Source organism: Diceros bicornis, chromosome 17 (assembly GCF_020826845.1).
Source record: "Diceros bicornis minor isolate mBicDic1 chromosome 17, mDicBic1.mat.cur, whole genome shotgun sequence".
Lineage (NCBI taxonomy): Eukaryota > Metazoa > Chordata > Mammalia > Perissodactyla > Rhinocerotidae > Diceros > Diceros bicornis.
Window position 1 is genome coordinate 37,446,189 of NC_080756.1, and position 72,089 is coordinate 37,518,277.

At 36.5% G+C, this 72,089-nt stretch overlaps 2 protein-coding genes across 7 annotated transcripts; one reads left to right on the plus strand and one right to left on the minus strand.

Annotated features, from left to right (window-relative positions):
• The first annotated feature begins 20,532 nt into the window (after nt 1-20,532).
• KRAS (KRAS proto-oncogene, GTPase) lies at nt 20,533-56,778 on the plus strand. 5 transcript variants are annotated; one of them, XM_058558635.1, is made up of 7 exons: nt 20,609-20,668; nt 24,544-24,665; nt 41,510-41,688; nt 43,158-43,317; nt 50,307-50,422; nt 52,716; nt 54,646-56,778. In XM_058558635.1, the coding sequence occupies exons 2-7, from the start codon at nt 24,555-24,557 to the stop codon at nt 54,760-54,762; spliced, it is 684 nt and encodes a 227-aa protein (XP_058414618.1). In that variant the 5' UTR covers nt 20,609-20,668; nt 24,544-24,554; the 3' UTR covers nt 54,763-56,778. The 5 variants fall into 5 exon arrangements, with proteins under 5 accessions (XP_058414617.1, XP_058414618.1, XP_058414614.1 ...); XM_058558634.1 differs by lacking the exon at nt 52,716 and having other exon boundaries at nt 20,533-20,681; nt 50,307-50,430; nt 54,646-54,708; XM_058558631.1 differs by lacking the exon at nt 52,716 and having other exon boundaries at nt 50,307-50,430; nt 54,646-54,708.
• Nucleotides 56,779-59,620: 2,842 nt separating this feature from the next.
• Nucleotides 59,621-67,054, minus strand: ETFRF1 (electron transfer flavoprotein regulatory factor 1). 2 transcript variants are annotated; one of them, XM_058558636.1, is made up of 3 exons: nt 66,958-67,054; nt 60,622-60,715; nt 59,621-60,540 (listed from the first exon to the last, which is right to left on the minus strand). In XM_058558636.1, the coding sequence occupies exons 2-3, from the start codon at nt 60,670-60,672 to the stop codon at nt 60,319-60,321; spliced, it is 273 nt and encodes a 90-aa protein (XP_058414619.1). In that variant the 5' UTR covers nt 60,673-60,715; nt 66,958-67,054; the 3' UTR covers nt 59,621-60,318. The 2 variants fall into 2 exon arrangements, with proteins under 2 accessions (XP_058414619.1, XP_058414621.1); XM_058558638.1 differs by having other exon boundaries at nt 66,954-67,046.
• Between the last annotated feature and the right edge of the window lie 5,035 nt (nt 67,055-72,089).

Here is a 72,089-nt window from a genome sequence, read left to right on the forward strand (position 1 = left end):
GATTGATGTTTAAAAATTCAATAAGTTTTTAACTAAGAGGTGTTTTTGGACAGTGAAAGTACCTTCTCAGAAAAGAGTTGAATTAGATGCTTTCTTGAAAGGGTCTCAGAGCTTGGTCTCAAACCCTACCAAATATTTTTACTTCCTTTGTATAACAGAAAAAAGTAATCTCTGAAAAATCTCCTTGCTTCCAGTTATGAACAAAAAGATAGTAATCTGAAGTCCAGAAAATTAATGGACAATAGGGAAGAAACCACCCATATTCTTAATCTAGGTGTAAAAAGGAAAGAAAAGAAAGGAAAAAAGAGAAGAACAAAGAGAGAGAGAAAGAGGGAGAGAAGGAAAAAGAACTACTGAGATGGTAAAGGATTATGGATTTGCGAACTAAATGACATGTAATCAACAACCCAAATTTCTCTAGGAATGCATTGAGTCTCAGGACTATCTGGAGAGCTCAGCTGGTGTAAAATTATACTTTGACTCTACTCCCTTGGTATTCTATTCTTCTCCCATTATAATACTCATCAACCTTTATTGAAATCACTTCATAACTGATTGCCTTTCCTCTGCACTGTGAACAGTGTGAGGATGGGGTCCATTTCTGTCTTGTTTCCTCTTATCCCCAGAACGAGCATAATACCTAGCAGAGCAGGCGCTCAAATTATTTGTTGAATAAAAACTGGTAAGACAGTGATGTCTAGGGGTTAAAAGCAGAGGCTCTGGAATCAGATTCAGAGTCATTTTTGACATCTGTAGAGTGGATATAATAACGGTGTCTGCCTCACGGAGTTGTGAGGATTATATGAGGAAATACATGTATAGCCCTCAGCATAGTGCTTGGCATATTGTTAGTGCTCAAAAAATGTTCACCATAAAAATAACAATTAGTATCTCCCCATAATAATGAATCTAAGCATTTTTCTTTTAAAAAAGAAAGTTTTTAAAAAGCCAAGTAAAGACAGATTTTTTTAAAACACACGTTGTGATTTAGTCATGCACATTTATCAGCACAGCCTGAAGCATCACGGGTGATGCTCTCTTGCAAATCTCTTTTTTCTCCAATTAGATGGTTGGCCATTCTCAACATTAGTGAATCATTTGATCTTATTCATTTTTGGCTGAATTCAGTTGGCTGTGGAGCAGGCATGCAGAAAATATGAAGGATTGTAATTCTAGATTCTTTCAGCCTAATAAGTATGTCAGTTGTCTAAAAGAATGGCCGTGATTTAATGGTTACATAGTCAAGAATTCCTAGAGTATGATTTTTCTTTTCGCAACACTGGCATGACTCGGACCCTGAACGGAATGTCCCTGGGTCACTCTATCAAGTATTCCTTGGACAGATGACACAGAGATTGAAATGCCATAAATGACTGGCCTGTAAGTCCAGGAAGGATAGTAGCCTTTCATCGAATGTAATCACATGGTTGGAGGGCAATAACAAGAGCTAGAATTTTCTGAACACCTACCAAGTGTGAGATGTTTTATAGATATTATTTCTAATTCTTACAAGAAGCCTATGAAAGCCACTCTATATTTCCCATTTTACAGATAAGGAAACTGAGACTCAAATAGGTTAAATCACTTGCTTAAAAGTTCACAGATTTAAAATCACTGGACTGTACCATTGTCACAATTTTTTTTTTTTTTTTTGGTGAGGAACATTGGTCCTGAGCTAACATCTGTACCAATCTTCCTCTATTTTGTATGTGGGACGCTGCTACAGTGTGGCTTGATGAGTGGTGTGTATGTCCACACCCGGGATCCGAACCCACGAACCCCGTGCTGCTGAAGCAGAGCATGGGAACTTAACCACTATGCCACTGGGCCAGCCCCCCATTTTCTCAATTTTTATGTAAATCTAAAACTGTTCTAAAATATAAAGTTTATTTAAAAATAAAATAAAAACCTTTCCTTTGTAAATAGAAACCTTCAGCAGAAAAAGTTGATTAAAAAAATAAATTTATAAAGCATAGAATCTGAAAAACAATATATCACTGGACCTGAGAATAGGCCCAGTTCTGTCTTGATTTCAGTGCAAAGAGCCTCTGCTTTGCTGCCTTCGTAGTGCTTACATACGGGATTTATATTAAGACAGAAACTGTGATGTGGTTGGGGTCTTTGTTTTGCTGCTGGGTTGTGTGCTTTGTGAGAACAGAGGTGTTGCCTGTCTTATTCACTGTTTTATCTTTGCCATTCAATCCAATGCCTAGCATAAAACAGTGCACAATAAATACATATTGAATGAATGAACACATGCTCCCTTCTCCCTCACGGCCTCTGGGAAATGCAATGAGCAGACATCATTAATTAATCAAATAGGTATTGTCAGGCATGGTTTTCATGAAGGTCTTCAATCTGCAAACGGTATAGAGACTTAACTGCTTGCGGGCAGAACTGACCTAATGGTGAGAGAGCAATCTGAGGGGTGCTGAGGATGTACCCCCAGTCTCACCACCACAGCTCTTACACACACACTTTAAAATTCTCTCCATTCACTACTATACTGTGTACCTTGCACCACTTTAAAAATTGCTCCATTAAGTGAATAAATGCTCACGTAAAGAAGGTAATAAGGAGAAAGTGTCTTACTGCATAGTTAGCCTGAGGGGCGAAGAAGAACTCCAATAAAGGGGATTGTGACAGCTAAAAAGCGAACTGGAGTCCAGGCTAGGAAAGCCAAGGAACATGATTCTAGAGGGTAGGGTGAAGATCATGCACCAGCAGATGCCATGAGGCCTTGACAGTAACTCAGTAACTGAGCTCAGTATCTGAGCTCTTCACTCCATGGCTTCATAGGCAAAACGGCTGAACCCACTTCTGCCTGATTGCAAAGCCAGGCCTGGTTCTACTCCACTATGGAATAGACAGTGGCAAACTGCTAGCATGGTTTTGCTCTTAGGTTCCCAACTCTGTGAGAGTAAGAGCCACATCTGACCTGCTCACTGATGTACACTGAGCTTCTAACACAGAAGCTGTGCAAAGTAGGTGCTCAGTATATATCTGTAGCTCGAATAAGTAAGGCATGTTTCGTTTTAAGGGTTCCATTTCCTAATCACTCTGGGAAAAAATGGATACAGGTAACGAAACCCCCAAATTAGCAGTTATAAAGATTGCAAAACCTTTATAAGAGCAATTCTTATTCCTGTTTCCCTTTGCTTTTAATTTATATTTTTAAAAGCCATGTATGGTTTTATTATTTTACATTTAACAAACTCATTGCTAAATTTTAAAAATAATTAAAAATGTTTAATTTCACCACCCACTATTTTTCACTATTAATAGTTTATGGTATAGCCTTCTAAACACATATGTAAATATTTATTTCTTATTATAAAAACAGGATTGTGCAATTTTATAATCTACTATTTTTATTTAAAAATATATTGGAAATAAATTATAATAAATGTACTTCTATATCACCATTCTGAGTGTCTATATGACATTCTTAAGTGGCTATACTATATTCTATACTAACAATCTCCTAGTGTCCATTATTTGCTAGTACAACTATGCTAAATATGTATCTTATTTGTTTTTAAACATTAAACAAGGTCTTACTGAAGGCTGAGTTTAACAGGAGAAAACAACAATACAGAAAGCTTAAAACTGGATACTAGAGCTGGTAACTCTTAGAGTCCACAGGCCCAAGGCTCTTCACAGGGTCCGCAAGGGCCTATAGGCCATCTTTTATCTTAATCATAGCATGCTCCCCCACTGTAGAGTTTCCTCACCCCCATCCATCTTTTGATTTATCTTTAGAAAAGACCTCTATCCCTTACAGGCATACTTCAGAGATATTGTGGGTTCAGTTCCAGACGACCGCAATAAAGCAAATATCACAATAAAGCAAGTCGCACAAATTTTTTGGTTTCCCGGTGCATATAAAATTTATGCTTACACTATATTGTAGTCTATTAAATATGCAATAGCATTATGTCTAAAAAAACGATGTACATACCTTAATTTAAAAAATACTCTATTGCTAAAAAGTACTAACCATCATCTGAGCCTTTAGTGAGTTGTGATCTTTTTGCTGGTGGAGCGTCTTGCGAAGAGCAATAAAATGAAGCACAATAAAACAAAGTATGCCTGTATTTTTTAGGAGGGCTTCATTATCCGTTGTCCATCTCTACCTCCGTTCTCCCTTTACCTCCATTCCCAGCCAGAAAATGTAATCCTAGAGGACAGGAAATTTTATATCACTTCGACAAGAAAATTTGCATCTCTTAGGGTGACCTACACAGTTACAAGCAGCTCACTGGCTTCTCCTCAGCTCTTTAAGGCTTACACTCGCAGAAGGTGAAAGAGAGTTTCCTGGTACCTTTCAAATTACTTTTCTGTGTTCTTAGCCATGCACATCTCTGCTCGGCCAACATCCTGAGCCCATGTTGTACAGGCTTAGGCCATGCCACGATGACCCTGTGCCACTCCTTCTGTTCTTCATACCTGAGTCATCACCACAAATCTTTCTCTGTTTTCAGGTCCCACATTACCTTTGGATGGGCCTCACAACAATGTATTGGTGTGTCTCTAACTTTAAGAATGCCACAGGCCGTGTCGCATTTGAACACAGAGAAACAATTACTCAATTTGACAAATATTTCTTGAATACTAGACACTGAGCAAGACTGAGTTGGAACAGGAACAGGCAGTGAAGACATTGAGGGGATAAGAGACATCAAAGCGTGGAAAACCCACAGGCAAGTAGGTCTGAGAAAGGCAACGCAACACAACACTGAACCTCTTAGGCTGTAAGCTACATGAAGGCAGGGAGTGTTGTTTTGTTTTTACACTGCTGTATCCCCAGTGCCAGAAATAGTGACTGGTACATAGTAGACATTCAATTAATATCTGTTGGAGGAATGAATGAACAAGATATGACTCTTGTCCTAAAGAGGCTTACTCTAGTAAACAAGAAACAAACACTGCACCATAATAAGTGCTCCCATGGGGTAAACAGTGGACTCAAAGTCTCCAAATCTAGTCTTGAGGTGGTTTAAGAAAGCTAGGACTACAGAACTTGGTCTCACCAGTTTGCCACGGGCTGTGGCGAGGCTGAGAGGGGGCCGAAACAAATATTTCTATCTATCTCTTAGCCAAATGGTTCTGCTCAAGAGACAAAATGTATTGAACTGAGTCAAACTTTTTATTCTTAGTCAGTTTCCTACAAGTGTGTAGTTATAACTTTAGTTTTTCCTCACAGCTGGACATACATTTAATATGCCTATTTCCATTTTATTGTCTCTCATTAGAGTCCAAATATAAATTTCTGTAAATAATTTTAATATAACCTTCCTTTTTATCATTCGTGTAGGCATTGTCCTTTCTGATCATATATTAAAGTTAAGTATAGAAAGAGAAGGTGTAGGCCTAAAAAAGAAAAATTTATTCTTTTAGGAAAGAAAATTATGTCCCAAAATGAAAGCAAATTATGCTGTTAAACATTATATTATAGATCCTTGTTCACAATTAAATACAGAAAAGGATTTTCCAGCAGAAATTTTCAACTAGAGGAGTATCTCTGACTCTAAACATATTGTTAGCTCCCACAGATTCCTGCAGGAGCAATGCACAGATGGCAGATTATATTGAGATTCTTGAAGGGCTCTCTGTATGTTGACGATACTAGTTTACGCACATGAGTGACATAGCTTAATTTGCAAATAATAGACAACAAGAATATTTAGTGATAAAATAGAATGCCATTTAGACTATTAATGTTTTCATTATGAAAAATGCAGAGTGGCGTGTAAAGTTTTGGATAAATATATTTATCTCTGTTAATGGTATGGATGCTTTGCAACAAAGACTTGCTGAATATAAAATGAGGCTGAGGGTGGTCATACATTATGTATAATATTGAAGAGCTATGCCATGAAAGCCTGCATTTCCTGGGTAACAAAACATTTAATATGGAAACTACATATATAATTTCACAATTCAACTCAAGGAGTTAAAACTGACGGATCATATACTGAAATAAAACCATCTAAAGAATTCTTTCTGTTTTATTTTTCCAGTATAGAGGAAAATATTTTATTTCTTTAATTTGTTAATGCTTTAGACTAGAATTATTCTCTAAACAGGGTTGGTGCTGTTTCATATATCCATAAAATTTTTCTTACTATGCATGTAACATTCATTCCTCTCATTCTTTCCGTTCAAGTAGCAATTTTTCTAACAAAAAAATTTCACACTAACTGTCTACCAAAATGATTTTGTGTTTCTCTTTTCACACACTGAAGTAATCATGCAGGAAAAGCAAATAAATCATTCTCTTTGGGGGTGAAAGCATTCATATTCGATAAGTGATTTGAAAGTAAAATGAGATTTTACATAAACAGTTTACATTTTTTATGGACTTATCTTTATTGCTATTCTTTTCAGGAAAGAGTCATCACTAAGAGAAATATGCACTTATCAAAAATATGTATGACAAAGTACAGTTATAGATAATTTGTGTTAGAGAAATAAAGAACTCTTGCAAAGTGAATGTGAGAGAGAACCCAGTGATAAAAAGGTTCTGGGAGAGTAGTATTAAAAACAAAAAAAAAAATTTTTTTTTTTTTGTTTTTACGTGAGCATAGGACCGTTACCTAGAAATACAATCCAGAAGATATAAAGAAGGGGAAACAGCACATTACTCACCGAGAAAAAAAAAATACAACAGAAAATGCACTAGTAAATCTCTGTTTTTAGAATGTCCTCTATATCTTAATGTGGCCCTTCTGGATGGTTGCCAGATCCGAGTTGGCCTAGAAATGTGGTTATGGGATCTAAGACAAACTTTGTTTCACTTTCCTGCTCCACCCCTGAAATTCTTTTCTACTACATTTAAAACATCAATTGGCAATTAGTTCAGCATTTCTTATGTATGTAGGGGCCCTAGGCTCTAGTGAAATCTTATAAAACTGTTAATAACATATTCCACAGTGGAGAAAAAAGCAAACTGATGAACGACCCCCACCTCCACTTCCCCCTTTGGCTTTGCACCTTTCTGGCTAGAACTATATATAAAAACAGTGAAACTCTATTTTAGTGTGACTGCTGCTGAGAACAAGGGTAATATATAACCACTTTGGAGAATATCCAATGCCAGATTGTACTTTACAGCATTTTGTTGGGAGGCATAGGATTTATTTTCAGGGTATAATCTTGGCAAATATCGATGTATACTTACTGAGCATCTACTCTATGCCAGGTACTAAGCTACTCTCTATGGTGGATGCAAAGATGAGTGAAATAAAATTAAGTCCTCAAGGGGCTTACAATCAAGTAGGGGATATAAAACATCACAAACAGCTGTAAAAAAGGTATGTCTGATATTAAGCTTTGATTGCCTGATATATTCATAAGCCACCTTCAAAGAAAAACAGCTTAAAATTGTTACTTTATCTATATGTTATGCATCCCAATGCTTTGAAGATTGGATCTGAGACCATCACCTAAATCCAGAAGTGGTCTGGGGCACAAGCTCTGCCCAAGACAAGAGTCCAAAACTGACGAATCCTTCGTTGGCTAGCTTGATTATGTTCACCTTCCAGAAGTTTGAATGTGAGACACGCAGATTAAGTTTGTTGGTAATGTGGCTGAAGTTGAAGAAATAGAGATAGAAGTTTACTAAGTCACTGATAGCAGAAACTAGAATAAGGAGCAAGCAATGATGTGCTACTTGAGTTAAGGGAATGGGGATGGCTAGCTGAGCAGATCGCTGGAGCTTCTTCTGAGCCTGGAGGGTCCCAAGCACTGCTATGTCCAGGATTCAGATTCCGTTCTCCATTGATTTGACTGTTGAGACTACAGTTTTTTTCTTTTACTCCCCAGTGGAGCTTCACAATATATGCCTATTAATTAGGGAGTAACCTGGGTGTGCCTCTTCCTTGCACATTGAGAAGCATAACCTTGAACATGAATTAAATTTATTTTTTAATTTATTGATTTTTTTTTTTTTTTTGAGAAAGATTCGCCCTGAGCTAACATCCCTGCCAATCTTCCTCTGTTTTGTGGGTCGCCACCACAACATCACCTCAGACGAGCGGTGGAGGTCCACACCCGGGCCCTGAAGCTGGGCCGCCGAAGCAGAGCGCGTTGAGCCCTACCGTTAGGCCATGGGGCTGACTCCCCATGAATTAAATTTTTAAAGCCAACTCTTAACACAACAAAAACATAGGAGGGTTAAAGGGTTAAATGCTTAGTAGTAGGGTCTTTCTTACCTTGTAGTTTGGGCACCAGACACTTAGAAGTCCCCACAGACATGGAATGAGTGTTAAATAAGAGAAGTGGGTAAAGTATAATAAGAGTTAAGAAGAGTGGAAATTATTCCTTGCTAAGAGAATCAGAGACAAGCTTTTATGGAGACAGTGTCATCTGAGGAGAGCCTTGAAATCAGAGGGTACCTAGTTGGGAATGAAGGGAGGGACTGTTCCTCCAAACATATTCTCTAAAAATGGGACTTTTAAACTTTATTATTATTATTTATTTATTATTATGTTGTCATGAAAGTTTTTAAGGCTAGATGAAAATGCATTGGAAAGAACATTATGAAAATAGCAGTTAAATGGTTGTACCTTTCGAAGGTATTCACTTCCCCATAAACCCAAGAAATAAGTCTTAGACCTGGGTCTCCACCCATCCCCCATTCGAACTTGTCTTCCCTAAAGCTTGAGGAAGAAGAATTTCAGGCAGCAGACAAAGTCTTAGTGCCAGTGCAAGTAGGGAAGTAAAGAATTTTAGCTTCAAGTAAACACCTGAAGAGAAATATTAGTGGGAAATAAGGTTGGAAAAGTGGATTCAAGTTTGAACTTTATTCTGCAGGTATATACTCTGTAAGCATTTAGGATTTCTAAATAAGGGAGGGATGTCAACATTGTGCTTCAAGAGGATTAATCTGAAAATAGTACATGAAGTGGATTTGAAGAGGGAAAAATCATTATCAGGGGGACAAGTTAGGAATCCAGTCCAAAAGCCCAGGTAGAATGTACCATGGATTATCGTCATTGTGGAACTACCTATACTTTACAGCATTCCTATTTAGTATTTGTGGTAGTGTCTTGTACTTATACACATCTTCATTATTTATTTATTACAGCTCTTTATGGTAAGTCAGTACCACAGCAACACTACACATCTTTTTTTAATTTATATCAATGGGATTGCATATGAGATGCAAAATTCCACAAAACAGCTTGTTTCTTCAACAGCACATAAGGAAAAATAATAACCACTCCACACATTGTTTACTATTTGGGGTAGAGATGTTACTGAAACCTAACCAGTCCCAATTCTTTTACAAAGTAGTGCTTTTTTCTCAGATGCTCTGAGAATTCTTAGATTTGAAAGAAAACCCAAAGCAATCTATCTTTGGATGTTGAGTTTCATATGTTAATGTCTCAGTGCATAACACTGCACCTTTTGGAATTTTATAAACTCACATTTCATCCTTTGAACTTACATGCATTGCAGCAGCCTGCCTGTAACTATCTGAAAGCAAGTTCATGATAAATGGTTTTCAAGTGTTATGCTCCAGAAATATTTGAAAAAGATGGCCCAACAGTCTATTGATAATGGCATCAAAGCTTTGCTTTTCTTTATTCTTTTTCTTTATTTTGTAGGATTTCTGATTTTCCTTAGAAAAAGAATCAGACCCAATGATTCTCAATCTTTTCTCTCTGAGACACAAACGATTGAAGATAATCACATTCATCATATATTCCCATGGGAACTAGCTGCAATTCCTACTCAAGAAAGCCATGAGAATTCACGGCAGCTTGAGAAGCATAACCCTGAACGTGAATTAAATTTTTTAAAGCCAACTCAAGTATGAAGTACTTTAATATTAGTTACAAATGACTGTGGATATCCTCACAACTAAATATATCTCAACACCTGGCTTAGTTGAGAGCTGCTAGCCTAGACGCTAGCATTACTTAATGTCGGTAAAGTACACACACAACATACTCCCCCACCATCCACACACATGCACATTCCCAGTCTTAACTAGACATAGACTCCTACATTTTTTCATTCTTATCTCTGTTTTCTGAACTTTTACTTTTCAAATTCTATCAACAATTACATATAATTGCATAGAATTTGCTCTTTGATTTTATATGTAAGTACATTTAATCACAACAAATTTTCATTTAGAAAATTAGATTGGTTATTGAGGGCTCGTTTTGTTTTGTTTGTTTTCATAAAACTGATTTCAGGCTAATAGGTATTCTAAACTAGAAAGAGAAAACAAGAAACATACAAAATATGTTCAAACGTAGTTAAGTACCTTCTCTCATATAAAATCATGAGGAGAATTTGCACTCTGCTCACAATTTTATTTATTAACAGAACTCATTTGAATAGTCCTATCATCAACTTTTAAAAAAACAGTACAGGGGCCGGCGGTGGCGCAAGCGGTTAGGTGCGCACGCTCCGCTGCTGCGGCCCAGGGTTCGTGTCAGTTCGGATCCCAGGCTCGCACCAACGCACCACTTGGCAAGCCATGCTGTGGTGGCGGCCCATATAAAGTGGAGGAAGATGGGCATGGATGTTAGCCCAGGGCCAGTCTTCCTCAGCAAAAAGAAGAGGATTGGCAGATGTTAGCTCAGGGCCGATCCTCCTCACAAAAAACAAAAAACAAAAACAGTACAAGCTGTATGACATTCTGAAGCCAAGAGAAACAATTGAGTGGAGTGTCCATTTGTCTTTGTTTGTTGATGTAATAGCTTGGTTTCAGGATAGTTTTCTGTAAATATATATTTATTATATTTTAGCATATTTTCTTGGTTGGCCACATTCTTATATCATTCCAACACATGCCAAAGTGCATTTTAGGATTTCTTTATTTTTTTATTCAACAAATATTTTTTGAGCATCTACTGTGTGTTCTAGTGATGGGAAATTAACAGTGACTAGAACAGACCCGAATCCTAGCTCGCGTATAGCTTAGTTTCTAGTTGGGGGAAGGCAGACCGTGAACAAAATAAATAAGTGAAACATATTGTGTGACAGATGGTGATAAGTTCTATGGAGAAAAGAAATGCAGATGAAGGGAAGAGAGAGTTCTGGAGTGGAAGTTGTGGTTTTAAATCAGGTGGTCAGGGGCCTCACTGAGAAAGGGGCATTTCAGCAACAACCTGAAGGAAATGAGGGAGCGAAGCATTCGGTTATCTGAGGGAAGGAGGAACAATATGTGCACAAGCCGTGAGGTGAGTGTCTGCTGGTCTGTCCAGGGAACAAGAGGAGGCCAGTGTAGCAACAACAGAGGAGGAGGACATGCCACTAGGAAGGTAAAGGGGTCCTTTGTGGGTCATTTTGAGGGTTCTGCCTTTGAAGGAGATGGGAAGCTATTGGAGGTTTTGGACAGAGGAGTAACAAGATTTTATTGTGACTAACTTGAACATCAGTGGATGGGATACAATATGAGTTTGAGGTCACATAAGTGGTGACTTCTAGAGAGCCAAGGTGTTTTATAGAGCAGGGGGAAGATTTGGTGTCTGAGAAGTTTCATAGTTTTGGTATTTTTTTGGAAAAATAAGAAAGGAAGGAAGGGAAGGAGGGAGAGAGAAAGAGGGAAAGAATGAAAAAAAGGAAGGAAGGAAATAAGGAAGAAAGAAAAAGAAATCAAGTATTGTTGAGACATTGGGAGCAGGGACTTTCATAACAACATTATCCACACTCCTAACAAACCTGGTAAATTAAAACAATCTGGAGAATATATAGTGTGTTTATAGCCACAATAAATACATGATAATTCTTTGTTTCTGCTCACAACTTTCCTTCAAGCCCCGCTACCCTGTTTGCCAGTTAAATTGTCTGCAAAATACACAAAAATTGTATTTGAAAACATTTTCTTGGGAAGTTCAATTAATTAATGTCTGTAAAGTACTTCAAGATCCTGAAGAACACAAAACTGACCTAAAAACAAGAGTTTTCAATTATTGCAAGGAAGTACATTATTTGGAGTATCTGTTTTACCTTTACATAGTATCTTAGCAATAATTTGTCCCAAATACAACTATCAGTAGACGTTGTCTAATAACGACTCAAAGAGCCTGTTCTTAGCAGTAAAATAGTAATTTTGGAAAAGCTAATTAATGCATTGGTCTTTATCAAATTTGGCCCTGTCTTACTAGCAAAAAAATTTAACAAAAGGTTCTTTTGAACAATAGTTCTTAAAGTGTGGTCCAGGCATCCCTCAGGGTTCCAAGACCTTTTTAGGAGGTCTGCAAGGTCAAACCCATATTCATAATAATATCAAGATATTTTCTTTTTTCACTTTCGTTTCTCTTATGAGTGTACAGTGGTGTTTTCCAGACACTATGCGTGATATCTAAACAGACAGAATGCAGGAGCAGATGTGAGAATCTAGCTTCTTCTATTAAGCCAAACGTTAAAGAGATTTCAAACGTGTTACAACAATGCTATTCTTCTCACTACTTTTTAAAATAGAGTTATTTTCATAAAAATGTTATTTATGCTAACATGTAATGAGTTTTTATTGTTATTCTAAATGAATTAATAAATAAGGAACTCAATAATTTTTAAGTATGTGAAAGGATCCTGAAATCAAAAAGTCTGGGAACCTGAGAACCGCTGCTTTAGAATGTGAGCTCCTTCACGAGAGCAAAGATTTTTGCGTTTTGTGCATCAATGCACCAAATACCCTGTTAAAAAACAAAGTTCAACCAAGTAAATTTGAAGATCTAATGGGCTATATTAAACGATTCATAAATTGGGCAGCATCCCATCTAACAAGTAGAGAGATACTACAAGGAGTTGTGCAAATTGGAAGGGTTTTATCAGAAGGATGGGGCAAGGATGTTATGAGCAAAAGAAAAGAAATGATTTTTTTGGGCAAGGACATCTCTTTTGTGGGGAAGGGACCTACAAGGGTTTTATCATGCAGATTGCCTCTTCTTCTGCTGTGTGTGTAGGGTGTGTGTAGAGAGGGTCCACGTGACAGATTACCTCATTGGTACTGACCAGAACATTTCAGACTGGTTGATTAAGATTGCTACATTTCTGGGGAAGGTCGAAACTGCAGTTAGGTCAGGTGTTAAATCTAGATTTGATATCATGGGCTTTAGCCAGGAGACGCCGTTTTGGGCCTGTGGTTTTTGTCTTTAACAACCCCAAAGAGTGCCCGGCATATAGTAAGTGCTCAGTAGAATACTTGTTGAATGAATAAATGAATGAATGAATTGTTATTAACAAGGTAGATGAACTAACATGGGCTTCTTAAGGGCCTGAAACAAATGGTAATATTTGGGTTTGTTGAGGTTTGTATATACACTAGGATAGAATTATTTTGTATAGACATTAGAATTATTTATGAAAAGAATTCAGAATAAAGTGAAATAATCATTTATATTTCTATTTACAACCTCTCCATACATTCACAGACCCCTGATAAAAGAAATCATCACCTCTCAGTAAAAACAAAGTTCTTTTGGGTTTTCAGCACTGAATGACTGGTCTTCTCATCTTTTCGGTGCATTCACAAACTCCTGGCTCTTGGCTTTCACTGGACATTTGACAAGGCAAACTATCTTCCACAGAGACTAGAAGGATGTAGCAAAAAAAAAGTGACTTGCTTCTTTCAACTGAGTATTTATGGATACTAAATTAGATGCCTGGTCCCAAAGGGTTAATGCCCTTGGACTCCTAGGGGAATCTTAAATTGACATACACAAGTAAAGCTCTGTGTGAATGCACAGCACCACAAATGGAATAGAAGTACCTCACAACATATCTAATGACGGTGCTTAAGGAGAAGAGACAGAAACTAGAAAAATCAGGCTTGTAATCAAGAGCAACTTACCAGCAAATCTTTATTAAGTGACTACTATGTGCTGAGCTTTCTCTGGGCATTGAGGATTCAGTGGTTCCTAGCCCATGAAATTTCTATTTCAGAGGAGGAACAGACAAGCCAACAAATAAATGACCAAGATAATATCAGATATGATGACACTAAGTGAAAGAATAAAACGGGCCACTGTGTTAAATGGTGATGAGTTGAAGGGTAGAAGTGAGGGAGTAGGGTGGGAGTGCTGATTTAGACCGGGTGTTCAGGAATCGCTCACTGAAGTGCTGGTATGAAACTCACACCTGAAAGGCAGGAAGATGCTTGCTGGCAGGAGAATGCAAGTACCAGGCCCCGAGGAGAGAATGAGCTTGGTATGTACTGGGAAGAAAAAGGTGGCTAGTATAGTTGGAGCCTAGTGACGAGAAGGGTGGTACATGGTGTGATCCGAAGTAGGTAAAAACTACGTCATGAAATGGTTCGAAAAGTTTGAATTTTATTCTGAGTGCAATGAAAAGCCTTTGGGGAGCTTGATCTGGTCCGACTATTCAGTTTGCTTTTAGAAAAGAATCTGTCTGGCTGCTCCATGGGAAATGGATTGTAGAGAGCAAGAGGAAAAGCAAGGAGACCCGTTAGCAGATGACTGTCCCCTGGGAGAGGGATGATGGATGGTGGCTTGGACTACAGTGGTAGCAGTGAAGAAGAGAAGTGGACAGATAAGGGATAGAAGCATTCTTTGTTTAAAATAGTGTATAAAACTTGTCTGGTTCATAGGAGGAGTTTAACAAATGGCAGCTCTTATGTCATTGCTCCATTCTTAAACACAAAGCTTGCAGAGAGTCACGAATTTGCTCTAGCTCACAGAACTAGTCAATTCAGACAGTGTATCATTCCCACTGTCGCTGGGTACTGTTATACCATCCACAAAACGCCTTACCTGAGGTCTTTTTTCCTTCCAATCTTTTCTGCATTTAGCTGCCATTCTAATCTTCCTCAAACATTGCTTTCATTGTGTTTACCTTGCTGATAAGCACATTATATGTATTCATGTAGTTGTTGAGTAATTGTGGTGAACTAGGCTTGTATGGATGGGTGGGGTTCACACACCTAGGATAATGGTTCTTGCCTCTGGGATTTTAGAATTTACTTAGGGAGACATAATTAACCCGTATAAAATAATAGACAGAGAGATGAAAAAGAGATGGCATAATTAATGAAGCTTTCATAAAGGAGGTAGGACTTGTTCGAGATCTTAAACGAGAATTTTCGCAAAGAGAGAGGCAAAAAGATACTGGGTGAGAAAAGGAACAAAGAAACAATATCCTAGTTTCATGGCATAGAGAGGGGATTTGCTAGGAGAAGAGAGCTTCTGCTTTAGGAAGATGGGAGACAAAGTCACAGTGCGGGATGATGCCAGACCATGGATGCTACCAAAAGCCGGGGTACCAAGGATTTGGACTTGATTCAGCAAGACATAAAGAGTTATTAAAGATTTGTAAGCAAGATTTAGTCTTAGTGAAGGCTTAGCTGGGGCCAGTGATCATCTCCCTCTCTAACTTCTGAGGTAATCATCATCGTCTTTAGGTACTCATTAGGTGCTTAGCTTGTAACTCTTTGCACTTTTAAAATATATAGTCTGTGAGAGTGCAGCCTATATGGAGTAGATTCAGAGTAAATGTTTGATGATGATGAAAGGCATGTGTAAGGAAGATTGATTTGGCAACAGCATATGGCCTGAATTGAAAAGGAGCAAGCCAGGAAGTAGGAAAGTCATGAAGAAGCTGTTCCAGAAATGTAGGTGTGAAGGAAGAAATGTAGAAGAGCAGACATGAAAGAATACTTAGGAAGTATAATTAAAAGGAGATGTTATCAATTTGAATGCGGGGTGGGTTAAAAATTAAGTTTTCAAATATAAATGTTTTTAGGGGCCATGATGCCACTCAGGTAAGATGGAAAAATTGGGAGAGGGAATTAGTTTGGGGAAATAACATGGGGAATTTGGTTTTGGACAGGCATTCAAGATGATGGCAAGATATTCATTTAGAAATGGTCCAGGAAATTGGTTAGATAAGAATGAAGTGACTATGCAGAGACAGGGCTAAAGTTTTCTTATAATTTCATTCACTTCAACAAATATTTATTGAGGCTCTCCTATGTGCTAAGATCCAAGGGATATAGTATTGAATGAGGCAGGGACTTTGGAATTAACCTAGTGGGGAAAACAGATATGCAAAAAAAGAATATAAAGTCTAATGAAATAAATGTCCATAGGAAATTATGTGCTGGGTAAATGAATTAAATAGCACCTATTCAGTGGTACAAATTTCCCCCCTGAGAAAATCGATATAGGGGCTTAGCAGTTCAGTGCACGCGCTCCGCTACTGGCGGACTGGGTTTGGATCCCGGGCGCGCACCGACACACGGCTTGTCCGGCCATGCTGAGGCGGCATCCCACATATAGCAACTAGAAGGCTGTGCAGCTGTGACATACAACTATCTACTGGGGCTTTGGGGAGAAAAAGGGGGAAAAAAAAAAAGAGGAGGAGGAATGGCAACAGATGTTAGCTCAGGGCCAGTCTTCCTCAGCAAAAAGAGGAAGATTGGCATGGATGTTAGCTCAGGGCTGATCTTCCTCAAAAAAAAAAAAAGAAAAGAAAACCGATATAGAGTCCATGAAAGCATCCATAGGGCTCCTCCTGCTTAACTTTTCCTGCTCTGTGTTCTGCTACTCTGGCCACAGATTGGCATCCAGGATTAGCACCCAAACTAAGGCAATGGTCTTTAAGTCAGGCATAAAGAAGGCCAGTCACCAATCACGTGGCCCGTCAGGAAAATTGTGTCCCATAAAGACCCTTCTTATTGGATAGTGAATGACAGATGCATTCAGATCCTCTCCCTTGGGATGTTTTAAATGTAAGTCACAGAGAGTGTCATGGGAAGCAGAGATAGTGGTAGAAGCTGAGACTGTATGAGAAAGAATCAGAGAGCTACTGATTCAGGAGAATGGCAAAATTACTAGAATGTGGGCAGTACATGCTCGTTAACGAGAGGATGAGTGAGGCACCAGAGCCTGTTACTGGATCACAAGAACTGCTGTTGATTCCTGGAATGACTAGTAGTCCTGGCTGATGATACAGTTTGCTAAAGTTTCCTTATTTCCTTAAAATAAACCCTCAGCATTTGCAGTGCTCTGAACATGTCCTGGCATTTTACATCTTGTAAGATCCCTACTAACACAAGGGTATTCCTGTTATTTTGGCTTTGATTACATCTTCAGAAGAGGGTATCTCCTGAAGGGTCAATATGATCTTCACAAAGCAGGATTAAAAGGATGTGAGCACGTGCACATGTGTATGTGGCTGCCTTCCCAGAAAAGTTAACAGTAGAGGGTAGAAACTTCAGTTACATTGTAGAGCAAGCCTGGAATTACCAAGTTTAAGCTTTTTGTTATTCCCTCTATCTTTTCCCATCACGATCACAGAATGAGCCTGTGTGCTTGTCCTTGGGGAGAGCAAAGAAAGGGAGAGCCAGGGAAACTATTCAATGCAGCCTCTAGGTTTGAAGAAGAGGAACCCAAAAGATAGAAGAAAGCACAGCTGTCAAGAAAAGAGAGGAATCTGAGTATCACATCTAGATCAGATCACTTCTCTGTATACAGACTGCTAACCACCAGTCTAGGATCACCTGATTTGTTAAAAATGAAGATTTCTGGTTTGCTTTAGACCAACTGAATGGAATATAAGGGTGAGGGGCCTAGGAACTTGCATTTTTGTAAGTATGCCAGGTGATTCATGAAGCGCTTTCCTTTGAGATCACTGCTCTAAGCCATGTGTCAAGGAAACACAGAGAGTGTTGGGGAGGAGGCTGCTGGCTTCTGAGAAAGCGCTCAGGACTGAATGGCAGAAAAGCTCCACATAGCAAATATATACATTGCTGTCGGAGTGACAAGGAAGCAGAGAGAACTGTGTGAGGGGAAGCTGGAGGGTAAGGTGTACGGAACAGATAGGGGGATGAAGACTTGCTTTGGGAATTGTGAGCCCAGATGATAACAGAGACCATGTGGATGGATTAGGTTTCTCCTAACGCCAGAATTTTTATAATCACCATGAAAGTGCTATATATTATAATAGCACTTCTCTATATTATAGTCCTTGTAAGATTTATGGAGCCCCAACTACAGGGAGAATATTGTATCAGCAGCTGTCAGAGAAAACAAGAGCTTATCATGTACTTGCAGAAGTTGGACAAAATAAATCTGTGATATATATTTGAGTGACTACAAAACAACATACAAATAAGTGCAAATTCATTCATTTAAGAAAAACCCACTGTGTCCATTATGTGTGGACACTTTTCTAGAGTCCGTAGGGTACAGTTTATCAGAAGGTGACCTGGGGGTGTTTAAAGGCAGATTTTATAAGAAGGTGAAAACAGAGATCACAGAGAATTTAAGGCACTCCGTCTAAGTAAGGATGTGGAGTCACAGAGTTCAGAAGGAGGGTACACAACTTCATTTATTCAACATTCCCCAAATATTTAGGATTTGGGGGAAAGAGAGAGAGATGCAATATCAAAGATGATCTTTTGGGAAGAACTCATTAGAAGAAGACACCTTAACAAAGATTTATAAGTGTTGGAGGAAGCGTTATGGATATATAGTGGACATGTGTTCCAGATAGAGGGGCAGCAAGTGCAAATGCCCCGAGGAAGGAAGAAGCCTGCCTGGCATTTTCAAGGAACAGCCAGGAACCGGTGTGTATGTACAGAAGTGAGGAAGGGAGACGCGTAGGATGAGTTCAGAGAGGTAAGGGGACTTTGCTTTGATGTTAAGCAGGATGGGAGCATGAGTGAGTTTGGAGCAGAGGAGTGAACATGGTCTGACCTAAAAGATACTTCATTTTAGCGGTGTGAACTTGAGCCCAATTTTCTTTTCTTTTTTTTTTTTTTGTGATGAAGATCAGCCCTGAGCTAACTTCCATGCTAATCCTCCTCTTTTTGCTCAGGAAGACTGGCTCTGAGCTAACATCTCTTGCCAATCCTCCTCCTTTGTTTTTTCCCCCATATCCCAGTAGATAGTTGTATGTCATAGTTGCACATCCTTCTTCTAGTTGCTGTATGTGGGACCCGGCCACAACAGCACAGCCAGAGAAGTGGTGTGGCGGTGCACGCCGGGGATCCGTACCAGGGCCGCCAGTAGCGGAGCGTGCGCACTTAACCGCTAAGCCATAGGGCTGCTGGAGCTCAATTTTCAACCTCTCTGATTTTGTTTCCTCATCTATAAAATAAGGTTGCTGTGATGATTAAATAAGATGTATGCGCGAAACATTTAGCAACTACTTGACAAAGAGTAGGCATATTCTTTTCCCATCCCTGTCTTCTACTTCCTGTCCTGTCTGTTCCACCTAGTACCAGGAGCAAGGCGAGGGGGACCCAATAAGCCTTCCAGACTACAGCCCACATAGGGGGTGCGAAAAAAAGGCTGACAGTTGGTGTAAGGCTTAAGTTAACAGACACAGTCGTTGGGATTTAAAATAATTGTTTAACCCATGTTTTATGACATGGACTAGAGGGACACAATTGGAAGTAGAGATTCAGATGGGTGTTTCCATTAGGTATAGGCGTTGGCCTGCCAGGCCTCAATCTTTAAAACTCAATTTACCTTTCTAGGTAGTTTATCAGCGCAGACTCTGGGTATGCCAGCAGTTGTAACTGTTTCATTGTTTAATGTGTTAACTCCCCAAATGTGAACTGATTAATCTCAGTCTTCTAATTAATGTGTCAATGATTCCCCTCAGGTCTAAACTATCAAAGGCACTTCTACTTAAAAATAGTTTGTCTTCTGCTTGTGCCGTCAGGGGCAATAGGTACATTTGAGGTCGCTCTTTAGAGTGACCTGTGATGGCTTCAAAATAGCCATAAAAACAACAACAAATAAGACGAGTGATGAAAGGGTTAGTCACGTCGGTTTGGGCCTGGGGCTAGGTTCCCAACCCCAGTGTTGAGGCTGATAATCACCAAGCCTTGATGAGAAAGCCCCGGGGTGGGGAACTGTCTGCCGGTCTCTCCCAGTCACCGAAGTCGCCTCCCACATTTCATGACTGCGTGTTTATTTACTGGCAGCAAATGACAGTAAATGAATGTGCACAAGTGTAGGCCGACCCCGAGGGGTGGCGGGATTTTCGCAGCTTCCGCGTGCAGACCCGAGAGGGGTGCGGCGGGGTCGCCTCTGGCGTCGCTCAGGTGTCCCTGCGGTGTGCGCGCGACCGATCGCGCGCCGGCCCGGGTCCGAATCTGCGGCTGCGGGTTCGGCTCTGCGGCGGGAGCCTGGGGGCGGGCCGCCGCGTGGGGTCGGCAGCCCCTCCTCCCGCGCCGCCGAGGCACCGCCCAGGCCCCCTGCTCCGCCGGCCGGGCTCCCCGTCGTCCGCCGCCCCAGCCACCCCCTCCCTCCGCCGGCCCGGCCCCCGCTCCTCCTCCGCCGGCCCGGCCCGCCCCCCTCCCCTGGCCCGGCCCGGCCCCTCCTCCTCCCCAGCGGCGCTCGCCGGCTCTCTCTCTTCCCTCTTCCCACACCGCCCTCAGCCGCTCCCTCCCCGATCGCCCGTCTGGAGAGGAATCGAGCACCGAGCGCATCAATAGCTCTGCCCTCTGCGGCCGCCCGGCCCCGAACCCATCGGTGTGCTCGGAGCTCGATTTCCCTAGGCGGCGGCCGCGGCGGCGGAGGCAGAGCGGTGGCGGCGGCGGCGGCGGTGGCGGCGGCGGCGGTGGCGGCTGCTCGGCCAGTACTCCCGGCCCCCGCCATTTCAGACTGGGAGCGAGCGCGGCGCAGGCACTGAAGGCGGCGGCGGGGGCCAGAGGCTCGGCGGCTCCCAGGTGCGGGAGAGAGGTACGGAGCGGACCACCCCTCCTGGGCCCCTGCCCCGGTCCCGACCCTCCCCGCCGGCGCCGGGCGGGGCCGGCGGCGAGTGAATGAATTAGGGTTCCCTGGAGGGGCGGGGAGGGGGCGCGGGCGCGGGCGCGGAGCCCGGGCGGACGGGCAGACAGGCTCGGGGGGTCTGCAGGGGGAGGCGCGGGGCCGCGGCGACGCGGGGAATGAGGAATGGGCGTTGCGGGGCTGAGGAGGGTGAGGCTAGAGGCGGCCGCCGCTTGTGCTGCTTCCTGGACGGGGAACCCCTTCCTTCCTCCTCCCCGAGAGCCGCGGCTGGAGGCGGCCGGGGAGCAACTCGCGGGCCGGGCGGGCTGCCCCTCGGGGCGGTCGGGTGCGGTGGAGGTTACTCCCGCTTGCGCTCCAGTCTCCCCTCCCCCTCGTCGTCCTCCCCTCTCCCTCCCTCCGCTCCCGCACCTCTTCCTCCCTTCCCAGCGCTCGGCTGCCTCGGTCACTGCCTTCTCGGCTGCATCTAGCATCTCTAGGACGAAGGTATAAACTTCTCCCTCGAGCGCAGGCCGGACGGATAGTGGTCCTCACTGTGTAGCGGGGTATAGGGGTAAGAGGGGAGGTCAGGTTTTGGCAGAGCATGGGAAAGTGCTTAGAGACCACTGTTTGAGGTTATTGTGTTTGGAAAAAATGCATCTGCAGCCGAGTTCCTGACTGCTCCCCTCCCCCATGTATGGGCTGTGACATTGCTGTGGCCACAAAGGAGGAGGTGGAGGTAGAGATGGTGGTGGAAGAACAGGTGGCCAACACCCTACAACGTAAAGCCTGTGACTTAGTGAAAAGGAAAAAGTTAATCGTAGAAGGTCTCTTTTGCTTTGTCAAGTTAAAACACACGTAGAAAACCCTCAGAGCAGAAGCAGGGCTTTTTCCTTGCTAGGTGAGTGTAGACGGCAATAACTAAAATCGTATTTGAAGTTTAATTTGCCTGTTCTTGTCCTTTCCCCCATCTCTTCTATATTCCCCTCATCCTTACGCATCTGACCCCCATCCCAAGAGTTATTACAGTACTCCTAAACAGCACTCACACAATTTTTTTAAACTGATTTAGGAGAGGAGTTAATTGTAGCAATTTGCCGGCCAACTGCCTGAAATACTCTGAGGCGTGTGCATACCATAGCTGAAGCCCTGCGCTAGCCTTTTTATATCTTGATATCCATCAAAATAAGAGGCTAAGAACAGAAAGGTATTTTCTGATTTTTACACAACGTACCTGTTACATTTGTAATGGAAAAAAAGTCATTTGCAAAGAAATTACAAAGGGGAAAAGTCTGTGTTGTAATCATCATCTCAGAAGCAGCTAAATGAGTGATGTCACTCTTAGGTGACTAAGGTCTAAAATGCTGACTCGAACATGTAATAGACTATAGACATCAAATACGGTTGATATCAATACTGTTTACTTTGAGACTGCAGCCAGGCACAGGCATACTTGGTTTTAAGAGATGGTAGATGAGGTGATAATTCAGTTTCATGACAAATAAAAGTGAATTTTTTTTTTGCTTAACAAAATGTTAGGTTCTGGTCCCAGTTCCACCCCTTGCTTTTGTATCTTTGGGTGAGGGGACTCTTTCTGGCCTATGATCTTCAGTAAGACTCCTTGGGAAGCCGGTTCTCTCTAGCGGATTTAAATATTACTTGGTGTTTAAAATCCAATTCAAGGATTTTTTTCTGAAACAACCACTGCATAAACAAGTAGACCAAGAAGGTGTCTGTCTTTCAGAATTCACACATGTATGCACAACTAAGCTCTAATCCAGCATCTGTCCACAGTATCACCTAGGCTAGCAAACTTTTTGGTCATCAGGACCCCTTTACACTCTTAAAATTTATTGAAGATCCCAATATGGGGTATGCCAGTATTTACCATAATAGAAATTAAAACTGAGAATTTAAGAAATTTATTAATTCATTTAAAAATAGAAATAATAGGCCTATTACTTAGTAACATAAATAGCATTTTTTTAATGCAAAAACAACTATTTTTCAAAACAATAAAACAGTGAGAAGAGTGCCATTGTTTCACACTTTTGCAAATCTCTTTAATTATATGGCTTAATAGAAAACATCTGGATTCTCATATCAGCTTCTGCATTCAATCTATTGTGATCACACGTCTGGAAAACTCTATACTTGTGACAGCATAAGAGTGGAAAGGGTAAAACATCTTAATAGTATTATGAAATTCTTGGACCTCCAAAACGTCTTAGGAGCCCCATTGGGTTCTTGGACCACATTTTGAGAACTACTGTTCTATGCTATCCAAATTATTTTGCGGGGTGAGGTGGGCAGGGAGCTAGAGGATACATTTTGGTGTGATTCTCCTCGTCTATCCCATTTGCTATGGCCTATATTTAGAATAAAAAGTGAGAGCAAATGGGATAAGATAGATGTTAGTAGTGGCTCCTAGGGTGGCCCCAGATGAGCAGCGAGTAAGGCTGGGTGGTGCAGAATAGGCCAGGGAGCTGTAATGTAACGGTCTGTGATACAACAGTTGTGTAGCCTGTCTGCTCTTTGTGAGAGGGCTCAGGAATAGGGTGAGGCGGTGGTTAGTATGTTATCATTTGGAAAACGATATTATCTTTTTTTTTTTTTTGGTGCCTATTTGGATAATTCTTGGTCTTCAGTAAATAGGATGCTGCATGCATATAGTGTTTATATACAATATCTGCACATTCATTAATTTGGAACTACTTATTCTATAATAAATGAGTGTGCATTTATTGCCATTCTTTCTGCATTTCACTTCTTATTTGTAATACTGTCATGTAGTTGTTGAGGGAAAGAAGATAAAATTAAATTTATTCATTTTATTTCAAAAAGTTTGAAACAACTGATTAAAAAATATTTTCTGTCTTGTGCTGTTAATCTTACAAGTTATCAGTATTTATTGCAACTGTTGGGAGACAGTGTAGAAGCAAAGAGTAAAAGTCACATGGATTACTGAGAAATATTCACATCTTTTTAAAATTCTCTCATTAAAAGCAGTGCTTATCTTTAAATTTTATATAACTATATTTTTCTTGTGCAGAATGCTGTTTTTGAGCCCTAATGTAGGATTATATATTGTGATGGATGATCAAGTCATGTGTACTGAATAGTTAGTTCAAAATTCTTAAAGTTCTCTTAGTTTTTGCACCTTTATTTTCCCTACCAGATGTTTTACAGGTTAAAATGTCATCAAATACTGTCCTTATCTGCTTCGGTGTCTCAATTTTTATTTCCCCACTACAGAGTCCAGCTTTATTTGACACTTCTCCCCCCAGCCCCAATCTGATTCTTGCAACCTATCCAGGAGAACTCTGATGATGCTTTTAAAAACTTTTCAGTAGCAGTTGGCTCCAACACAGACACTCAGCATGTCCACTTGTAACTCTTAGAGGCCCGAGTCAACTAGGAATACTGTAGAGATAGCTGTCAACGAGTTTTGTGTGGGTGTGTCCATGGGGTATAGAGCACTGTGCTAGACACTTGTACTGAGTGAAGTCATGGCATGTTCCTTTGAGAGCCATTAGTTGCTAGAGAATGACTGGCTGTTTAGACAGAACAACCTGAATATAAGATAAAAGAACTATGTACTCTGAATGTGTTTTTCTCAAATGTTGATGGAGGAGTTTGTAAACAAAGTGCAATTCATTACAGTACACATCTGTAGTCAACTGAAGTTTTCATCATTGCATTTTGTGAGGTATTTTGACATAATTTTTCATATGAAGGTGAATTTGTGTTAAAAGGTATTGATAGAATGTTGGGGTTATATTAACCTTGTGTGACACATGTTCTAATTTAGTCACATTTTCATTATTTTTATTATAAGGCCTGCTGAAAATGACTGAATATAAACTTGTGGTAGTTGGAGCTGGTGGCGTAGGCAAGAGTGCCTTGACGATACAGCTAATTCAGAACCACTTTGTGGATGAATATGATCCTACGATAGAGGTAAATCTTGTTTTAATATTATGCATATTGATTTGTGCAGGCCCATTGTTTGGGTACAAAAATAGGTTTCTCTGATCACTTTTTTGTGACTGTTCATTACAAGGCAATTATAAGGAAAATAATTGCATTAAGTTATCAGAAATGTACTTGGTTTCAAGGCTTTAACTGAAGTATGTGAGCTCTACTTCTCTCTGGAGAATATCAAGATCCGTGACCTTCATTCTAGGTTAGTATATGTGCATTTTGATTGCAAATGTATTTCAGTTTTGTGAGAGAGTGAAAATGTGAATTTACTTCTTATCTGTACCTAACAGTCATTTAAAAAAAAAATGTGGCCATTATTTTTATGGGTTTCTTGGTATTTTGACGGCACATATGGAAGTTAGAGTTGAATTATACTGGTGAAAAGTAATCGTTTGATGGTTGATTTAAAAAAAAGCAATTAGTATTTTCCTGTTTTCTCTTCGCTTTGAAGTAGTGGAGAACCTATGGCTACCTGATGCATTTTATTTGTTTTTTTTGTTGTTGTTGTTTTTTTTTGTGAGGAAGATCAGCCCTGAGCTAACATCCATGCTAATCCTCCTCTTTTTGCTGAGGAAGACCGGCTCTGAGCTAACATCTATTGCCAAGCCTCCTCCTTTTTTCTTCCCCAGCTATGTCATAGTTGCACATCCTTCCAGTTGCCGTATGTGGGACGCAGCCTCAGCACGGCAGGAGAAGCGGTGCGTCTGTGCGGGCCCAGGATCCGAACCCGGGCCGCCAGTAGCGGAGCTCGCGCGCTTAACCGCTAAGCCACGGGGCCGGCCCCCTGATGCATTTTTAAATAGCTCATTCTTTGCTTTTATATATAGATTGATTGATAGACAGACAGATAGATAGATAGATAGATAGGTGCTAAATAAGGGTACCAATCCTTAATTTACTTAAGGAAATGTTAGGATTGTTTTTATTATAAATTAATTAAAGAATAATTTTCAGACTTTTTTAGTTTCATGAAAACTTACCAAAGTAAAGGCTAACAGCAAAATGGTAGAGTAAAGGCCTAGAACAGACCTTGAGAGGTCAGGTAGTATTTGCTACTGCCCTCTGGCAGCACTATACTCAAATTATCTCAAGCAGGTAAGGATTTATTTAATCCCAAAGACCTGCAGGAGGGGGTGGCCCATAACTGTCCTTGTAACTCATTTTCAGAATGTAATTATTAGTGTATTTTATGCATAATCTGAATCTTCATGTTAAGTTTATCATCAGTGGAGATGGAAATAAGTATATCACCTCGTCTTTGAAATTGTCTTATGTTGTTCAATTATTTGTTAGACTTCTTTACCTTAGGTTAAGCAGTCCTAATCCCTTAGCTTTTATACTAGATCTCATATACTAGTTTTTTTAATCAGCTCTGAATATTTCCCAGAATTTTCTTTGAGTCCCAAGCTGTGGAATCTATAACAGGTCAGAATGCCCTGTTAAGGTACTAGGCTGTGTAGTGTCTTGAAGAAACACCTTGACTATATTGAGGTAGAATCTGAGGGCATTGGTAGCCTTGGGAAGATGTTTATACAATTTAGAAAACTGAGGCTTGATTAGATAACTGTTTATAGGGAAATGTCACATATTTTTGGTACTGCAACAAAAAATGGAGAAATAACACTTACTTGCAAAGATTTGATTTAAACATAGAAGCAGCTTTTATTTGGTTTCCAAGTTTAAGAATTTGCATTAGTAAAGAGGAACAGTCTAACTGAAGTGGATCACCTATATCATAGTCTTGACAAGTCAGTTCAGTGCTGTATGATGCTTTTGTTCTTTTTTTCTTCAAGGAGTATTAAATAGTTCACCCGTTTCAAAGCCATTTCTGGTTCACCCATTTCTGAAGCCAAGGTTACTTGGCATACTCTGACATTTAAATCAGATGTAGAAGGAAGTTTTAGTAGAATTCAGGTTAAGCATAGAAGTTTTCCTGGGATTTTGGAAGATGATTTTAGCAGAAGTGCCCTCCATCTTCTTTGAAAATCTGAGGAATTCCATTACCTTCTGTTTCCTATCAGAGGTCATGAATGCTATATGATAATATGATGAAACAGGTTAGGAAACCTTTTGGTCAGATTGTTAAAGTGCAATATAAATCTTTAAGAAATAAAGCTAAAGGTTAATCCTTTATTTTGGGGGAAGGTAGAAAAAGTTTATAAACTCAGACTCATAACTCTGATTATGATTTCTGGCAAACCAGAAGACTTGACTCGGGAAGCATTGATTACCTGTGACCTTTGAAACTGACGTTCCCTCGCTAGTTTAGCCGCCTGGGAAACGGTATCAGAGATTGTCTCTTATCTCTCAAGTTACAGTGAGTCTCTGAGGGAACTGACAGATTAAATTCTTAGTGTAGTTCAACTACAAGAAAGGCAAGAGAATTTAGTAGTTTATTTGAATAAATAGTTAAGTAAAAATGCTAACTTGAGGTTTTTGTAAAAAGTTAAAAAGGACGATAGGGGATATCAATACTGCTGTTAGGTTTTGATTGGTGAATAATGTGGGCCAGAGAGAAAATGAGAGAGGACATAGACTTTGCACATTTGGAATTCTCATCAGTTTTCCTGCATTAAAACAAATGGAAAGAAATTTAGAAAAAAAAATTTTAAATCAACTAATACCATATATTCTAGTGGTTTAGAATTTGCAAAGATGAACACCACGAGATAGATAAGGAAGGTGATCATTGCTTCCTTCATTTAAAGATAAAAATAGTCTCTGAGAGGTAACTTGCCTAAGGATACTTAGCTAGTAAGTGGTGGAATTTAATTTAAATTTTCTGAGACCGAGGTAAGTGTACCCTTGTATAGCTTTTTTAGAAGTGAAAATTAGCTTTCAAGCCAAGAAAATATTTAATGTTGGAGACTAATGCAGATTTATCAGTATACCAAAATTTGAACTTAGCATACTATCTAATGACATCCTACTGGCAGAGAGATGATACAGAATTAGACACATAGGTATGACACATAGATGGAGCATGTTTATATTTGAGGCTGTGTACCTGATAATCCTCTTCACTTCTGCTCTGAAAGATTTTACCTTTCTCTCTTATGAAGTCCACCAAAGAGTTACAGAGCTAATGAAATAAATCGTTAGTGAGGCAAGATTATGAAAAACTCACAGCAATCCCCCAAACACAATACCAGGCTAGAAATAATATATGCTTTTATAGTTTATAGATCACTTATTATCGTCTAAACACGTTCCCTGAAATGTGTTTTCCCAAGATAAAATTTGGTGGAAGAAGAAAAATCTTGTCTTTAAAAAATATAAGTAGTTCTAGACGTAGAGATCAGAATGATCAGTTAATCAGTTAGCAAATATATATTGGATATCTACTGGATATAATATGCTAGTAAAAATAGATGTAGAAAGAAGTATTTTTTAGTAGGCTCTAATTCATTGACATCTGCATGCTTCTGTTAATGTGACACTTATAATTCAGTACAAGTTGTATGCCCTTCTTTAGTGCAAGTTTCCTATTCGGTTGGGAAGAATGGATTCATAATTGGATTGATTTGTTCCATCTTTAGTCCTCTGAGCTGTAGAGTATTTATTCACCAAGATTTATCAGTTTCTCTATTTTTTTACTTTTCCATGTTAATTATGGAATTTATTTGCAGAATAAATTATTTAGACAATAGAGAGAATTTGTAATATTAAATCAGTATTGAAGAGTGGTGTAAGAAAAGCCTTATGTAATGTCGTAAGCTGTTATTTTTCTGATTTTATACATATGTATCAGTAGTTATCAATGTGGAATGGATGGGTAACTTTGTCCCTCAGGGGACATTTGGCAATATCTGGAGATATTTTTGGTTGTCACAAATTGAGGGAGGGGGGCTGCTATTGGCAACTATAGTGGGTAGAGGCCAGGGATGCTGTTAAACTTCCTACAGTGCGTAGAACGGCCCCCACAACAAGTAATTGCCTGGCCCAAAATGTCAGTAGTGCTGAGGCTGAGACCCTAATATGTGTTACGTAAAGCTTAAACATCCCTTAAATTGTCCAATTCAACTCCCTGAATAAGGTTTGTGTTAGATTTTCTATAATATAGATTTAAACTTTACCTTTTCTAAACTAATAATAGATTATATTAGCTTACTCTAGCATTTTATTTAAACATTCTGTTTTTAAAATAAGGTACACACAGCAGTTTTGTAAATGTATTTCTCTTCAAGGCTCTGTCCAGCTCTTCCCCCCTTTCAAGTGAGTGCCCTCTACTGGTCAACTTATTTGCTTTTGTAATAACAATGAAATCCTAAGTTTGAATAGTTTTCCTGTTTAAACTGTGGGTATAATCAATTTATAAATATATAAATTTTATTTAACAGTTTTATATAATTAATTTTAAAAATCTAAAATATCAGTTTTACTCTGCTAATATTAATCTAAAGATTACTGTGTGAACTAGTTAGACCTAACTAATTAAATATGTAGGTGAATATTTTTAACTAAGAAAGGAAATGTAGCAACGTTGGAGAAAATAGGGTGGTTCCGCTGTTGTTAGCACTGATTGAGGTTACTTTGTCTCAGGGAATAAAAAGTGGCACTGTGGGTCTCTGAATTTCTTTACATAAACAAGGGAGGTAGGTTATGGAGTTCAAAGCTTAGCGATGTGTAACAGTAGGAAGGGCTTATTCAAAAGTGGCAAATTGTAAAGTTTACATTTTGTAGATTTTTAGAGGACTGTAGAACAATGTGAGCATCTGATTTTTAGAATAACACAAAGTTCAGGCACTGTATTGAGGTCAATTTAAGAATAAGTGTTTACTTAATAATAATAACTATTTAGACCTGAATGTTAAAAATTATTGGACGTATTTTATTCTGACTTGAGTTTTTATAAATATAAGGCTTTAAAAACATACAAATGAAAGTTGGTAATGGAAATAAGTGAAAGGAAGAAAATGTTTTTATCGTTTGTTATCTTAAGAGATTCTGATTTTAACAATGCAACTAGTTCTTTAATTCCATAAATATTTATTCACTGCCCACTCTGTCCCATGCAGCCCTCCTAGGGACTGGAGATACATTGAGGAGCAGAAGGGACCAGATCCCTGCCTTCATGGAGCTTATTCGTCTTAGAAGTATTTTGAAGAGCAGTGTTTCCAGACAATGATCTTAATTATATATAACTTAATTCGGAGGCTTTATGCTTTAGGAAGGCATTAGATTTCTTGCATCTCTTAACTATATTGTCTCATACTTTCTAGGTTTATGGAACAGTTATATTATTGTGATCTTAATATAATAAAATTACTAGTCAAAGTAAAATATTTGAGAGAATTAAGTACGGACATAGTGCTTACCTTAGGTAATTTTGCAGCTTTTTATTTTGAAAAATTGCAAACCTATGGAAAAGAAGTGAAAAATAGTACAGTGAATACCTGCTACCCTTAAACTAGAAATATTTGCCTTCTCTCTATATGTGTGTGTGTTTGTATGCATATACGTGTATGTACACACACATACTTGAATTTATATTATTTATTTTTGCTGAAGTATTTGAGAATAAGTTGCATATGTTATGACTTTTACCTCTAAACTTCTGCCTTCTACACAGGGGTCTGTAAACTGTGGCCTGCTTGCTGGCCAAATCCAGTCTGCTGTCTGTTTTTGTAAAGTTTTATTGGAGCACTACCATGCTCGTGTGTTGCCATGTTGTCTGTGGCTGCTTTCGTTCTACAGTGGCAGAGTTGAGTAGTTGCAACAGAGACCAATTACTATCTGGCCCTTTACAGAAAAAGTTTGCTGATCCTATTCTAACAAGAATATTTCCTTGTATAACTACAAGGAATTTTAGGAAATTCAACATTGATACAATACTTTATCTAATATATAGTCCATATTCAGATTTAACCAGTTCCCAGAATTTTTCTCATCCTGGATCAAAAATGGTTGTATGTCTCAAAGTCTCTTTTAACCTAGAGCAGTTTCTGAGCTTTTCTTAGTCATTCATGGTAATGGCACTTTTTGAAGAATTCAGGCCAGTTGTTTTTGTAGAATGTCCTCTCATTTAGTTTTGTCTCATTGTTTCCTCATGATCAGATTCAGGTTAAACAGATTTGGCAGGAATACTACATGAGTGATATTATGTCCTTCTCGGTGCATCACATCAGGAGGCACATGATGTTGGTTTTGTATCATTATTGATGATATTAACATTGATTATTTGGTTAAGGTAATGTCTATCAGTTTTCTCTCCACAAAAGTATCTTCAGTTCCTTTATAATTAATATGTGCTCTGTGGGGAGATACTTTAAGTCTATAAATACCCTGTTCTCCAGCATATTTCTACCGAGTGGGATGTAGCATCACTGATAATTCTTGCCAGAATAAATTACTACCATAGTGGTTGCAAAATGGTAATCTTCTAACTCTGTCATACTTCTACGTTTATTAGTTGCCGTCTACCATAAATAAGGACTCTCTCTTTTCTCTTCCCTCTGTTTATTTGTTTGATTTGTCTTATTTGTATCAGCATGGACTCATGGATTCTTTTTGTATTCAATGTATCTATTACTGTAATAATTGATTTTGATGCTCAAATTTGTTTTTGATATGGCCCTTTCAAGCTGGCCCCTATCCTTTTGACGTTACCTCATCAGTTTTTGAGCTCTTCCTTACTTTCTGGCACAACGTGTTCCAGGTTCAACTTGTTCTTTCCCTTTTCCCACCCTGGATTCAGCCATTTGTCCAAAGAGCCCTAATTCCTTTTAGGGGTAAATGGTGTTTAGAAATTAAGACCTGGATGTTAGGTATGTTGTTTATTGCTTCTGAGGTATCACTGTTTCTAGACCCTTTTTAATGGACAGAGCCAAGAAATATATGTTATTTAAAAATCATGAGTTCATTTTTCCTCACCTTCCTCCATATCTTCTTTCTGCTGTGGTGTATAAATTTTAATGTTAAACATTAGACAGCTGTTGAAATAAAAATGATAATATCACTCTTAAATCCTGGTTCTTGTAGTATTATCTAAGTAATACAAATTGAGTGAATTAACATTTGGTTAGTTTCTTTATTTGTGTAATTGGGATTAAATATTTTTCTCCATTGAGAAAAGTAGGCATCATTCTCATTTTCAAAATATTCTTAAACCATTTAGGAAAACATTTAGGAAAAGATTGAGCTATTTGGCTACATAAAAATTATGACATCTTTAACAAAACTACAAGACAAATGGAAACCTGGAAAACCTATTCACATCATATATCAAACAAGAAGCTCTCATATATGAATTAGAAAAAAGCAAACATTCAAATAGAAACAAAAGGGGAGTGCACTAAGAATATAAATAGCCAACCTATCTACCAAAAAATAAATAAATAAAACAAATGATGTATAAACATCTAAAAAGATACTTCATTAATATAGAAATGCAAGTTTAAACAATAACATTTTTTACTTTTATATTGGTTAAGATTAGAATGATAACAGTGCTGGGAAAGAATATTCATTGCAGTGTTGTTTATGGTTTTTTAAAATTAATTAATTAATTAATTATTTTTTTGAGGAAGATTGGCCCTGAGCTAACATCTGTTGCCAATCTTCCTCTTTTTCTTTTTTCTCCCTAAAGCCCCAGTACATAGTTGTATATCCTAATTGTAGGTCCTTCTAGTTCTTCTATGTGGGACGCCACCTCAGCGTGGCTTGATGGGCGATGAGTAGGTCCGCGCCCAGGATCTGAACCGGCAAACCCTAGGCCGCCGAAGCAGAACGTGTGAACTTAACTGCTGTGCCACTGGGCTGGCCCTTTATTTATGATTTTTAAAAATGGAAATAATCCACATGTCTACCAGTAGGGAATGAGTAAAGTAAATTATGGTATATCTATACAAATTATATTATACAGTTGTTGAAAAGGATTAGGTAGATCTCTATGTACTGACATTGAAAAATGTCCGTTATGAAGTGACGCTGCATCATAGCACATTGTGTAGAGTATGATTCCATTTATCTAAAAACAAGGTGAATACATGCATAAAATATGGTAGGACATATGCCAAACTCTTTTTCTCTGTAGTGTGTGGTTTTTAAAAAAGAGCATATACTGTTTAAACGGGAAAAGTAAATACTCATTTTTGAGGGAGAAAAGTCACTAAAGTATTAGATACCATTAGATTATTTCATATTTACTTTCTTTCCTCTTTTTAAAGCCTCGACAGATTGCATAATGCATATGTATCTTGGATAAAGAAATTGGTATCAGGCCAATTAAAGAATAGCTGAGAGATGTATAATACAAAACATGAAAGTTATATTGGCATCACTAATTATTAAGATTGGATCCACGATTGACCCAGCCTCACATTCTGACTTTGGCATCAAGTGATAACTTGTGGGAGAATGCCACATGACTTCAACAGGTTACAGATATAGGCTTATAATATCCTTATTTTCATATCTGTTATGCAGATTTTTCTTGTTTATTCAGATATTTGAAGCAGTTTTATCTCTTGAAAGTAGTACACATTTTATTCTCTCTAGTCTTAGGCTAAGATTCAACATTCTCATAATTTCAAGTATCCATCATTTAGTAAAGAAGTCTTTGTTTTCTTTATCCTCACTTTTTTTTTTAATTGCGGCAACATTGGTTTATAACTCTCCTTACTTTTAATGAATGTCTTAATCCAACATTCTGCCATGAGAACAAGCTCCTTTGACACTTTTGCTCCCTCATCCAAACAGAAGTCCAAACCCTCAGTTGTAGCTCTCCTTCCCTGGAGCTCGTCCAGCTTCACTATATGTGATTTGAAATACAGTGACCAGTTTTGCAAAAAGTAGTCCAAATGTAGATGTACAATGATTTTATAAGGACAGGATACCACTGTTGCTGTACATTCCTAGTAGCCAGTGGCCTGCCCCTACCTTTCTGGCTTATAATACCCGGTGCAGTGTATTACATAAAATAATACGGTTAACTTTTTATAGCACTTTTCATTTTATAAAGGGATTTTCATGGTCTTTTATCCTAACCTGTGTAGTCCTGTATGTTATTATTTACTCACTTTTACAGCTGAAGGAACAATGGCTTCGAGCAGATGAGACATTAAGTAGTTTGCCCACGCTCACAGCACAAGTGAGTTCTCCATAGATTGAAGATTTAGGAGTATATCTGCAGCCTAGACTTCTGTCCTGAGCATTAGACCTATATATCAAGCCGCCTATAGGTCATAGCCACCAGCAGAACCCACAAACATATGGAATTCAACATGCTCCAAATTGAACTCATCTTTTCCTCTACCCTTCTCCTTCTGTTCCCATCCCCAACCAAAAAGCTCTGCCGTTTAAAAAAATTGAGATGTAATTCACATAGCATAAAATTCATCCTTTTAAAGGGTACAGTGCTATGGTTTTTGTATATTCACAAAGTTATGCAACCATCAACAATCTAATTCCATAGCATTTTTATCATCCCCAAAAGAAGCCCCGTACCCGTTAACAGTCACTCCCCAATTCCTCCTCCTGCCAACCACTAATCTACTTTCTGTCTCTGTGAATTTGCTTATTCTGAGTATGTCAAATAATTGGAGTCATAAAATATGTAGCCTTTTGTGTCTGGCTTCTTTCCCACAGGATAATGTTTTCAAGGTTTATCCCTATTCTTCCATGTTTTGATAATTCATTTCTTTTTATGGCTGAATAATATTCTGTTGTATGGGTATACCACATTTTGTTTATCCATTCATCAGTTGATGGGCATTTGGATTCTTTCCCTTTTTTTTGACTACTTTCAATAATGCTGCTGTAAACATTCGTGTACAAGTTTTAGTGTGAACATATATTTTCAGTTTTCTCGGGTAAATACCTAGAAGTGGAATTGCTGGGCCATATGGTAGCTTTATTTTTAACTTTTTGAGGAGCTGTCAGACTGTTTTCCACAGTGGCTGCACCATTTACATTCCCACCAGCAATGTATGAGGGTAGTTCTGCCAATTTTATCCATTAACTATTTCTCACAACTACTAATCTCCATTAGTACTGCTGTTGCTACCTGTTCAGCTTCTATCACTTTTTGTAATAGGTTTCTAACTCATCTCCCAGCCTCCAATCTGGTCCCTTTCTATAATTTGCTATAATAATGCTAACAGTGAACCTGGTAAATCTGATCCTCCCTTCCTACTAGTATAAGATGAAGTTCACAACTCCTTAATATGGCATACAAGACCCTCTATAAGCTGGTCTCTGCTTGATTGTTTCACTTCTTCTACTTATCTGTAATCCTTCTAAGCTAATGTTGTATTGAACTTCTTGGTTCCATGTATTCAACATGCTGTTTCATGTTGTTATACATTCTCTTTGCTCCTTCCTGCCTGGAATGTCCCTTCACTCCCCTCTCTTTCTTAATTCATACAAGCAGAATTGATCTCTCCTTCCTGTGTGCCACCATTGTACTTTGTCCTGCATATGGTGTTGCATTTATTTCATTGTATTTTAATTGTTTACATTCATATCTCTCCCACCAGACCTAGTTCCTTGAGGTCAAAAACTTTATAATGCCTGGCACAGTACATCACACTTAGTAGATTTTTAGTAAGTGTTCCTTACTTAAGATGCGGGAGAGAATGGAGTAGGTAGGTGGGATTGAACAAATAAGCATGTGTTTATATATCCCAAATTCCTTGTTTCTTCCCTATTATAATTCTAATATACCAGGCTATTACATGTTTCTAGCTGTCTTTGAGAACTAGCTGTCTACAAAAACCTTTGATAGCTTATCACTAACAGTGTGCAACACATCATTCTATAATGGATTCAAATAATCTTTTAGAGGAGTAACAAAATCTTAAGCATTAAGAGAGTAAAAGTAAGTTTCTCATTTTTTCCTGTCGGTGTTATTTAGCAGTACACGTAAAGTACCTATAACACAATAAGAAAGCCTTACGAACATTTCAAAAGTAAATACTCGAATAATACTTCAGCTGACATTTTCAGCAGTCCTACTCATATTTACAAGAGCATCTGATGGAATCAGCAGCATGAAGATGGAGATTATATGGGATAATGCTTATGATATGCTTATCACAGTATCTGACATATAACTAAGGGCTCAGTAATGTTATCTGTTATAACTACTATTAATAGTGATATGGTTTCCCTTAGTAAAAGTTACTAATTTCTTTAGATTTTTTGTTTACTATAATATGTCTTTCCATGTCAGGGTTACTGCCTGAGTTGGAAATCTAAGTTGAGTATGTTGAAAGATGAATATACTGAGTTACTTGGTTACTATTAATTATAATAGAAAAATGACAAAATAACCATGGTCAATGAGTTTGTCTCATCTTGAATGATTTAGTCTTTTAAATTCCTTTAATGGATCTACTGGATCTACAGATAAGTTTCTTTACATAAAACAGCACTTAAATTTTAAGGCTTGTTAATAAACTGGAAAACACTTTTTAAAAAAATTATACAAGTCAGCGCAGAAAGATGAAAATGCCAAATGGTCACAGGGCACAGGTGATAGGAATAAATATGAAAATATGAAAACAAAACTATTTAACATTATTAATCTTCAAAGAAATGGATATTAAAACAATAAGGATTTTTAGGCTAACAAACTGACAGAAATTTATAGAAAAATAAAAATATAGATGACATGAGTACACTCTTAATGCTTTATGGAAAACTAATGTAATGAACATCATGTATGCACCAACCAGCTTTTTCATATCTTTAAATTCTGCCATGTTTGGCTTAGATCCTTTTTCTTTTTCAAGATATAAAACTTAATACAGTTGAAGGTCCCTGTGTTCTTCTCTGCAGTCTTATTCTCTTCCCTCCCACAAATATTTTTAAATCTCTGTATGTATTGTTTTGTTTATATTTTTACATTAAAGGTGTAATATTATATAAAACTTTCTTGAATACAACATTTATTAAAATATTCTTAAGATATGATAATTTTTAAATTTACAACTGTATTTTAATAGAATTTACAGTATTTTAAACTTGAGCTTATTTTTGTAAGACTGTTTCATAGTGTCTGCGTGTATTTACATTGAATGGATTCATTCATTTATTCAGCAGACAGTATTGATTACCTATTGTGTTCACGACTGTCACGCACAGGGTGTATAGTGGTGAGCAAAACAGATGTGAGCCCAGCCATCATGGGGTTTAAAGCCTAGTAGGGGATATAAACTTAAACATTACGCAAATAAATACATAGTTACAAATTATAATACGTGCTATGAAGGAAACACAGAGGTGCTGAGGAAGGAGAGGGATAAGTCCTTTGAATTTTATTTTTAAGAATGAAGGGATGCTGTTAGAGGACTTGAAGCAAGCCAGTGACATGATCTAATCTACATTTAAAAATGATCACTAGCTGCTATGTGGAGAATATATCGTAATAGTAACAACAGGGATCCCTGCTAGGAAGCAATTGCAGGAGACAAAACAGCTATCGTAGATTAGGGTGATGGTGGTGGTGGTGGTGGGTGCTTGGAAATTTGGAGTATATTTTGAAGATAGATAAATGGCATAAGATTGTGGGTCAGTATTAAATGCCTGTGTAATTTTTCTTTGTAAGACGTTTTAGGATGCCATGTTAAGTATATCTCTATTGTAACTATCGTTTTTAAAAAATAAACAAACCATATTTCCTTAGCATTGTTTACCAGAAGTGACAGTACTGTGTCAAAGGCTATGAACATCTGTATGGCTCTTGATAAATACTGAATGCTTTCCAAAAGGATTGTGCCTATTTATTGTATCACCAGAAATATTTGAGTGCTATCTACAGTTAACTTTTGCCAGCATGGTGTATTTCATTTAGAAAAGTTTTTTACTACTTTAGTAAATAAAAAATAGTACTTTAGCTGGAGTGAGGGGAAACACGTGGAATAACTTTCCTTCATTTAATATTTTATTATGTTAAGCTAGTTTAAGTGGCTTTATCTTATCCTAGGTTCCAAAGGATGTTAGTAACCTATGTATCTGATCTAAAAGATTATTGTATTTGAAAGAATGGAAATAATACTAATTAAAAATATAAAGTTTTGACTTTTCTCCCTCCATCCTTAACTAGTTTCATTGTAGAATCTGTGTGTTTTTAAACTGGTTGGGCTTTGATAACCTGTGCTTTCTCAGAGTGGTGATTTTTTTTTAAGTATTTTTTTTTAGTATAAAAGGAATAAATAATATGTGTTGAGAATACTTCAGATTTGTGAAAAGGTATTTTATTAGCTTAGAGCAGGGGTTGGCAGACTTTTCAGTAAAGGGCCACATGGGTCTTTGTCATATCCTCTTTGTTGTTTTTTTAAACAGCCATTTAAAAACTGTAAAAACTATTCTTAGCTCATGGGCCATACAAAAACAGGTGGGCAGGATTTGGCCTGTGGGCAGTAGTTTGCTGAACCCTTATTTAGACTCTCATCTTGGGAAAGATTCTATGTTGATGCATAAATTTTTTCTGCCTCCATATACTTCTTTTCTTATGGCTAACCTGAAGCTGGAACAAAATCTTGAGTATTTATGTATCATTTTTGTTGTGCTTGCTTTCTGTTTTGTCATCAAACCTGTCAGTTCTTTTCACATCACACTTCACCATTTAATACTTTGTTTTTACCAAGTTGCGCTGCCTTTTTATATAGCTCAGTAACTAATTACATTTCTAAGGATGACTCTAGTTAAAATTAACTTTGGAAATACTGAATTTGTAACCTAAACCTATTATTTCTGATTGGCAGATTCTACTTATTGTTTATATAAGTAGGTTGTAGATAACTTTTTTCAATAACTGAATGTGACTCAGAACTTTGCTGTCAATACTTTTAGGGTTTAGAAGGGAAGAGATAATAGGAATGAAATATATGGGTGAATAGGGACTGTTTTCCCAGTTTCTCAGTCCCTTTGATGGAGTATTCATCATGGGAGCATGTTATGAAATACATGCAGAAACTACTAATATTCCATGTTGTGTACTTTTGAAACATAAAGTGTTTGAAAATTTTGTATATAGGACTTTGTTGAGGTACATCTTGGAGGCATTGTATGTGGGCAGATGGTAAGTAATCCCCAGCCATGCCTTGGGTATAGACTTGTGTGGCTCCAGAAACTGTAGTCTTTAATTTTATTGTTGATAGAAAATTTTAGATTTCAAGACTAAGGAAACTATCAACTATAAGGTTAACTTAAGTTAGTATTGGTAAGTGAAGAATGTGAGGTGACAGCAATAGGTAAGGAAAAGTCTTTGGTCTGTAGCCACACCTAGATAATGAACGGATGACTCTGAGACGCTGTACTTTGCCCTCAATTCCTGCTCTTTCATTATACTTCAAAAACACTGGTTTTCAATTTATAACATAACAGGAGTTCTTTCAAGTAGTTAATTAAGGGAATAGGCTAAAATAAAATGTCAACCAAATGTTCAAATCTTTAGTAAAAAGCTTCTTGTTTAGAAAATAAATAAATGTCTGTCCTTTTTTTCTGACTGGTGAGATAATTGATTTTTATTATAGACAATTTGGAAAGTACAGTTTACTTTAAAAGATAAGCACGAGATCATAGTCTAATATGTTAGTCTTTCACACTTTTTAAAATTAGAAGCCAAAGAAAGAAATACATATAACATAGCATCTAGTACAAAAAAAAAGATAAGCAAGAGATAAATTATTTCTTAAATTATCTCTATCCAAGACAGCCTTTGTTAACATTTTGATGTATATACCAACAGTTCTTTAATATTTGTAGATACATTTATACAGATATGTACATATATTTTAATGGGATCATGCTACATATGTATCTTTGTGTTCTCCTTGCACTGTAAACATTTTTCGAACATTTTACCAAAACCATGATTTTTAATGATGATTCATCTTTTTTTAATTTTTATTTATTTATTTTTTTGGTGAGGAAGATTGGCCCTTAGCTAACATCTATTGCCAATCTTCCTCTTTTTGCTGAGGAAGAGTGGCCCTGGGCTAACATTTGTGCCCATCTTCCTCTATTTTGTATGTGGGACGCCGCCACAGCATGGTTTGATGAGCGGTGCATAGGTCCACACCTGGGATTCAAACCTGTGAACCCCGGGCCGTCAAAGCGGAGTGTGCGAACTTAACCACTATGCCACTGGGCTGGCCCCGCCATTTATCTTTTTAATGTAAGAATGGTCTATAAAGTAATTCGTGAAGTACGGGCACTTTAGTACTACAGCTCACATATAGAACAATAAGAAACAGTGTCCTTAGGTTTATCCTTTATATGCTTTATCAGCTCTGCCTCTTAGTCCATGACTTCACATTGCACCATCCCTTTTCCTTATTTTTTGAGGCCTTATTTTCTGGTCGAGTGTGTGTGAAATCTTTTAGGCGTTAAGTATTAGTCAAAAGGCAGAGGAAAATCAGATTTTCATTTCAAGATTCTGTTAGTGTTACCCACCCCCTTTCCTTTACTCAGTCTTAGAGTTGCATAGGCTCTTTAAGATATCCATCTCTTTCTTCCTCCCTCCCCACCCTCCTTTTCTTTTCAATAGAGGCCCCACAGAATTTGCAGATAAAACAATCATTCTCTTTAGCATTATAGTATCCCTCTGGGCTGTTAGATATTGTTCCCAGGACTTCAGAAATGGATAAGTGCATTAAAATCATCAGTATTGACCATTCTCTTGTATATTCTCTTGGCTATAGGTAAAATAGATGCATGACAATTATTTTATTTGTAAATTGATTGATTTTTCTTGCCATCTAAATCATCCTGAGTAATACAGTTGGAAGAGCTATTCCGTTTTTGTAATAATTATTTTCTTTTGTAGAGAATTTGGGTCTTTTTGTTACCAACATGTATACTTGCATTGTCAAATCTCTGTAAAACACTTTTTTTAAAACTTTTTTTTTTTATTGTGGTAAGATATACATAAAATTTGTCATTGCAGCCATTTTTAAGTGTACATTTCAGTGGCATTAAGTAAATTCACAATATTGGGCAACCATTAGCTCTATCTGTTTCCAGAACTTTTTCATTATCTCAAACTGAAATTTTGTGCCCATTAAGCAATAACTCTCCAGCCCCCTCTCCTCCAGCCCCAGGTAGCCTCTATGTTACTTTTAGTCTCTCTGACCTATTCTAGGTATCTCGTATAAGTGGAATCATAGAATATTTGTCCTTTTGTGTCTAGCTTATTTCATTTAGCATGTTTTCAAGGTTCATCCATGTTGTAGCATGTATCCAAATTTCATTCTTTTTATGGCTAAATAATATTCCACTGTGTGTGTGCGTGTGTATGTGTGTACACACACACCACATTTTGCTTATCCATTCATCTGTTAATAAACACTTGGGTTGTTTCTAGATTTTGACTATTACAAATAATACTGCTATGAACATCGGCATACGAGAATCTGTTTGAGTCCCTGCTTTCCGTTCTTTTGGTTATATACCTAGGAATGGAATTGCTGGACCATATGGTAATTCTATGTGTAACTTTTTGAGGAACTGCCAAACTTTTCCACAGTGGCCGCACAATTTTACATTCCTACCAGCAGTGTACAAAGGTTCTAGTTTCTCCATGTCCTCACTAACACTTATTTTCTTTTTCTTTCTTTTTTTTTAAATAGCCATCCTAATGGGTGTGAAGTGGTAGTTGATTGTGGTTTTGATTTGCATTTCCCTATTGATGTTGAGCATCTTTCATGTGCTTATTGGCCATTTGTATATCTTCTTTGGAGAAATATCTATTCAAGTCCTATGCCCAGTTTTGAATGGCGTGGTTTGTTTTTTTGTTATTGAGTTGTGTCAAACACCTTTTTAAAAGTAAAAGGTGCACCATAATAATCCAGACTGTGTTTCTCCCTTCTCAGGATTCCTACAGGAAACAAGTAGTAATTGATGGAGAAACCTGTCTCTTGGATATTCTCGACACAGCAGGTCAAGAGGAGTACAGTGCAATGAGGGACCAGTACATGAGGACTGGGGAGGGCTTTCTTTGTGTATTTGCCATAAATAATACTAAATCATTTGAAGATATTCACCATTATAGGTGGGTTTAAACTGAATATAATAAATTGACATTGAGGAGTAATTATATCTTCCATTTATTGAGTCTTTGCTAACCACTGTGCATAAGTTAACTAATTTAAATTTTAAAATAATTTTTATGAGGTAGATGATACCTCCATTTTACAAATGAAGTTCTTGAGTAGCTTGTTCCAGATTGCGTAGGTAGTTGTAGTGCTGGGATTGAAACATAGCCTGTTTGACTCCAAAACCTGTGCTCTTAACCACTGTACACTAGAGAAACAAGGTTTTAAGCTAGATCCATCATAAAAATGAAAACCATCAATAAAAATATGAAAAGGTAATTGAGATGGTACCACTCGAATAGCCTTAAAAATAATCAAGGATATTTAGTGTAGAATTTCTTGGAATTGGATAAACATTGGCCTTAGGTATTTAAGAAAAAAACACAACTCTGAAGTTGTAAAAGATTGAAGTCTTTAAAGAATTTTAAAGTTTTAAAGAATCTGAAAAATCTGCATAAAACTGACTACTTTTATTAAAATAATCATTTTTAGATTAAGTGTAGTTTATATTCTGTTTCATTGAGGGTTTACAATTTTCATAAAACTGGATATTAAGCAAATATCTCATTTATCAGCCATCTCATACAACAGTGAGTTAGCCTAGTTTAAGAGGTTTAACATTTTACTTACGTAGCATTTATTAAGCATGTTTTCTCTGTGGTCTAGTAATAGAGAAAAAGAAATTTGGGTGGGTGATAATATTTTTGTAGAATAGTAAACAGCTGTAAATATGTTAACGTATCCAAGTTTACTCAGCTAACAAGTAGAGTAACTGGGAAATTGAACCAATTCTGACTCTGTTGTCTACTTGCTCCTTATTCCATGCTGCATCTTTGAAATTCACCTAAAATTGTGAAGCGATAGAATTTTGCCCCATATTTAGAGTTTATGCACATCTTATATTGAAAAATAACATAGAAGGACTTTTATAGAATAAACAGTGTAGTAACATCAGTGTTGTCCACATACAAATAAAAATCTTTTTTTGAGAAAGGAATGTAAAAATTATGTTAATTTTTAATTTGTGTTTGTATAAAAACTTTTAATTCTATACATATACATTTAACAACATATAGTATATGTTTCTAAGATTATAATTTTAAAAATTAGGCATAGTACTTTTTTGGCCTAGAATTTTTCAATATTTTTTGTTTTATCATTGTGACCTACCTGCATATGAACCTACTAGATTATAGTTTTACTATATTTCTAGGTATTTGATCTTTTAAGAGACATAGAAGTTCTCTGTTTAAGATGAAGGAAAAAAAATAACCAGAAGGAGAAGCAAGGAAAATTGGGTGTGGTGGGAGCTAGGAATTAATTGAAAGTCTTCTTTCAGCCATATTTTATGAGACAAAGTTGTGGACAGTTTTTGAAAGATTTTTGTTACTAATGTCTCTGCTGTAATTTTTTTTTTCCTCCCCAGAGAACAAATAAAAAGAGTTAAAGACTCTGAAGATGTACCTATGGTCCTAGTAGGAAATAAATGTGATTTGCCTTCTAGAACAGTAGACACAAAACAGGCTCAGGACTTAGCAAGAAGTTATGGAATTCCTTTTATTGAAACATCAGCAAAGACAAGACAGGTAAGAATTAAAATTGTAATAAATACAAAACTGTTCTCTGCAAACTATATCAAGTGATTTTAATCCTTAATTTACTAATGTATATTCTAATAATGTCATTTTGGGAGCAGGAGGGCAAGAACATTAATAGATGTACATAGCTGATAGCATAACTGTTACATCATTTAATGTAATTTATCAATTTTTCTTTCCATTATACTAAAACAGGAAATAAAACAATATTTATTTGGTAAATGTTCTCTTGAGGGTATGAGAGGGCAGCGCTTCTTAATCCAGTGTCCATGGTATTATTTTTGGCTTTGATTTCTTTCCACATTGAACATTTCTCTTCCGCTCAGCACATCTTACATTCAGGATTCAAGAAATGTGGGAATTTTTTTTTACTGTTATGTTTATGAAGTCAAAGAACAGGAGAACAAATTTGAGTTTCCTATTTTAGAAGTGCTTTTAAGATCATTATGTCATATGTTTCTAGATTAAATTGTATTTGAAGGATTTTACTTTGGTAGAATTTTTTTAGGATATATTTATTTTTGGAGAAAGTTTTCATTAAAACAAGAGAATCTTTAGAAAGTAAATAGAAATTCTCAATTATTCATTTATTCTGTTGTTCTGACAAAAATTAATGCCAGATTGACCTTGAATTTTGTTTAAAAAATTATTTTCATTTTAAAATTAACTTTTTCTCTAGGTAAAATAAAATAATTTCAGTTGATATTATTTGACCTATTTGTATGAAATAAGAGTTTAAAATATAGAAAAAAATCCTAGAAACGAATATATAAGGATATGATTGAATACAATTTTCATATATTAAGAAATTGATCAGTTTATGTTCCATACAAGATGAACGTCTGTTTTGGGCTTTGTCTGGTTACATGTACCTGTGAGCCCAGAAAACCAATATTGTGGAATTTAACTTCTGTAATGCTAGGAGTTAAGAAAATTGATGAACAACTTATTACGTGGTTAAACTTATAAAAACAGACATTCTAGAACTTTCATTAAGTTTTGTAAAGGGGTAAAAATTTAAAAGCAAAATCATTCAGCTAGTATATATGTCTATATCCCTAGTGGAAGATCATATTTTCCTCTTCCTAGTTGTACAAATTTGGTACACAGTGAAAAAAACAATGAATTCTATTTTAAGTCTTTGTTTTTGGATTAAAAGCTGCATTTCTGTAGTTTGACCATAGGACAGATATCTCATTCTAAAATCTGATTTATAGGTTAAAGATTTGGTATACATCACTTCACTTTACTTTAGAGGAATTAAGATCTCATTCAGATCCATTCGCAGGTCCCAAAGACTGGGGAAGAGGTTTGGTTTTCATCATCTTTTTACATGCCTTCTCTGACCAGACTCCTTGGTTTCCGTAGAGAGTAGGTACTTAGAAAACATGATTATAACTTTTTGTCCCAACATTTTCTTATGAAAAATTTTTAAATATAAAATTAAAGGAATTTTATTGAAAACATTTGAAAACCTACTACCTAGGTTATATACCATTAACATTTTATTAACTTGCATTATTTGTAACTTTTAAAAGCTACTTTTTAGACTAGTGAACATTTTAGTTTACATTTTACAAAGAAAAGAAAAAACGGGAGAGACTTGCCTCATGTTATAGAGGGTTGCAGGTAGAGTAGTGCTTCTCATGCTTTAATATGCCTATGAATCAACTGAGCTTATTCAAACTCAGATTCTAGTTCAATGGGTCTGGGTTGGGACCTGTGATTCTGCATTTCTAACAGGCTCTCAGGTGATGGCTGATTTTGGTACATGGACCGCATTTGGAGTAGAAAGGCAATAGAGGACAGAAAAAGGGAGTCTTCTTGTTACTCCTACTATGTTGCCTTTCACTTCTCATGTGCTAAGATCCTAAAATAGCTGTCTTCTTTCTTTTTTTTTGTATGGTTACTACCTCAAAAGTACTAGTTGATTCTTAATATGCTTTAATATACCACAGTATTTATAATTAATCATTAAACTACCTGGTTTCCTTTTAAAATAGATTTTTAGGTTTTATACTGGGTTTTTTTTGGGGGTGGGTTGGGGAAGGTGTATGTAGTTCGTATGATATGGTAGTGGATTAACTTAAATTTGTTCTGTAGACATTTTTGTGGATCATTTAATTAAAATATAGAGTGATATAAAGGAATACTTGTACTTTATTTCTTAACCTAGCACTCAGCTTTTCTTATATTTTGTTTTATTGATATCTTTCTGTAATTTATGTTGCTAAAGTATAATTTAGATATTTAGTTTCTGATCTTTAATTTCTTTTTATTACATGGACTTGTTGATTTGCCTTTCAACAGTTTATTCATCTTCCTCTTTTGAAATTAATTTGATATTTGCATGCTTTTGGAAGACTTCGAAGAGCTGTTCCAAGTAATTGGAGATTATACGATGAAATACGTAAATTTTTATAAATTTTACATCTCCAGTTTTTGTGAAAATTTGAAGCCCTATTTTCTACAGAGTATTTTATTTGTTACTTCATCTGCTATTATTTATTTACTATTTGAACAAAATAAATATGCATATCCTTGTTGTATTTATTGGCAGCTACTTGTTCATGCCTTAAGTTTTGGTCTTTAGCATGAACCTAAAACATAAACACCAAAAAGAATTATATTCAAGTTAGTAGGAACAGGACATTCATTTAGAACTTCTTATACATATAAGTCAGGGGTTGGCAAACCTTTTCTGTAAAGAGCCAGATAATAAATATTTTAGGCTTTGTGGGCCACAAGCGGTTATCTGTTGCATTTTTTTTTCTTATAACCCTTTAAAAATGCAAAAATCATTCTTAGCTTGTGGGCAGTACAAAAAATAGGCTGTGGCTACATTTGGCCTGCGGGTTGTAGCGTGCTGATCCCCGATTCTCTGGGGAACTGTATTGTTAGATTAGATACTAGAAGTTAGGTCAGACTTTTAACTTAAATTTTACAGGCTAACATTCGTAATTTTAAAGTACAGTTTATTCTGTAAAAGAGAAATAGCTCTTTTTAAGACTAGGTTGCAAAATATGTACTTTACCAACTTTGTAATTTTAAAAAGCCCATTATATAACTAGAATATAATGAATTATATTTCTTTACAATTATTTTAGTCCATATCTGAAAGGCCAAAGTAGTTTTTATTTTCTTCTAGTATGCGGTATGTGGTCTCCATGTTCTTAGTAGTTAAAGACTGCTACCTAGTTCACATTTATCTGGGCAGTTAGTAATTGACAGATTTTTCTGGCTTCTTTGGGCAGTGTCTGGCAGTTGAAACCAAAGCATTGACACCATGGTAATCAGCTATGTGTTTACGAGTCTGCTAAAATCAGAAATGGGGAGGGTTCAGTGAAGTGGATGACAAAAGCAGAGTTCTCTGCTACTCCTGATTCGGCTTTTTTGCTTTGTGGAGATCTCAATTTGAGCATAATGTGAAAATTAGTTTTACGAACTTAAAAATGTTAACTGATTAATTTCCTGTTTTTTGTTGTTAATTTCTACATACTTAAAATTAGTTGTTAGAAGACCTCCATTAAAGAAAGCTCCTGATAAAATTGTTTTAACAAAGCAAACCAAACAAAAAAACCTCCTTATGTGCCATATTTCTCTGTTTAATAGTAGTTGAGTTTGTGTACATGAGATCAATATTTTGAACTGGAGCTTTTTATGAGTTAAAAATAGAACAGTTACTGAGCACCTGCTGTACACCACCCGTAGCCTACCAAGTAGTGTTATTGCTGCATTTCAGTAGTACCTGAGATAGGCTATAATTTTGCAAGGTTTCTTGAGAAATTCAGCAATGCAAAGTTGCCTTTTAGAATACATCTTATTCCCTCCCATTCCTCTCCCCTAAGAAGGCTAGTATTCTTGCATCTGTTTACTTGAAAGAGTTTGCAAAAATTTTTGCTGATAATAAGCCATTCAACAGTAACAAATACTTGTTTAAAATTAAATCGCTTATTGAAAGCATTATAGGCACCAGGATATAGAATGATGCTATTTGTTAACAGTTCTTTCTCCAGTATGGCGTGCTCTATTTTCATAGTATCACAAGTATGTTTTCAGATAATAAGAGAGCTGAAAATAGTCAAATCTCTTGATTTAAAAAAATTTACATATATAAACTTGTACACTTTTGTTCCTACATAAACATTTTCAAAATTGTTCTTAAAGTTTAATAAGTGACATTTGAAAATGAGTACATGTGGCAACAAGCCATATTCTCAAGAATAAATTGAGTGCCAGTTAAGAGCTTAGCAACTAGCCACAGTAGGTATTAAACATCTGTTTTGGCTAAACTTTATCTTTAAAAGTTACTACAAATTTTGGAATATGAAACCAGTGTTCTGTGCCAGTGGTTTAAGGTGTACACAAGGATAAATAATGTTCTCTTGATGTCACTATAACTGCAAAGGATATTATCAAGAAATAAGTAATTTAAGTCTGAGAAAATATGGTAAATAACTGACTTTAAAATCTAATTTAAATTTCCTACTAGTAAATATAAGAAATGAAAAAAGTCACTCTGGAATAACTATTTCTCAGTGTTGTTAATTACCTTAGCCACTGAGGTCCTAATACTGATTCTTGGTGGTGGGTAGTAATCTCTTCTTTTAAACTATTGGCTTCCAATTCTCTCTCTGCATTGCTGGAAACAAAAATCATATATTCTGGTATTGGTGATGGGAATGTGCACAATTAAAAAGTAGACATGTTCAAACTGATTTTAGAAATAAGTCACAATCAAAATTTGCTTCTGCTAAATTAGTAGAGGACCAAAACCCTGTTTTTCCCCCCTCATAGCATGTTTTAGTACTTCTACGTTGACCTTGTAACTTTTTTTTTAAACAGGAATAAAAGTTTACATTCTTAAAAAATATGAGCTTTTACCTGGTTTGTTTCATTTATTTATATATATATACATTTTAATTTCTTGAATTGATTTTCAAATTGGAAGAGAATCATTTGTAAAGATCTCTTAAGTGCCAGCTCATGCTCTGCATTTTACATGCTTTAAAAAAGAGTCATTTTAATGCCTTAAATTATCTTATTTAATAGTGAGAATCTAATATATAATTTTTTTCAAGGACTTATGAGTAGAAATAAACCCTCTCTTCTTGAGAATTAATGATAAATATAAAATATTAAAAATTTTATATACAGGTACAAGTGGCTATCTAATTTAAAGTACCAACATATTTAATGATTTCAGAAAATGGTTGGAAATTTTTACTTTGTAGTTGGCTTAGTTAGCTAGTTGATTAAATTGATTCCATTAAAAATAAGATACAAAATTTTCTTGGGCTATAATGATTTTTGTATTAGATAGCTAAATAGAAATATATCACTGGGTGGTATAACTTGAGATGTACATTTTAATATATAATCAACATGTTATTTAAATGCCTACTTCTTAACTGAAACTTAATTTTATGAATTTTAAATTAAAATTTTACTTTAAAGGTAAATTACTGAACTCTACTGAAGCAATTCTTAATATAGTCTTCAGATTTATAAAAATGAATATACCCTAAAGAATTGAGGTGCCTTTTTTTTTCTTAACTGTTATAGACAATGGATGTGCAGTGACTTGTGCATGCAAAAATTATGTCTTAGCAGTAAATGGCCAATTCTCTGTGCCTGATTGAATTTAAAACTATAAATCATACTTTTGATATATATTAGCTTTTTAGGTGCTGGGTCCATTTTGCCACATTTGGTTCATAGAAAGACTGATGTTACCAATCCCAGAAAGTTAAAATATGCCAGTCCTCATTGTGAGTAATTCATTCTTAAAATTAAAAGAACAGGTTAAGCTTAAAATTAAATGTGCAATAAAATATACCAGCTTTCCTAAACACTGAAGTCTTTCTTTTATAAGAATAACACAAATATTACATCTTTTAAGTTAATCTGCACTACATATAGATTAATATTTGTGTGCATTTCTCTTTTAGAGGTCAGCTTCTACTTTGATGGTATGTTTTTCTAGACAAACTAGCAGTACAGTTAACTAAACACTGTGTCTCCTTTGGCTAGTGCCTAATTTTCTGGACTGGAGAAGACATTAAAAACTTTGTTGCTCTCCATATGGACACGTATGATTCTGTTTATTGTCATTGCATTCTTACCATAGCCTTAAGCAGGAGAAGTCCCTTTTGCCCCTTTAGAGTACTTAAATTAGATGGAAGGTATGAAGCCAGTATAATACGGTACTATTCTAAAAATTATTTTTAAGACTTGTAATAAGGATACAAAATGCATTGCTATTATTTTCTGTATTTTAACAATTCATGATGTTTTCCTATTATGATAAACAGCCTTCATTTAGCATTTTTATTTAAATAATGTCATTATTCATCCACAGAAGTCCCAGTCTCAGCTCCACTTGTGGACCCTAGAAATTGACTGGTTAGTGTTGTAACTGAAGATAGAACTCAAGCATCCAGTCTCTTGATCCAACTTTATTTTGAGATGCTTTTTGTTTGTTTGTTTGTTTTTTTACAAGGGTTAAACACCCCTTTTGTACCATTTTTCTTCTCATTCCCCACACCAGGTAGGAACTGGAGGGGTAGTGCAATGGGGATGAGTGGTACATAAATCATTTGTTTTCCTTAAGTCAAAGAAATAATTTTAAACTTCAGCTTAGGCTTTAATTTCATGACTAGCAAACTAAAATTGCATTAATTGATACACAGGTACTAATACATGTACTTAGGTTTTTCATAATCTCCCCTAATTCTTAATTAAAATTTTTTTTTAAAAAATTCCATTACAAAACAAAACTGACTTTAAAGAACAAACCAGGATTCAAGCCTATATTTTAAAACTACATCCCCAGTTTTATTCAAACAATCTGATGTCTGTTTTGAAAAAAATTCTCAAGTAAAGCTCATAATTTCAAACTTCTTGCACATGGCTGTCCCAGTAAATTACTATTACCAATGAAACAGACTTTAAAGAAGTTGTGTTTTACAATGCAGAGAGTGGAGGATGCTTTTTATACATTGGTGAGAGAGATCCAACAATACAGATTGAAAAAAATCAGCAAAGAAGAAAAGACTCCTGGCTGTGTGAAAATTAAAAAATGCATTGTAATGTAATCTGGTAAGTTCAGCATATTAATTTTGGCAGAAAGCAGATGTCTTTCAAAGGTAACAAAGTAGCAACCACTTTAGAACTACTTAGGTGTGGGATTCTAATTTGAAGTATTAAAAGATAAACTTGTATTTTGTACATTTATTTTTAATCTAATGGGTATTAATTACAAATGAGACAGTTTTGATGGCTATAGACTACATTCATCATGGGGTCTAGAGAGAAAACATATAAGAAACCACATAAAGTAGTGAGGTTGAATGACCTAGAAGGTGGGAAAGGGCAACTCTTACTGTGTATTTTTTCTTTTGGACATTCCACAAGCAAATACTTGTTCTGCCTGTGTACTCTAACTTGGTGGCATCAACATCACTTTTTTACCGAAGTGAGAAATCTGGGAGTCTTGGGATGACTCCTACATCCCTCTTTTTCACCCCCATTTGGAGTTAACCACAAATTCCAATGATGTTACATTCTAACTCTTGTATCACATCATTTGTCCAGGTCCCTATCATTTCTTGCTAGGACTATTAGAACCCCTTTTTTGGTTTACCTGTTGCCACCTTCATTCACAGTGCAACCAGAGAGAGATACTTAAAAGAAATGTCATTCTCTTATCTTTAAATCCAGTCACTAACTTCCTGTCACCTCTGGAATAAAATCTCAAGTTTCATAGCATGTTATATATGGTTCTTAATACCTTCCTACACCTCCAGCCTTTGGCCTTATTTCTAAAAACTCCTTGTCTGAAACTTTTTTGTCCTTATGTAAATAAACACCATGTAATTTCTTACATTCCCTTGAGTCTTGTTGCTCTTGTTTGGAATGCCAATATTCTTATCCCCTAGTCTTACTCATTAGCTAACACTCTTTCATGATTCTTCAGTCCTCTGTTCTTGAAGAATCTTTCTTTAAACCCTTAGACTGGGCATAATGCCCTTTCTGTGCATTCCCAGTATACCATTCTTAACTGTTATACACTTACCATGTTAAATTGAAATAACCTCTTTTATGTCTGATTTCTATACAGTAGAATCTTAGAGAGTCAGAATCATAAATTTTTAATTTTTGCATGCCCATGGCCTAACGAGGTTCCTGGCACATAGTAGCTGCCCGGTTGGATTTATTGAGTGGAATATCTCAGTTTCCTTTCTAAACTAACCCATAGTAAATTTGGTCTTGCTCAGAAAATATTTCACTCAATAGATGCCATAAAGTTCATACCAATGCTTAAGATTTTGATGCATATTGTTTGTAATATATAATGTTCTGTGAGAATATGAAATAAAATTGTAGGATATCATTTATTGTGCTTAAACTAAAGGTTGGTTTTCTTTATTATGTGAATTTAAGGTCTGAAATAATTAATGTATCCCCCAAAAGTATAAAATATACATCTGAATAGTTGACTCTGTCCCAAAAGATATTATGTGGCATACTAATCTGTTAAACTCAGAAGAAGAAACGAAGCATGACTGGCATTAATTTTTATTGAGATTTATGAACTCAGTATTTTTCGAGTGTCATTGTGCAAAGCAATATCTTAATTTAGAAGTTGTGGTAAATTTAACATTATAATGCAATTTGAAAAGTTAAACTTTTGAAATAACAGTAGCCATGACTAGATTTAAGTGATGGTTTTTTAATTTTTTCCTCCTGTTGTCTTACTACTAGATGATTTTTAAAGTAGAACTATTTAGAATAAAATAAGTTTTATCCTTTTTTATTTAAAACAAAGGTGAAAGCATGTACTATTGTAAAATTTCCAACTTGTGCAAACTATATTTTCAGTGATTATGTAGTGTGAAGGTCGAATAATTGTTGGGCATGATGAATGGAATCCTTTTTTTTTCCATTGGACATGGATAGCATTCATATAAAGAAAAAACTATACTTGGTAGTACTTAAAATTTTAAATAAAAATAATTTTACACAATTAATTTGACAATGATAAATATATACAAATTAGATTTTCTTAGTCCTAGGTGTGCACTGACGTACTGCTTGCCAAGCCATGCTGTGGTGGCGTCCCACATAAAGTGGAGGAAGATGGGCACGGATGTTAGCCCAGGGCCAGTCTTCCTCAGCAAAAAAAGAGGAAGATTGGCAGATGTTAGCACAGGGCTGATCTCCTCACAAAAAAAAAAAAGAAAAAAAAGGAATGTGTCTTCTCTATTTCTATATCATGGTTTTTCATTTTATCTGCTTCACCATTTTAGTACCATTGACATTTTTCTTCATTATAAAAGCAGTTGAAATGGGGTAGACTACATAAGGATGTGTGATTTGTGAAGGGTAGGGAAGTTGGATTAGATCCTCTTTTAAGATTCCATCCCATTCTAAGGGTTTATGATTATAAATTAGTCAAGGGTTGGTGAGCTATAAAATAATTATTCTTTATTATATTATTGGAAGTTTTTCGATCTCTGTTAAGAAGGTTAGCATGAAGGTTTATCTGTAAAGACTTGACTGTATTGCTGAGAAATTATGTCTTATCACTTTTCCTTTCTCCTTTGAGTGAAACAAAAGCATTGTTTACATCATATCAGTAATGATATCAGAAAGTGGGGACATCAATGAGTACAGTTTGGGGCTTTATTGGGGACTTGTTTCACTTGTATTCAAATCAGTAATGCTGGTTTTTATTCTACAACTATTTGTTTAAATGTTTGAGAGCAAGTCTTTCATTCCCACTCTGTGTTTACTTCCTTAACAATATTGGTAATAGTTTTTCTGAATTTTAGATTTGTTGTAAAAATTAGTTAAATGTAACTTGAATGAAAATGCTCTGAATTAATTTTATTATTTTGAAATATTAATTGTAGAAGATCTTAGTAATGCAGTAAAGGAAAAATCATATCACTGTTAAATTTTTAAATTTTAAATTATTTTCAAGATAATATAACTTAATGAATATGTTTATATGAATATTCAACAGAGGTGATTAAATGAGTAAAAACCCAGTTGTCATTGTTCTTAAAGTGGCTTGATTTATAAGACTTTGTTGGGTAATTGTTCCTAAGACTCCCTCTAGTGTCGAGGTTTGAAAACATCATTAGGTTAACTGGTTTTTTTTTAATAGTTAGGACTCAGTGGAACAGATTTTAAAATATTACATAGAGGATATTTTTTCTTTAATTTTTTATTTTACGTTTTTATTTAATTTGCTTTTTAATGGGAACATGGCAAGAATTGACTTATGTGTGGATCCTATATAATTTAAGTACTGAAGGGTTAAAATCTGCTGTCCTGCTATAGCTTTCAGTGTGCCATTTTTCATGTTATGAATTACCAGGTTGAAAATTATTCTGACTTGAAGTCACTTTCAGTCATTACTAATTTAGATACCTTGCTATGATCATAAATAGATGTAGGCCAAAATGACCAAATGGAAATTTCTTTGAAGATACAGCATTTGGCTTTATGTGGCAAGCTTTTGAATACTTGATATACTAAACAGAAACTAAAACAGTAATAAAAGAGAATCTCCAAATTGGTAGACTGCATCATCATTGAGATGATTTAGCTCATTTCTCCACAAATCAGAGACACTACATTTTTCAAAAGTAGTGTGTCTTGTGTTGGGATCACTTTAAATTTCTTTCTTATATGATAAGTATATGAATTGAAACTAATGCCTTAATATATATTATTTGAAGACTGAAAGTATATTCAAATACTGTTTACTTCTTGGTAATTACTTAGATCTAATGGATTTAAAATAAGTAGTGAACCAGAGCTCAAATATCGTTACTGTGAATATTTATGAAAATAGTATATACTTGCATGGCTTACATCTAATGTCTAGAAACTCAGGAATAATTAAGTATAAATACATATTCACACACACACACACACACACACACACACACACACACACACAAATGCATTTGGATTTTGGTGACTGAGGTGTACCAAAAGGGAAAAACTAGTAGCAAATTAAGTTCTGGGGGTCGTTTGTTAAGCTTATGTAAGATTCTGTGCCATTGATATTCATTGCCTTCTGTGAAAATCAGTGTTTTTATTTATAATGTTGAAAAATTATCTATGAAGACGACATTTAAGAATCCTAAAAGTCTTATATTCAGTTGTCTAAATAGAAATATAAAGTGTTCTTATTCTGTCTCAGTATTAATGTTTTCATTAGTAATATATTCTTTCTGTTATCTGTATACCTCACACCATCATATATATTCACAATTTAATACTTGTTTTGTATTTCAGGGTGTTGATGATGCCTTCTATACATTAGTTCGAGAAATTCGAAAACATAAAGAAAAGATGAGCAAAGATGGTAAAAAGAAGAAAAAGAAGTCAAAGACAAAGTGTATAATTATGTAAATACAATTTGTACTTTTTTCTTAAGGCATACTTAAGTAAAAGTGGTAATTTTTGTACATTACACTAAATTATTAGCATTTGTTTTAGCATTACCTAATTTTCTTTCTGCTCCATCCAAACTGTTAGCTTTTATCTTGAATGCTTATTTTAAAATGACAGTGGAAACTTTCTTTCCTCTAAGTGCCAGTATTCCCTGAGTTTTGGTTTTTGAACTAGCAATGCCTGTGAAAAAGAAACTGAATACCTGAGATTTCTGTCTTGGGGCTTTTGGTGCATGCAGTTGATTACTTCCTATTTTTCTTACCAATTGTGAACTTTGGTGTGAAACAAATTAATGAAGCTTTTGAATCATCCCTGTTCTCTGTTTCATCTAGTCACATATATGGATTAATTACTAATTATAACTTCAGTTGAGATTTCCTGTTTGGTTCTACTGAAACATTGAGGGAACACGAATTTATGGGCTTCCTGTAGATTCATCTTGTAGAGATCATGTCCTATAGTTTCAGTCACCCGTAATGAATGTAAAGTTACACTGTTCACAAAGATTTTCTCCCTCTTTCCACTGCTACTTGTCATGGTCATGCTCCCAAAAATATTATATTTTTTCTATAAAAAGGGAAAAAATGGAAAAAAATGCAAGGCAATGGAAAATATTAAAAGGCCATTTACTTTCCATATTAGATAAATTCCTATAATACTCTGAATAGCTTTTCCTGTTAAGGCATACCCAGTGTGTAATGAGGATTATAGCAGCCATTTTGGGAGCTATATTTACATGCTACTAAATTTTTGTAATAATTGAAAAAATTTTAACATGTATAAAAAATTCTCATAGGAATTAAATATAGTCTCCCTATGTCAGATTGCTCTTTCTTAGCATAACTTTTAAATCTTTTCTTGAACTTCAGTCTTTGAAAATAGTTTTAATTCTGGTAGTGAGGTTAAAGATTATTTTGGCCAGTTAGCTTAGTAGGTGTTAAAGAGACCAAGGTTGCAAGGCCAGGCCTGTGTGAACCTTTGAGCTTCATTGAGAGTTTCACAGTATGGACTGCATCCTTGTGGTCTTCCAGTGTTGTCATGCATTGGCTGGTCAGAAATGGGGACTAGGAGAGAGTTTAGATAGCTCAGCAAGATGCATTCTCACTGTGTGGTGGTCCTGCTGACAGATCAGGAACATGACTTTTGTTTAAAAAAAAAAACAAACAACAGAACTTGTTAAAAAAAAAGTATTTTAAATGAGATTTTGGGGTGGGGAATGGCAAGACTTTAATTTTTTTTAAGCAGTGAAATGAAAAAGTTTCAAAATCTCTAGTATTGGCTAGTTCTCTTAATACTGGCTAAAGTAACATTTCATAAACATTTTATAAGTCTGGTCCATATTTAAAAATATCTAATGCTTAAAAATAGATAAGTTAATATTAACAAAATGATTCAATGCATTTAAAATGTTACTTATTTTAACATATTTCAAGTGAGATGGTATGTTGAGGTGAAAATATCACTGGACTAAGAGGAAGGTGACTTAGATTCTAGTCTTTTACAACTCTGATTTTGGGCAAGTCACTTACTATCCATTTCTTCATGTTAAAAGAAGTCATCTCAAAGGCTATATCTAGCATTACAACTATGTGATTTACATGCAGTTTACATAAGGATATACCTATTTGTCAATCTCAGCACAGTCTGTAACTTTTTACCTGTGTTATCATCTTCACTGCCAGTCTCAGGCAAAATTGTGCAAGAGGTGAAGTTTATTGTTGAATATCCATTCTCCAGGTTCAGGAGTCCTCTCTCATATTAGTGTCATCTTGCCTGCCTCCCTTTCTACATGCCCCATGACTTGAAGCTTTTTCTTTTAATACTTCTGATTCCCCTAACCTCAAGATTTATTGCTGCTTTGGATATCTACATGAAGGCTTCCCATCAAGTCAAATCAGAATGCCCTACATCTTATTTCCTCAGACTCAACATAATCTGACAGATACTATAATGGGATTTAACCTAATAGCTAATTTTCAGCAATTTAATCTTGATCCTTTGAACATCATCTCTTTGCTGCCTGGTCCATTAATGACTAGGTGGGAATTTCATACCTGCTATGAGTAGACAGAACCCTATCCAGTGGAAGGAGAACTTAGTAAAGATAGTGCTGAAAGAATTCCTTAGGTAATCTACAACTAGGAGTAGCCCTGGTAACAGTGATACATTCCATTGTTTTAATAACTAAAATCTTATAATGAAAAATACTTTAAAATTTAATTCATAAAGCTTGCTGTTTAGCAGAATTCATTTATTCAACAAATATTTGAGTGCCTTCTAGATGCCAGGCACTACACAGGGCACTGGGGATATTGTGGTATCCCCAAACAAGGGACATAATCCCTATCCTTATGTAGTGCTTACATTCTAGAGTGGTCTATAATATCTTGGTGAGACATTTGGCACATGACCCAGAGATAACATAATGTATATTTTAGTTTTGCAAAGAAGGGATTTAATCTTCTAGTTCTAAAGTAATTGTTTTGCTCTGATTCCTATGTAACTGATTAATGAAGCTACTTTATATAAATCATTTACTTCATCGTTTTAAAGGAATAAACTTGATTATATTGTTTTTTATTTGGCATAATTATGTGATTCTATTGGGACAGTTATAGTACACATTAAGTTGTATGTCAGCTAATAATATTAAAATTCCCAAGTGTGTAATATTCTAGTTGGTCTCTTTGTAGAAGTAATTAAAATAGACTTTTAAAATTAAGTATTGAATTCTAAAACAGTTTTGTTTATCTGGATATGATTAAACAGAAGCCTGAACTAAGTCACAGAAAAGGAAACTTCTGGGTAAAAATCAATGATTTCAGAAATGCTATGCTAAACTACAGGTTTATGGAACATTATCTAGGTAGGGTGTTAAGACTTAGGTAGTACTTCTCTTGTTTCTACCCAAGAGAAAGAAATGGCCACACTAAAGGAATTGCAGTGCATAACTGAAGGGGTTTTTAGGACTCTTGAATTTTTGATGTAGCCGGGCAATTGTTTTTTAAGGCAGTGGTAATTATCCTTTATTATGTGAATTTTGAATGGTTTGACAAAAGGTTTGTTTTTGCAGAGATTTTAAAAGGGGAGAGATAATCCTAGAAATAACATAAATGTTATCTAATTATTACAGCCTTAAAGATAAAAATCCTGTTGAAGTTGAAAAAAATTGCTAAAATCTGTAGTCTTAGCCATTAACATGTTTGTGGAAGAATGTAGCAGAAGTATGTAGTATAATTTGATGAATATTCCCAATTAGGAATTCTAGGCTCTATTTTAACTGAGTCACACTGCATAGGAATTTAGAACCTAACTTTTATAGGTTATCAAAACCTTTGTCACCATTGCACAATTTTGTCCAAATATAGAAATGTGAGGCATGTTAAGTTGCAGTTTGCACAAATTCATCTCATTTGTATTCCAGTGATTTTTTTCTTCTAACCATTTTTTTCTCAACAATATAGACACATTCATTTTTTTTTTGTAGGCAATAAAAACTGTCATTTGCATTTGTCAAAGAGTAATAATTTCTTGATAATGATGTATTAATGATTTTTAAAAACCCATCAGTTACTTTAAAGCTGAATTTATATTTAATAACTTCTGTGTTAATATTGGGTAGCATGAAATCTGCATTGAGAAATTGAACAGCATACAACTGGTAGCTGTACATTCCTTCAGAAAATGAAAATTATTTCTTTCTAAAGATACATTCACATCAGTTCTTGAAGAATAGTCATAATTAGATTAATACTTTAGTTTAATAATAGTTTTAAGTGCCTGTTTGGGATGATGATAGATAATTTAGATGAATTTAGGAAAATCAAGGTTATTACCTGCAGAAATGTCAATTACAGAGGGTCCCCCTCCCCACAGAGCTTAAATGGGTTATGTAAGTTTTATCCAAAAGTTCCCAGTTCCACTGTCTTGTGTTTTCATGTTGAAAATACTTTTGCATTTTTCCTTTGAGTGCCAATTTCTTACTAGTACTATTTCTTAATGTAACATGTTTACCTGGAATGTATTTTAACTATTTTTGTATAGTGTAAACTGAAACATGCACATTTTGTACATTGTGCTTTTTTTGTGGGACATATGCAGTGTGATCCAGTTGTTTTCCATCATTTGGTTGCGCTGACCTAGGAATGTTGGTCATATCAAACATTAAATTTAAAAATGACCACTCTTTTAATTAAAATTAACTTTTAAATGTTTATAGGAGTATGTGCTGTGAAGTGATCTGAAATTTGTAATATTTTTGTCATGAACTGTACTGCTCCTAATTATTGTAATGTAATAAAAATAGTTATGGTGACTATGATAGTGTGTGTTTCTTTTTTTTTTTAATTTTTTTTTTATTTTATTTTTTCCCCCAATGCCCCAGTAGATAGTTGTATGTCATAGCTGCACATTCTTCTAGTTGCTGTACGTGGGATGCGGCCTCAGCATGGCCAGACAAGCGGTGCATCGGTGCGCGCCCGGGATCCGAACCCGGGCCGCCAGCAGCGGAGCGCGAGCACTTAACCGCTAAGCCACGGGGCCAGCTCAAGTGTGTTTCTTGATGGAAATTTGAAACAAACATTTACCCCACAATTGATACAGAATAGTTGATAAGCTAGAGACACTATAGTATATTCGTGAATCTTTTTTGCAGCTTGTAAGTTAGAAATATTCTTCATTTATGGAAGGTGCTGTAAACATTATGTAAAGGCTTAAGTGTTTGCTTAAACTTAAAACCATGTTAGGTTTAGGTTCCTTGTCATGTTAACTCATTTAGAAGTAGATGCAAAACAGATCTGTCTTTATGACAAAAGAATAGATTAACATTATTTATTACTTTTTATCAAAGAAGGTAATTGATACACAGCAGGTGATCTGTTTTAAGACCCAAAGGAAGCCAGCAGCAAAATTAATAATGTAAATAATTAAATAGGTATGTATGTAATGCCAGTCATTGGCAGGCTATTTCCAGATGTAATCTTACTCTATACATATTATTTCTATAACTGTACTTAAATCATTACCAGGTGCTATTTGTTTTGTAGTGAACTTTGAAAACATGCTGCTAATGTACCAAATGGGGTCAAAAATAAGGTACTCCTTCCAAAGTTAAGGGTAATAAATGTGCAAAAAATTATTTTGCTTAGTTAAATGTCCATTAAATGGCATTCTCTTCTCAATAAAATGGAGAAATGGGCTAAGAATAATTGGCGAAAACCTATAAGTTAAAAAATCTATTTTAAGTATATTATATTTTCATTCAAAATTGGGTGCTCATTAATTTATAGGTGTTAGTTGGCAATATTTTGTAGCTAAATTGCAATTTTAGTATAAAAATTGAGCATAAAGGGTTGCTGATAAAGCTCTCTGAAGAGAATCTGAAGCTTATAGAAGGCAGCTCAGGTATTTTTTACATGACATATATATCTTGCCCTTTTAAGTTAGAATTATTTTTATAATATTTGGTAGACATAAACAGCTGGTGCTGATTTTCAAATTATATGGTAATAACGATCAGTTAGTTTTGTTGTTATCTGAATAATAGCGTTGTTTCATAGCTCTGTATTTCCTAAGGAAGTATAAGGCTTCTAGCTCTTTCATTACAAATTCTCCCCGTCCAATAAGTTCTTTGATCTTCTCTGGGTCCTTCACATCTTTGTTTTTAAGGAAAACACTCTTCAGACGTCTTTTAAAATAATCTGCTCCTTTTGGATAGTCTCGTCCAAGATACAGCAGCTTAAAAAAGAAAGATTATGTATTTCTAAACAATCCATGTCATACAATAACATTTACAAAATTGGCAACATAATTACTTACATTTTTATAAAGATTCAGTACTTCTCCTCTTAAAGAATTGGCCATTTTCATTTATCATGGAAAGTAGCCACTTTTATACATGTATAAAACATACCTAAAGAAAAGGAAAATTTTTTGCAAATAACCATATTGTCTTAAAGAAGCAAAGAAAAAAGATTTTACAGACTGGGAAGATGCTAATTTTTTTTTTATTCAATAAATATTTATTGAGCACTTTTATGTTCCAGGTACTGGGATAAAGCTATGAACATGTCAGATAAGATACCTGTTCTCACAGAACTAACATCTCCTGATAAGCAATAAGCAAACAAGATAATTATGAATTGTGACAAGTCCTGTGAAGGAAATAGGATGAGAGAGAGAAAATGGATTGTCTGAGATAAGATGTAGGTGTATCTCCTTTTCTATCAGAGTGGAATGAATGAGAACTAGATTTGAATCCCAACTGCATAATGTTGTACAAGTTACTTAACCTTTCTGAGCCTCAGTTCCTTATTGTCAAAAGGAAGACGTATTTACCCTTCTCTCAAGGCAAGGCCAGGTCCCTTTGGAGGACAGTGAGAAGAGGCCTGATCAACTCTAGAAAGGTGCTAACCTAAGAAAGGCTAAAGAGTAGGAGAAATGCTATGTGAGTCAAGCAGGTTCAGAATTAATGGTAGAAGGGCAATAACAATGGCGGTGGCAAGGCCAAGTGAATAACCCATTAGGGGGCACATAAGGAGCAGTCAACATCTAGTGGGATAGATTATGCTTCTTTATGTGTAATTTGTTAGTGCTACTAGGGAGAGGCAGCTCCTTAAAGGCACCATGACAGACAAAACATAGAAAATAATTCCCAATGCCTTTATAGTTGTGGCAATTAAATCAAAATTCCTATCATAAGCATTTAGTTCATGATAGGCCCAAAGTAAATGTTAATGTCATTTATAAACTCCCTTAAAATTCTTTAATTCCCATTTTCCCAGTGACCTTAAGAAAACTTTTATACTTTGTCCTTCATTAACATAATTTTTACTTTGAAATAATTTCAATCTTGCCTAAGAGTTACAACATAGTATAACACTTTTTTCCTGAACTATTGGAGAACAAGTTGCTCACATGATATCCATCAGCCTGAATACTTTGCAGTGCCATCCAGTAGAAATATAATGTGAGCCACCTATGTAATTTTACATTTTCTGGTAGCCCATATTAAAAAATAAAACAAGTGAAATTATTTATATTTTGTTTATATCCAAAATATTATTTCATTGTTTCATGCTAGCTACATTTCAAGTGCTTATAAGTACCAATGGCTTAGTTGCTAACTATACTGGACAGCACAGCTTTAGAGTATATTTCTTATGAACAAGGACATTTTCCTACAGTACAATACAACCATCAGAATGGTTGTACCACAGTACTACCATTGAATCCACAACCCCTTCACATTTTGGCAGTTGTCCCAAAGATGCCCTTTCTAGCAAAAGGATCCGATCCAAGATCACCCACTGCATTTAGTTTTCCTGTCCCTTTAGCTTTCTTCAACCTGAAAACAATTCCTCAAGATTTCCTTGACTTTCATGAACTTGACACTTGTGACGATCACAAGCTATTTATTTTGTAGAATGTGTCTCATTTTGATGTTAACTCATAGCCAGATTCAGGTTGTGTAGTTTGAGCAAAAATATAGACACGATGGTTTGTTCATGTCATTGCATCCTATCAGGTGGACACAATTCCAATTTGCTCCGTTATGATTGATGTTAAGTATTATCACTTGATTAAGGTGGTGTTTGGATTCTCCACTGTCAGGTTACTCTTTCCCTTTGAAGTTAAGTATTTTGTGGGAAGTACTTTGAGATTAAGTATATGTATTCCTGAAAAACCTTTCATCTTGCAAAAGCACATTAAAAATAACAGGGCTTATGGGGAAAATAGGTTTGGGGCAGACCACTCAAATCCTATGCAATTGTAAAAAGAGCACTAATAAAAAACAAATTGGTACCTGGAGAGCTAATTTGGACCACTTGGATTGCTCTGAGCATAGCTGGAGACTACAATAGAGTGGCCTGGGAATGGGAGTGGGGGGCTGAAAACCAGGAAGGGATCAAAAGAAGCCCTAAAAAATCTGGAGATGATGGATGTGTTTATTATCGTGATTGCGGTGATGGTTTCATAGGTGTATGCATATGTCAAATTTATCAAATTGTATTTATACTTTAAGTAAGTGTAGTTTATTGTATGTCAATTGTACCTCAATAAAACTGTTTTAAAAAATTACTGTAGGTATGCTGGTAAAACGCTAAGAGTAGGGCTGGGAGATACTGAGTTACACATGAAAGTAGAGCTCTATCTAAAGCACGAGGCTGCCACTTAGTGGTCAGGGTAGGTGGTTCAACTTGCCACCCGTCAATAGCTGCATAAAATGGGGTATGCCTCTCTGGGGAGGGAGCCCTGGGGGTAAGCACTTATTTTAAATTTTTAAAAAATATACTTGAAAGACTCCTGCTGCCAGTATAGCGGCTAAGTGAAGACCTTTTCATTTCTTGCTGAAGTTCATAAATAAATCACATAGGAACCAACATTATTTCCATGTTAATACTTATATACACCTTTTTTACTAGGAGTTAATGAGCTAATTCACATAACTATACAAAGTAGAAGAACTTTTTTTTTCTTTGAGTTCATTACTATTAGCTTTCTTGCAATTTTCTATTTTCCTCCAAATTGCTCTTTTTCTGCTTGCTTATGTCTGTAACACTTCTGACGTTTCCTCCAAGGTCTGGTAATTCTTTTCTGTCCACTCTTACAAGTGAAAGGCCAAAAGAAGCTTTTTAGAAGATCTGCATGCATGGTTGCTGCTTACAGACTTTCAGCTTCACTTAGGGTGATCTGAGTGGGCCTTTATTGGGGAACCTCTGATGTCAACATCTTAGATTGTTCGCCTTGGACTGGTCAAATTCCCCAGAGAATAGTCTCCCAATCTTCTGAGGATTTGCCTGTTCAACATTACAAAGTGGAAGAAGAATGGAGGCCCTGCAGTCAGTGCTATGAATACCCAAATTCACCTAATTTGTTTCCAGTTTGGTTCTCATGTACTTAGTATGCCTGAGGACACCCCAGTCCAGAAACTAATATTATTTTGTTCAGAAATAAACCTCCAATCTTCTGTGGGAGTGAGGAGCGCAGTCACTTAGAGGTGTTTCTCAAATCGCTGTCACTCAATCCTCTTTAATTTACTTCATTCATTTTCAATTCCAGCAGCCCTGTTCCAGTGCCTTTGGAGAATTATGCAGTATGAATTGGGCTTTTTTGTTATGCTAAGTCACATTCCTCTGTTTTGTAGTTTCCAAAGTTTTATTGTTGTCATCTCCTCTCTCATTTTTCCAATTTATTTTTATATCCCTTTACTGAATATTTTTAGTGGAGTTTTGGAAGGGAGTGAAATTAGATGGGTGTATTTAACCCACTATATCAACACCTAATTTCATTTTTAAAACTTTTTTTTGGCTGAGAGCCATTTTCCAGTGTGGTTTAATCTTATTGAAGAATGACTCTTAAGAACCAGGTGCTTTTTATTTATTTATTTATTTATTTATTTATTTTTGTGAGGAAGATCAGCCCTGTGCTAACATCTGCCAATCCTCCTCTTTTTTTTTTGCTGAGGAAGACTGGCCCTGGGCTAACATCCGTGCCCATCTTCCTCCACTTTATATGGGATGCCACCACAGCATGGCCTGCCAAGCAGTGCGTTGGTGCGCGCGCAGGATCTGAACCTGCAAACCCCGGGCCGCTGCAGCAGAGCGTGCGCACTTAACCGCTTGCGCCACTGGGCTGGCCCCAAGTACCAGGTCCTTTTAAAGTAATTCTAAATTAAATCTACATAGATGTAATTTCAGATTGCAAATTACAGCCTGTTTAATGCCTGGCAAAGAGTGCAGCTTTATTTAATTCACAATTTGTTAATTTGTGAAAGCTTTTAGAGATGTGGCTTATATTATCCTTTTTAGCTGTTACGCTTTTTACAAATTATGCATAACAAAAGATTTGCCCAGTAAAAAAGTAGCAGTTGTGGCTAAGGTAAATTTGTCCCATCCTTTGATATGTAATTTATATGAATTAAGGCAGTTTATCTTTATTATTGTATGTTGACCTTCAGGTATTTACGTTTATTTTAGCCTTTGGGAGAAGTACGTTTCCTTGGGTTTGCAATTGGTGAACAATTCAAGTGCAGCAGGGACTTGGGGCTGCTCCTTAACCCTGCATGAAGTCCATTACAAGAGCCAAAAGAGTCAGGGACTGAGAGAAGTCTCTCATCATTCTAAGAACTTGGATATGTGTGGTGGGCAAGGCGGGGAGGGTACAATCCCCACTGACAGCTTTTTTCCAATGACTGTGGGCTAACGAGTTAAGACTTAACCAACTTCAGTCCTGGGTTAAGTGAGAACTGCCATTTTATTAGAGGTTATGGTGCCCAAAGCTGTCAATCACTCTTCCTCATAAAGTTCAGAAGGCAATAAAAGCTGAAGGAAAACTGGCAAAGAAAGGCAGTGCAATGTTATTATTTATTGGGTTCTGGTAGACTTGACTCAAACAGAAGCACATTTCCCCCAACTAGATAAGCCTAAAAAGCTTCACACAAAATCTTATTCCAACACACTAGCAAGCACCAAAGTATATGTAATCAGAGAGGTAGGTGGCAAGACATTTTGCCCCTCAAGACTGGCATACAGCTGGTTCTAGGACTATCTAGAAGCCAGATTATAAAAGTGAGTTGAAAGGAGATGGTTACATATGTTCAGAATGGGTAGGTATTACACCTGTCTGAAGGTGAAGAAGAGAGAACAGGAAATGGGCCTTCTTACACTTAGGCAGCTTGTAAGAGAAGTACTACAGGAGAACCAAGCTCACTGGTATAATCTGGTATAGCACAGTGACCCCTAGAACACAGTCCAGTGTGTTCTAACACAACCGTAGCAATTCCTCCTCCCCTGGAGGCAGGCTGACAGAGTGACAGCTTCCGCAAGTCCTCTCCCCTAGAGGCCCATCATTTTAAGGTAATTTGAGATCACCATAACACCTCCTTATCCCCATCAACCCTAGCTGAGTTGACTGAGGCTTTGTATCATAAACATTAACAGTTTGGTTGAAAACTAATTTAAAACAAAAGACTTCTTCCAAGTCAACATTAAGATGTTTTTTTATCTTGCTACCAGGGATTTGGAGTGGGATGTTAGACTTAGTACACAACCTGGATTTCCGTTACAACAGCAATAATACTTTAACCCACAAAAACCAGCTGTCAGTAATACTTATTTACTAATAATACATTTAATCAATGAAGTTGGAAGGGACAGAGCATTATAAAATTAGAATTCAGAGATGAGATGGTGCCAATAATTTTAAATTTTGTTTTGTTTTATTTTTATTTTTCCCCCAAAGCCTCAGTAGATAGTTGTATGTCATAGCTGCACACCCTTCTAGTTGCTGTTATGTGGGACGCAGCCTCAGCATGGCTGGAGAAGCGGTGCGTCAGTGCGCACCCGGGATCCGAACCTGGGCAGCCAGTAGTGGGGGGCACGCACTTAACCGCGAAGCCACGGGCCGGCCCAGTGCCAATAATTGTAAAGTATTTCATGTCTTGTCATGCTAAAACAGGGTCTAGGTCCTAAAATCATAGAGAATTCATTTAGGCTTTGGAGGAAGCTTAACATCTTCTAGTTTTCTGTGGGTCTAAGCTGCCAGTGCTGCTTCCTGTCTAGGACACTGAAATTCTGAAAATTGTGCTACTGGTTAGCACAATTAGTCTGTGACCTTGGGCAAATAACTTCATGACTTGCTAGGCCCCGGCGACCTTCACCTATCTGTAAGGAATACTTTACCCAGGAATTGCTTCAAATCTTTCTTAGTTCTCGTCTAGAGCGGCTCGTAGGAAAAAGGAATGTACCTTGCACAGAAAGTAAACAGAACCCTGTGCAGGGAGAAGAATCCGAAGGTCATTAATTTCAAAATAACGAACCCTCTTGGAGCCAATTTATTTACCTCTTTATCTAGATTGCCAACTGAGCCCCGTCCCCCCGCCGGCCTCAGCTCTGGTGGCCCAGGCAGCCGACTCGGGGTCAGTCACTTGATCCAATCGCGTACCCGGAGGCCCCCTTCCTTCTCGAAACGCTCATAGAAAGATTCGCCCCAACACACTCTAGGGCAATACTGAGGGAGAGAGACTATCAACGAAGGCGAAGGCTCGGAAACCCTTTCCCACGCCCGGGTCCTCGCCCAGAGCACAGTTCACCGCCTCGAGACCCCAGGATCCGGAAAACAGAACACAACGCCCCGGCGGCGGCACTCACGCACTTTCCGGCACGCCACAGGCGTAAAAGCCTCCGACCGCTTCCACTCCTCGGTCTGTCAACCGTGAAGCAGGGCGGTGGTTGGGGTGGGCAACCTGTCAGGGAGCGGGGCGAGGCGCCGTCCGGAAGCAGCCAGCGCGACTGCGCGGACTCGCACGGGAGGATCTGCGCTCTTTCCCTGGGGCGCAGGTGGGCGGGGCTCGTCGTCCTGACAACCCGGGAGCGTCTGCCGCACAACGCAGAGCTCCGGTTTTGTCGTCTGCGGAGGGAGTTTGCCTCAGCATGGTGAGCAGGAGAGGTGGGGGAAGCCAGGTGAAGGAGCGAGCATTGGTTCTCCTTCACCGGAGATAATGATGTCACAAGGCTGGTCATATTTTAGAGGGAAGCGGGTCGGTTTAGGAAAGAACCCATACTCCTGGGGGACATGGGCCGTCTGACTAGTGGCCTTCCAGTCCCGGTCCGGCGGACAGGTGGGAGTCCCAAACCACTGTCTGCAAACGGCGGGGGTTAAGGGGGTAGGGGGAGTGACAAGTGCTGTCAGAAGGTGTGCTAATCTCGCACTGTTGCTAAGCTTAAAAATTGCTCCCAGCCTGGTAACTTCCAGTAATGATAGACGTTCCCATTAAATTGCTTTCTCATTGCAGCTTGGCGAAAAGGTGTTTTTATGCCTCCTCAGCGGTTAATTAAAAGCTGTTGCAATTTACTCTGTTATGAAAGTCATTTTATGTGGTCTTTTGTGGAAATATGAATTGTTTAGTGATTCAGGGTACTCAGCCTGCCCTGAATTTAAGTATGATAAAGCTTCTCGTCTTGTTTTTCTGCACTCCTCAGCTATCCTGTCTTTTCCAAGAACACAGGCCAACATGTAGCTATGAGATTATTTCCTTTCCCATTTTCTTAAATGTGATTTCCAACTTCTTCTATGATTAAAACCAGAGGAAGTGGAAAATGTAATTAGTTAATTATTTAATTCATTAATTAAGTGAAAATATGGAGTGCATTTTTTGTGCTTGGCACTAGTTGAGAAGCCAAGGATACAAAGATGAATATGACAGTCTCTCCCTGGCGTGGGAGACAGACTAAACTAATTACAATACAGCTTTATAACTGTTAACAATTCAGGTATCTACAGTGGAGTAACACGAAGTTGGAAATGATGAAATGGGGGCTGTGAGGAGAGAGGAGTGGGTGCAGGAAGGAAAGACTAATGCTTCCTAAGCTGTGTTTTAAAGTATGAATATGAGTTTACCAGAAGTGGTGGGAAGAAATAGGAAGTGGAGAGCATTCACATCAGGAAGAACAGAAAGTAAATGGACTTTTATCCAACTTAAAACCGCTGATAAATTGAGGGAACAGTAAGCAGCTATTTATTACTTCCAAAAGGTGCATGAGTTTCTTCCTCTTAGATCCCTCTAGCAATGTTTCTCAAAATGTGGTCCCTAGAACATTTGCTTCTAACACACCTGGAGTACTTGTTAAAATGCAGATTCCAGGAACAAACTGGACTCCGGATCTATTGTATGTGTTAGTTTCCTAGGGCTGCCAAGTAACAAATTACCACACACTAAGTGGCTTAAACGATGGAAATTTATTGTTTCACAATTCTAGAGGCTAGAAGTCCAAGATCAAGGTATCAGCAGGTCTATGCTCCCTCTGCCCGTGCTAGGGAAGGATCTGTTCAGACCTCTCTCCTAGATTCTGGTAGTTGCTTTGCTTGTGGCAACATAACTCCATTCTTCACATTGGTATTCTCCCTGTGTGTGTGTCTGTGTCCAAATTTCCCCTTTTTAGAAGGATACCAGTCATATTGGATAGAGGTCCAGCCTGTTCCAGTATGACTTCATCTTAATTTAACTAATTACATCATCAACAACCCTCTTATGGCTTGAACTGGTATTTCTCATGTATACATCTTCAAATGTGGAAAGTACATAATCTTATAGTTACATGATCTCCTACAAATTCCTTACCAGAAATCTAATGGATACATGAACCTAATCAGGAAACTGCACGTAGTGCTATTGAAAAATACTTGTAATTATAAATATTTATTGAAATACTGTGCTTTCCAAAATAATTTCCAAAAAAGAATAGATCTGCTTTAAGACATTGCTGAATAGAATCATTTTATCCGAGGTTTGCTTTAAATAACGTATTCTCTTTCTATAAAATCAGCAATCTAATGTTACAGAACGACTATTTCTTTATAATATGAGATCATTCTCACACTTTCAAACTTGACATTAGTACCGATACTTAGTCAATGACTTATCGTTCTGTGGAACCCTTTAAACTAATGCCTTCTTGACTGGTACTCTGTTTAGTGCTAGGGCATTTCATTAAACATGGATCATTGAGTGACTGTCATAAGAAAGAGTGTAAAACTTGCTTATAAAAGATGCTTCAGTGAGTGAACTATTTTACTTTAATTTTTCCTTGACTTGCTTATAGTTTTGTCTGAATTCTTTTATAAAAGACTTTTTATTTTGAGATAATTTCAGATTTACAGAAAAGTTGCAAAGATGGTACAGAGAAAGTTCCCTTATACCCTTTACCTAGGTTCTCCTAATTTTAACATCTTATATAATCATGGTACTTTTATTAAAAATATCTGAATTTTAAAAAAAATTTATCAATTATTTTGTTTTTCCAACTTTTAGGGTCCCAAAGCAAAAAAGGTAGGTAAAAATTATTTTCTCGAAATAGTTTTATAAGCACTTAGATTGTACCAACAGAATTTTTAAACATTTTTCTAGTTAGTTTTATTATAGTTTTTAGAGTTTACTAAGCTTCCTTTTTAGACATTAATGCTATTTAAATCTTGGAATAATCCTTTATAAGAACAGGACATATTTCAAATTTGACATAAAAAGATATTTCTAGTTTCACAAAGACTTTAAAAAAAGCCTTTATTTTTTACTTGTGTCTAGATTTGAGGCTTTTTGTTACTTTTGCTCTAGCAAATGTCAGATTAGGAACCCCTTTTCTTCCTTCCAAATAAACACATAAAAATTTAGTTACAAAACCTGCTGTGATTTAAAAGTAGACCCTAAGGTAATGTGTCTTGAAATGGATTGCATGGTAACACCTACTTGATTCTTTTTATATTTTTATATTCAATAACGTGTGTCTGGCATGCCTTTTTCTCTCTTCTTCACTTAGTAGAGTTATGCTTTAAAGCAAAAATTATAATCTCTTGACTGGCAAGCCAGATTTAGCCCACAGACATATTTTATTTGACCTAAGACGTTTTTTTTTAAATCAGTTGCCAAACTGTTTTCACACAAAGATATGATTTCCATCTATTCTTGAAAAATTAGAAACCTGATAACTTTGTGCTTACAGTTCTATAAGGCAACAGTTGGCTGGACTGAGGAGCAGCCGTCTCTTTTAGAAATGCATAAACTCTTCAGTTTGCGGTAGTCCTGATCATGACCAACTCCTGACTTGATTCACCTTCCTGATCCCAGGAGGGATTTGGGTTTGGAATGCCATCTTTAAGGCATATCTCTGTAAATTTTCCTACCATTCTCTCTTGCGGAATCAGTTATACTCTCTGCGTTCTCATAGCACATGTATTTGTTCATACCTCAATTATAACCCTCATATCATTTTATATAATTTATAGAAATTATATAATAATTTATCACTGTGAGATGTTCAAGGTCAGGAGCGTGTCATAGTTATTTTCACGTCCATAGCGTTTAGCACAGTGCCTGGCGCATAGTAGAAATTCAATCAATGTTTGTCGAATGAATATGTGAAACCCCGTTTACCCTACCACTGCTTAAAAACACTTGGGTCCTTGATTGTTTAGAAGAAATGCTTATATAAATGTGTATTTAATATTTATACAATTAAACATTTCTTCAAGAAATACTGTTGAGTGTGTTCTGTGTTTGCTTCTCTCAGTCACTTGGACCCACTACCAACCTGATATTGTTTTAGGGGCTGTGGATATAACTGAACAAAATTTATGAGGGCTGTGGACACATTCTTATGTGGGAAATATTCTGGAGGGCTACAATAATTTTTATGTTGGTCTACAATAGTTTATTGGTTTGTGTGGACATTCATTTTCAGCTTTAGATTGTGAAATCTTAGAGGCATTATTTTAAATCTGAAAACTCATTGTTCTAAGTTACTTTGATGCTTACTCATGTATGCATGGGTGCTAAAGAAATACTTTTGGGTTATTTTGTTCGTAATGTTTCCTTTAGAGAATGGTGAGATTCATCCTATGAAATTTGAAACCAAACATAAGAAGGAAATCACTCACTTTTTAATTTTTCCATTCTTAAAGATTATGGTTTAGGGGTGAGGCGAGTTCGTAAAGGGAATTTACAGTATAGTTAGGAAAACATTGAAAGATGTATTTTATTTTTTATGATTTCCTAAAGCTTTTTTTTAAGGGAAAAAGTAATAAATGCACAAGGTACAAAATTAAAATAGCATTAAAAAATAGAAAATTTCCTCTTACCCAAGACTGGAAGAAGCACTGCGTATCTTTTCATAAATTTCCTAAGCATTAAAGAGTACACACACACATCCGTTTTCTCCCCACATATGGGAGCATTCTGCACCTTCTGTTTTTCACTTAATATTTATTTCATTAATTCTAGGATACTCATCATTTTACATTTTAACATTACTGAAATTGAGATGTGTCTTATAATCGGTAGCGTCTTACAAGCATTGTAGTCCTAGATCAACATCCATTTTTTCCAGAGAGGGGATGTTTGCTTCTGTGAGTCATGTGGTCTTACTACCAACCTCATATTAACTTTAAATTCTCTGCTTGAGAGTTTTGGGACCATACTAAATGATTAAATTTCCAAGGAATTTTTTTTTTCTTCTTTCTGTTTGTTTTCAGGATTGAGATATGCAAGTTTCCTTGCTCTATCTTTTCTATGTTGTAGGTTCATTTGTCTTTACCTATATCCAGCTTTATACAGGCGTCTCCTATTAGACTCCCATATTGGGCATTTCTGTTTTGGGGAGTATAAAAGTACATCTTACATCTGATGGCATCCTAGATTCGATGGCGTAAGTCTATCTTAGGGACCTTTTTCTTCAGCATGTTGAGATTATGTCACTTCTTTTCACAGCTGCATCATATTCTATTGAAAGTATGTT

Coding starts and splice junctions, on each gene's coding strand:
- KRAS (XM_058558635.1), top strand. CDS start 24,555: ATGACTGAATATAAACTTGTGGTAGTTGGAGCTGGTGGCGTAGGCAAG. Junction 24,666..41,509: donor AATATGATCCTACGATAGAG/GTAAATCTTGTT, acceptor CTCCCTTCTCAG/GATTCCTACAGGAAACAAGT. Junction 43,318..50,306: donor CATCAGCAAAGACAAGACAG/GTAAGAATTAAA, acceptor TTTACAATGCAG/AGAGTGGAGGATGCTTTTTA.
- ETFRF1 (XM_058558636.1), bottom strand. CDS start 60,672: ATGAAAATGGCCAATTCTTTAAGAGGAGAAGTACTGAATCTTTATAAA. Junction 60,541..60,621: donor TACTGAATCTTTATAAAAAT/GTAAGTAATTAT, acceptor TTCTTTTTTAAG/CTGCTGTATCTTGGACGAGA.